The sequence below is a fragment of the Narcine bancroftii genome, chromosome 4 (genome assembly GCF_036971445.1).
Source record: "Narcine bancroftii isolate sNarBan1 chromosome 4, sNarBan1.hap1, whole genome shotgun sequence".
Lineage (NCBI taxonomy): Eukaryota > Metazoa > Chordata > Chondrichthyes > Torpediniformes > Narcinidae > Narcine > Narcine bancroftii.
Window position 1 is genome coordinate 168,561,166 of NC_091472.1, and position 72,089 is coordinate 168,633,254.

The window sequence follows — 72,089 nt, forward strand, 5'->3', positions numbered from 1 at the left end:
GCCATCACAGCGCCTGCAAACCTTTGCCTCAAGTTGAGAAGGCTGGGGGGGGGGGGGGGGGGGGGGAAGGTTTAAATCTTTCTTTTCTTTCTTTTTCTTTTTCTTTGGCTTGGCTTCGCGGACGAAGATTTATGGAGGGGTAATGTCCACGTCAGCTGCAGGCTCGTTTGTGGCTGACAAGTCCGATGTGGGCCAGGCAGACACGGTTGCAGTGGTTGCAAGGGAAAATTGGTGGGTTGGGGTTGGGTGTTGGGTTTTTCCTCCTTTGTCTTGTCAGTGAGATGGGCTCTGCGGTCTTTTTCAAAGGAGGTTGCTGCCCGCCGAACTGTGAGGCGCCAAGATGCACGGTTTGAGGCGATATCATCCCACTGGCGGTGGTCAATGTGGCAGGCACCAAGAGCTTTCTTTAGGCAGTCCTTGTACCTCTTCTTTGGTGCACTTCTGTCTCGGTGGCCAGTGGAGAGCTCGCCATAGAACACGATCTTGGGAAGGCGCTGGTCCTCCATTCTGGAGACATGACCTACCCAGCGCAGCTGGATCTTCAGCAGTGTGGACTTGATGCTGTCGACCTCTGCCATCTCGAGTACTTTGTCGTTGGAGATGAAGTCGCTCCAATGAATGTTGAGGATGGAGCGGAGACAACGCTGGTGGAAGCGTTCTAGGAGCCGTAGGTGATGCCGGTAGAGGACCCATGATTCAGAGACGAACAGGGGTGTGGGTATGACAACAGCTCTGTATACGCTTATCTTTGTGAGGTTTTTCAGTTGGTTGTTTTTCCAGACTCTTTTGTGTAGTCTTCCAAAGGCGCTATTTGCCTTGGCGAGTCTGTTATCTATCTCGTTGTCGATCCTTGCATCTGATGAAATGGTGCAGCCGAGATAGGTAAACTGGTTGACCGTTTTGGGTTTTGTGTGCCCGATGGAGATGTGGGGGGGCTGGTAGTCATGGTGGGGAGCTGGCTGATGGAGGACCTCAGTTTTCTTCAGGCTGACTTCCAGGCCAAACATTTTGGCAGTTTCCGCAAAGCAGGACGTCAAGCGCTGAAGAGCTGGCTCTGAATGGGCAACTAAAGCGGCATCGTCTGCAAAGAGTAGTTCACGCACAAGTTTCTCTTGTGTCTTGGTGTGAGCTTGCAGGCGCCTCAGATTGAAGAGACTGCCATCCGTGCGGTACCGGATGTAAACAGCGTCTTCATTGTTGGGGTCTTTCATGGCTTGGTTCAGCATCATGGGGGGTTGAAATAAAAGAAGATGAAGTGCACCCTCTGGGCAGTCCAATAGAATGGAAGGAAGTGTGTCGGCCAGCCCAGAGGGAGGAGCCGCGTTGTGTTCCCTTCCTGTGCGCACAGCAGGGCCGAGAGGGAGGAGCAGCTCCTCAACTTGGAAGGGAGGCACTGCCCGTTTCAACGCTCAACGGGAAAGCGCTGGAAGGGAAACTCTGCACCGTGTGTGTTTTGGGGGGTTGCCTGATGCAAGCAGGCTCGCGTCTGTCGGCGCCCACTTGCTGCTGGGCTTAAATGGTGCCACAGAAGGGAAGCCCAAGTCAACCGATGCCATTTGGAGGCCGCCCTTCCTTCGGCTTCAGCCTGCGTGAGCGAGATGGATCTCCACATCTTGGAGCACCGGCTCCGGGTCGCCAGCCTCAGCAAAGCCGGGCTGGAGCGCTACACGCACGGCCTCATCAAACTGCTCTTCCTGCGGGAGCGGACGAGGTAAGGGGGCCTTCTTCTCGGCGGCATCTCGCCCTCAACCGCGGCGGCCGGGAGTGGTTCGACCGACCGTTCCCCCCCCCCAAGTCTGACATCAAACTCTTTATCACCCCCCCACCCTCCCGGGCAAAACTCCCATCCCAGGCCTAATTCCTACTACCCCGCGGCCCCCCCCCCCTTCATTTTCTCCCAATCCCAGTGCCCTGACCTGGGTGCAAGCCTTACAACTCCATTCCCTCTTGTCAATCTTTCCCATCCCATCCCCGACCCCCTGTCTCGATCCGTCTCCCCCCGACCCCCTGTCTCGATCCATCTCCCCCCGACCCCCTGTCTCAATCCGTCTCCCCCCGACCCCCCTGTCTCGATCCGTCTCCCCCCGACCCCCTGTCTCGATCCGTCTCCCCCCGACCCCCTGTCTCGATCCGTCTCCCCCCGACCCCCTGTCTCGATCCGTCTCCCCCTGACCCCCCTGTCTCGATCCGTCTCCCCCCGACCCCCCTGTCTCGATCCGTCTCCCCCCGACCCCCCTGTCTCGATCCGTCTCCCCCCGACCTCCCTTTCTCGATCCGTCTCCCCCCGACCCCCCTGTCTCGATCCATCTCCCCCCGACCCCCCTGTCTCGATCCGTCTCCCCCCGACCCCCCTGTCTCGATCCGTCTCCCCCCGACCCCCCTGTCTCGATCCGTCTCCCCCCGACCCCCCTGTCTCGATCCGTCTCCCCCCGACCCCCCTGTCTCGATCCGTCTCCCCCCGACCCCCCTGTCTCGATCCTTCTCCCCCCGACCCCCCTGTCTCGATCCGTCTCCCCCCGACCCCCCTGTCTCGATCCGTCTCCCCCCGACCCCCCTGTCTCGATCCGTCTCCCCCCGACCCCCCTGTCTCGATCCGTCTCCCCCCGACCCCCCTGTCTCGATCCGTCTCCCCCCGACCCCCCTGTCTCGATCCGTCTCCCCCCGACCCCCCTGTCTCGATCCGTCTCCCCCCGACCCCCCTGTCTCGATCCGTCTCCCCCCGACCCCCCTGTCTCGATCCGTCTCCCCCCGACCCCCCTGTCTCGATCCGTCTCCCCCCGACCCCCCTGTCTCGATCCGTCTCCCCCCGACCCCCCTGTCTCGATCCGTCTCCCCCCGACCCCCCTGTCTCGATCCTTCTCCCCCCGACCCCCCTGTCTCGATCCGTCTCCCCCCGACCCCCCTGTCTCGATCCGTCTCCCCCCGACCCCCCTGTCTCGATCCGTCTCCCCCCGACCCCCCTGTCTCGATCCGTCTCCCCCCGACCCCCCTGTCTCGATCCGTCTCCCCCCGACCCCCCTGTCTCGATCCGTCTCCCCCCGACCCCCCTGTCTCGATCCGTCTCCCCCCGACCCCCCTGTCTCGATCCGTCTCCCCCCGACCCCCCTGTCTCGATCCGTCTCCCCCCGACCCCCCTGTCTCGATCCATCTCCCCCCGACCCCACTGTCTCGATCCGTCTCCCCCCAACCCCCTGTCTCGATCCGTCTCCCCCCGACCCCCCTGTCTCGATCCGTCTCCCCCCGACCCCCCTGTCTCGATCCGTCTCCCCCCGACCCCCCTGTCTCGATCCGTCTCCCCCCGACCCCCCTGTCTCGATCCGTCTCCCCCCGACCCCCCTGTCTCGATCCGTCTCCCCCCGACCCCCCTGTCTCGATCCGTCTCCCCCCGACCCCCTGTCTCGATCCGTCTCCCCCGACCCCCTGTCTCGATCCGTCTCCCCCGACCCCCTGTCTCGATCCGTCTCCCCCGACCCCCCTGTCTCGATCCGTCTCCCCCGACCCCCCTGTCTCGATCCGTCTCCCCCCGACCCCCCTGTCTCGATCCGTCTCCCCCGACCCCCTGTCTCGATCCGTCTCCCCCCGACCCCCTGTCTCGATCCGTCTCCCCCCGACCCCCTGTCTCGATCCGTCTCCCCCCGACCCACTGTCTCGATCCGTCTCCCCCGACCCCCTGTCTCGATCCGTCTCCCCCGACCCCCTGTCTCGATCCGTCTCCCCCGACCCCCCTGTCTCGATCCGTCTCCCCCGACCCCCCTGTCTCGATCCGTCTCCCCCGACCCCCCTGTCTCGATCCGTCTCCCCCGACCCCCCTGTCTCGATCCGTCTCCCCCGACCCCCCTGTCTCGATCCGTCTCCCCCCGACCCCCCTGTCTCGATCCGTCTCCCCCCGACCCCCCTGTCTCGATCCGTCTCCCCCCGACCCCCCGTCTCGATCCGTCTCCCCCCGACCCCCCGTCTCGATCTGTCTCCCCCCGACCCCCCTGTCTCGATCCGTCTCCCCCCGACCCCCCTGTCTCGATCCGTCTCCACCCGACCCCCCTGTCTCGATCCGTCTCCCCCCGACCCCCCTGTCTCGATCCGTCTCCCCCCGACCCCCCTGTCTCGATCCGTCTCCCCCGACCCCCCTGTCTCGATCCGTCTCCCCCGACCCCCCTGTCTCGATCCGTCTCCCCCGACCACCCCTGTCTCGATCCGTCTCCCCCGACCCCCCTGTCTCGATCCGTCTCCCCCGACCCCCCGTCTCGATCCGTCTCCCCCCGACCCCCCGTCTCGATCCGTCTCCCCCCCGACCCCCCGTCTCGATCCGTCTCCCCCCGACCCCCCCGTCTCGATCCGTCTCCCCCCGACCCCCCAGTCTCGATCCGTCTCCCCCCGACCCCCCTGTCTCGATCCGTCTCCCCCCGACCCCCCGTCTCGATCCGTCTCCCCCCGACCCCCCGTCTCGATCCGTCTCCCCCCGACCCCTCGTCTCGATCCGTCTCCCCCCGACCCCTCGTCTCGATCCGTCTCCCCCCGACCCCTCGTCTCGATCCGTCTCCCCCCGACCCCCCTGTCTCGATCCGTCTCCCCCCGACCCCCCTGTCTCGATCCGTCTCCCCCCGACCCCCCTGTCTCGATCCGTCTCCCCCCGACCCCCCTGTCTCGATCCGTCTCCCCCCGACCCCCCTGTCTCGATCCGTCTCCCCCCGACCCCCCTGTCTCGATCCGTCTCCCCCCGACCCCCCTGTCTCGATCCGTCTCCCCCCGACCCCCCTGTCTCGATCCGTCTCCCCCCGACCCCACTGTCTCGATCCGTCTCCCCCCGACCCCCCTGTCTCGATCCGTCTCCCCCCGACCCCCCTGTCTCGATCCGTCTCCCCCCGACCCCCCTGTCTCGATCCGTCTCCCCCCGACCCCCCTGTCTCGATCCGTCTCCCCCCGACCCCCCAGTCTCGATCCGTCTCCTCCCGACCCCCCAGTCTCGATCCGTCTCCCCCCGACCCCCCAGTCTCGATCCGTCTCCCCCCGACCCCCCTGTCTCGATCCGTCTCCCCCCGACCCCCCTGTCTCGATCCGTCTCCCCCCGACCCCCCTGTCTCGATCCGTCTCCCCCCGACCCCCCTGTCTCGATCCGTCTCCCCCCGACCCCCCTGTCTCGATCCGTCTCCCCCGACCCCCCTGTCTCGATCCGTCTCCCCCCGACCCCCCTGTCTCGATCCGTCTCCCCCCGACCCCCCTGTCTCGATCCGTCTCCCTTCGACCCCTGTCTCGATCCGTCTCCCCCCGACCCCCTGTCTCGATCCGTCTCCCCCCGACCCCACTGTCTCGATCCGTCTCCCCCCGACCCCCCTGTCTCGATCCGTCTCCCCCCGACCCCCCTGTCTCGATCCGTCTCCCCCCGACCCCCCTGTCTCGATCCGTCTCCCCCCGACCCCCCTGTCTCGATCCGTCTCCCCCCGACCCCCCTGTCTCGATCCGTCTCCCCCCGACCTCCCTTTCTCGATCCGTCTCCCCCCGACCCCCCTGTCTCGATCCGTCTCCCCCCGACCCCCCTGTCTCGATCCGTCTCCCCCCGACCCCCCTGTCTCGATCCGTCTCCCCCCGACCCCCCTGTCTCGATCCGTCTCCCCCCGACCCCCCTGTCTCGATCCGTCTCCCCCCGACCCCCCTGTCTCGATCCGTCTCCCCCCGACCCCCCTGTCTCGATCCGTCTCCCCCCGACCCCCCTGTCTCGATCCGTCTCCCCCCGACCCCCCTGTCTCGATCCGTCTCCCCCCGACCCCCCTGTCTCGATCCGTCTCCCCCCGACCCCCCTGTCTCGATCCGTCTCCCCCCGACCCCCCTGTCTCGATCCGTCTCCCCCCGACCCCCCTGTCTCGATCATTCTCCCCCCGACCCCCCTGTCTCGATCCGTCTCCCCCCGACCCCCCTGTCTCGATCCGTCTCCCCCCGACCCCCCTGTCTCGATCCGTCTCCCCCCGACCCCCCTGTCTCGATCCGTCTCCCCCCGACCCCCCTGTCTCGATCCGTCTCCCCCCGACCCCCCTGTCTCGATCCGTCTCCCCCCGACCCCCCTGTCTCGATCCGTCTCCCCCCGACCCCCCTGTCTCGATCCGTCTCCCCCCGACCCCCCTGTCTCGATCCGTCTCCCCCCGACCCCCCTGTCTCGATCCGTCTCCCCCCGACCCCCCTGTCTCGATCCGTCTCCCCCCGACCCCCCTGTCTCGATCCGTCTCCCCCCGACCCCCCTGTCTCGATCCGTCTCCCCCCGACCCCCCTGTCTCGATCCGTCTCCCCCCGACCCCCCTGTCTCGATCCGTCTCCCCCCGACCCCCCTGTCTCGATCCGTCTCCCCCCGACCCCCCTGTCTCGATCCGTCTCCCCCCGACCCCCCTGTCTCGATCCGTCTCCCCCGACCCCCCTGTCTCGATCCGTCTCCCCCCGACCCCCCTGTCTCGATCCGTCTCCCCCCGACCCCCCTGTCTCGATCCGTCTCCCCCCGACCCCCCTGTCTCGATCCGTCTCCCCCCGACCCCCCTGTCTCGATCCGTCTCCCCCCGACCCCCCTGTCTCGATCCGTCTCCCCCCGACCCCCCTGTCTCGATCCGTCTCCCCCCGACCCCCCTGTCTCGATCCGTCTCCCCCCGACCCCCCTGTCTCGATCCGTCTACCCCGACCCCCCTGTCTCGATCCGTCTCCCCCCGACCCCCCTGTCTCGATCCGTCTCCCCCCGACCCCCCTGTCTCGATCCGTCTCCCCCCGACCCCCCTGTCTCGATCCGTCTCCCCCCGACCCCCCTGTCTCGATCCGTCTCCCCCCGACCCCCCTGTCTCGATCCGTCTCCCCCCGACCCCCCTGTCTCGATCCGTCTCCCCCGACCCCCCTGTCTCGATCCGTCTCCCCCCGACCCCCCTGTCTCGATCCGTCTCCCCCCGACCCCCCTGTCTCGATCCGTCTCCCCCCGACCCCCCTGTCTCGATCCGTCTCCCCCCAACCCCCCTGTCTCGATCCGTTCTTCCCCCCTCCCTGCCAATACCTCCAGGTCTCAATCCTTTCCTCCTCCATCCCTTCCACCTTCAGATCTTCTGAAATCTGGAACTCTGGTCCTGATTCTTTTTCTGCAGCCCCCATACCCCACCTCCGCAAAAAAAATCTCCATTTTCAGATCTCAGCCCGTCCCCTCCCTAAATGAGAAAGGAAAGCAAAAAGTCCATCAAATATTCCATCTTGTTTAAAAAAAATATCTATCTGAATCTTCTTTAAAAATGCAAAAGATTTTCCTTCCATTCCACTTTGACAGAAGGACCTCTTGAGGTTACGGGCCTTTGATGGATGGCTGAGTCAAAAATTCTTAAATGACTGATTCTTCCACACGTGGAATCAGCTCCACATCTAGACTATTTTAGTCCTATCTCCTGTTGCTCTTTTGAACTGCAAATGACATGTGCCCATCTTTTCTAATCTTTCGACTTAAGATAAGCCATCCATTCCAGACATCCGTCCAGTTTATCTTTGAATTTTGAACCTATTTTCTCTTTCTTTCACAATAATTGGTACCAAAATACTCCATATGTGGTCTCACCAATGCCCTACAAGGGCCCAAAATGTTGGTTATATATTTTTACCTCCTATGGGCACTACGAGGCCTATTGAGTTCCTCTGGTGTTCTGTTGGAGTTGCTGCTACAGCTCGAGGCTTGATTCAAGTCTGTAGAGACGGTATATTTTCATATGACTACCCGGGTTTCTCCATGGTGCTTTGGTTTTGTTCCATGTTCCAAATGTGTGCCGATTGGCACTGTAGAGCTTGCTCAGTGTAATCACACGGATTGTGCGGAGGGTGTCTGAGGCTCTATGCGCTCAATGATTGATAGCATTGAATAACATTTTTCCTAATTCCTCTCAATTCCTGAAGACCAGCCTTTTGAATTGTTTGAGGACATCCCAAGGTATCTTCTTCTGTATTTAACAAAAGGAAGTGTAAAATCAATACATGTTCCAACTAATTGTGGACATCAAGGCTCTACAAAGTGGAATGAAATAGAATGGTTAGTTGATATTGATAGAGCATATAACCAGTTACTTGGTCCAGCTGTACTGTATTCAATTCACTCTGCTTAACCCAAATTTCTGGCCCAACTCCCTCCAATCACACTTATCTGGCTGTCACAACTGTCAGGGTGGGATTTGAATTCTGGTATTTAGATAGTTGTTCCGCACCTCTGGATTAGTTGTCTGGTAATGCAATTGCTGCATCACCACACCCTTTGGAGCAATCTTTGTAAAACTGATCAATTTTAAGATTGGCACTATTAAGTGAAATTTTATATTTGTAATTAGACTTTGCATTACCTATCTTGTGTGCTTTGTGCCTTTTCTTAAATGTGTGCCTAAAAACATACATCCAAGAAAAATCAAGTCTGGTGGAATCCTGCAATGGTTATCATTATTTGAATAGTGAAGGAAGGTAATATTGAAATATCTTCAAATTATGAATGATGTAAAAGGAGGTAGTCTTCAATAGTGACTGGTGCTGGGACATTTGAAGGAAAATTGACATGCTAATTAAATTAATATGTGTGATAGAATATTTCGTTGAATAGTAATGACAGACTTGTTTGTCACATATTTTGCAATTTACATTGTGCAGGAACAATGAAGGGAATTGTGCAGATTAATTATTTGATATTATTCAGATCACACAATCATTTTTTACAACTCTGCCAGAATATTTCAAGATTTAGTATTTTATGGTAAATGTGATTTTCAAATAAAAAACACACACACACACACACACACACATCTGTGCCTGGACAGAGCAGGTTAAAGAATGGTCTGCAAAATAAATACTCCTGTAGTGTCAAGGCTTTAGTAGAGCTGAGGACTCTATTGTGGATTTTAAAAGGCAAGCAGTTTAAATTGCCTTTTACTGAGGTGGGGGGGGGGGGGCGCGGGTGGTGGTGTTGGGTGGGGGAAAGGGAATGATCTCTTTTAAATAAAAAATACAGTCTGTTATTTAAAAATATATAAATATAGTCTGTTATAGCATTGTCAGTATGGTTCATTCCTGGGTGAGGTGTTTTGAGATGTTTACGTGTAGACAGCTTTAACTAGAAGAGCTTATCAGCTATTAGGCTCAAGATCTAATATTTAATTAAGCATATAGAACCATAGAACACTACAGCACAGAAATAGGCCTATTCAGCCCTTCGAGTCCCACTGACCTGCACCCATACCTCTCCCATCCATGTACCTGTCCAAATTCTCCTTAAATGTTGAAATTGAACCCGCATTCACCACTTCAGCTGGAAGCTCGTTCCACACCCCCACCACTCTCTGTGAGAAGAAATTCCTCCTAATGTTCCCTCTAAACTTTTTCTCTTTCACTCTTAACACATGTCCTCTGGTTTGTATCTCACCTACCCTCAGGGGAAGAAGCCTATCTACATTTACGTTGTCTATCCCCCTCTTAATTTTAAATACCTCTATAAAACGTCCCCTCATTCTTCTTTGCTCCAGGGAATAAAGTCCTTACCTGTTTAACATTTCCCTGCAGCTCAGTTCCTGAAGTCCTGGCAACATCCCAGTAAATCTTCTCTGCACTCTTTCTATCTTATTGATATTCTTCCTGCAGTTGGGTGACCAAAACTGTACACAATGCTCCAAATTTGGCCTCACCAATGTCTTGTACAACTTTACCATCCCCTACACTTAATACTTTGATTTATGAAGGCTAATATGCCAAAAACTCTCTTTACAACTTAATCACCTGTGACACCACTGTCAGGGAATTGTGTATGTGTATTCCCAGATCCCTTTTTCTACTGCACCCCTCAGTGACTGACCTTTCACCTTGTATGTCTTTCCAAAAAGCAACACATCACACTATTCTACATTAAATTCTATCTCCCTTTTTAAGCCCATTTTCTCAGCTGGTCCAGATCCCCCTGCAGGGTTGAAAATCTTCTTCGCTGTCCACACACCTCCAATCTTAGTGTCATCTGGAAACTTGCTGATCCAATTTATCACGTTATAATCCAGATCATTGATATAAGATGACAAATAACAATGATCCCAGCACTGATCCCTGAGGCACACCACTAGTCACAGGCCTCCAGTCCGAGAACCAATCCATCACTATTTGGCTTCTCCCATCTAGACATTGTCGAATTCAGTTCACTATTTCACCTAGTGTCTGAACCTTCCTGACTCACCTTCCATATGGAACCTTGTCAAAGGCCTTACTAAAGACCATATAGACAACGTCCACCCTTTCCTTCGTCAACATTCCTGGTAACCTCCTCGAAAAAACTCTAAGACTGGTTAAACATGACCTACCTCGCACAAAGCTAGGATGACTGTCCTTAATCAGTTTATGGGTATCCAAATAACTGTATATCCGATCTCTTAGAACACCTTTCAATAATTCAACCTACTAACGTCAGGCTTACTTTAAGACAGTAAGCACTTCCTCCTCTTTAACCTGAAGAGGTTCTGTGACCTTATTGCTTGTTTTCCTTACTTCCCACAACTATTTCCTTAGTGAATAGTGCATGTGACAAGATACTTTTAATTGCAGGGAACAAGCAAAAATCCTCAATTTTAAAGGTTAATTGAAGATTTTTAGTCAATGGTGGTGGGGACTCTTCTGATGGAAGAAAACAAGTTAAACCAGTGTAATACTGAATCAGATAAGCAATGAGGGGAAAGGATTTTAAACACCATCCATGCCTCCAGAGCCAAGGAGGAAACATGGAATGATTTCAAAATTAAGGTAAAATCTAATAAATGTGATAATGTAATGTGAATTTTACTGCAACTGCTGGTTGCTCAATCATGGACAGAACTTTAGTAAAGTGGTACTTGCAAGAGATAATGAAGCTGAAACATATACTGCTAAAATTCTGTAAATGAAGTTGAATGGAATGTGTGTAATTGTCAAGTTTATTGTCTGATTGCACAAGTACAATTCAATGAAACCACCTTCTCTGGTCCTCGGTGCAAAACACTCAGACGTACAACCAGACTTAATGCACATAGAGATAAACTATATATGCAGGACAAGTGTTCATGATACAAATAAATAAATAAACATTACTTCGTAGATATGAGAGTTTTGGATGGTCGTTCAGCATTCTCGTTGCCCATGGGAAGAAGCTGTTTCTCAGCCTGGTGGTACTCGTTTCGATTCTCCTGTATCTCTTGCCCAATGGGAGCAGGTGAAAGATGCAGTGTATGGGGTGGAAAAGGTCCTCGATAATGTTGCGCCCCCTCTTCAGACAATGATCCTGGTAGATCATGTCGATGGGGGCTGGGGGGTTGGAAGGGATCTCCAGTGATCCTCTCTGCCGCTCCTATAGTCCTGTGGATTGACTTCCATTCCATTTCTTTGCAATATCCGTCGCACCATAATATGTAATAAGCAAGAAGCAAAGCAACCAATTGTAGTCACTGTCAATGTGAATAGACCAGTCCTGTTACTGATAGATCTGGTGAATTGGAAAAGTTTACTTTGGGGATAATGCTCTTTTTTTTAAAAAAAAAAGAAGCTTTTATAGAAAGTTGAGGATGCATTTTAGAGATTTGTATTCAGGTACTCAGTCATTTTCAAATACCATGCTGATGTAACACAAGTGTTGGCCAATGCAATATCTGCAGAGGAAAGGCAAACAAAATTAATGCAGTAAAAACTGTACTATTATTGGCTACCGGCCACTGTTGTGTGCCTAAAGCAGGTGAGGGTTTCTGTTTTGTTTAAATGTTATAATGACCATTATTAGAAGTTTAGATAGTAGACAATATTCTCTGGCCACATCTCCAAGCTGAAGGCCAAATTGGAGAAGGACAAGATCTTTATAGAATTCTTGTAAGCTTGACTGTGAATGCAAAAAGTGTGATATTTAATAATTAACACCCAGAGCATATTGTTGTTTTATATTTTTATGAGAAGTCCTCACAGAAATGTTCATGCATTTCTGGTTGAGATATTGTGGGGAGTCATTCATTGTTTCACCAAACAGATAGTGACTGTATTGAGAAAAGCCCATCAGCACAATGTTGAGAAATATCATTATGCTTTTTGTCCAGAAGAAAGTGGTTTATCTGGACCTGAATGCAGATGTAAATAGTCCACATCTAAATGAAGAAAAAAATAGAAACTTTCATTCGAACAAGGAAACTTGAAAATGTTATTGAGCATTAATTGGGTCTCGGTTTGACAGGTTTCTGTTGGAACTTGCCACGTTATAGGTGTGATTTCATTAGTATTAAAGGAGAAACCATGGGTGGTTCCAAAGGATATCAGAAAATATTTGCTATTTGCAGGAAGATCTCAATGGAGCATATTTTTTTGTGCTTTGCTTGCTAAAATGTGCTTGCCATGCCTCCCTACGTCAGGAGTTGGGAAGTGAATAAGTCAATTTTGGACAATAACTTTTAATAAACCCATTGCTTGTGTGTTTTGTCAACAAACCAAAAGTGAAAATTTCTGCTGCGATGGAAAGATCATTGGTAACCATACTTGAAGTTGGAAAATTTTATCAATACTTGCTGTGAAGATGATTCACATGGGTCAACAATGGTTTGTGATTGGTGGTCATTCCTGAACAAAAGGCTGCTATTCCTGCAATCGTTATTTTCATGTTCTTTCTATTTAGTTTGATAATGGGCCAGGTAAATAAGTGAGATTTATGATGCTGACTGAGGGGGAAAAAAACTTGGATTAAGATAGGCCCATTTTGTTTCACTCTTATTTCTCCACTTGGTTAAGATAGACCCATTTGTTTGAGGCTGCTGGGACTGGAATGCACCAGTGTGTACATCTTGCAACCCACTTTTGGTTGGCAGTTACAAGTCCATTGGGAATAATTTTACAACTGTGATTCAACTGGCTCCTTATAAATGTTGTTCACCATCTGTGATGAGATGGTTGTTCTTAAAATAAGACTCTTTGTGCAACAATTCGTGTTTTTTGGACAGAATGTACGTTTTATTGTAAATTGCTGATGAAGCAAAGCAATAAAAAGAATCTGCAGACACTGAAAAGCTGAAATTGAAACACCAAATGCAGGAAATATTCAGGATTTTCAGGTTTTTTTCCCCTCAGGATGTTGATTGGAAAGATCAACCATTTTCTAGTTCACTCATTTTCTAGATAGCCTTTATTATAACTTCCATGAGCTGCTTTTGTCTCCTTTAAGTGAAGGATCCATACTGAAATGGTAACTCTGTTTCTCTTCCCACATATGTAGTAGCCTGACCTGCTGAATATTTCCAGAACTTTGTTTTCAGTTTAGTTTTTCCAGCATCTACAGTTTTGATTGAATTTATTGTCATACACATTGAATAACATATTCTTGCTTGCTGCAGCCATACAGGCACTTGTCGAAGAAAAACTATGATAGTAAACTAATTGAATTAAATTAAGAGACCAATCTACAAGACGGATGATAAATATTCACAGAAATTCTAGTGCAAAAAAAGTGACTTGAAATTGTGGAGACTGTCCTTTCATGGTGTTGGAGCAGTGTATGACAAGTGGAGGTTGAAGAGTCTGATAGCTGTCAAAAGAATCCGTTCTTGAACCTAAAGATGCTGGTAGTGAGACGAGGTAGTGAATTTCAAGGCTTCCAAATTCCTGATTGGTGCTGATTGCGTTAATGTTATTAAGTAGACAATTGACAAACAATTAGATGTTCTTTTTCTGTCTGGAAGGTATCCTGGACTATGTATTGCACTGTGGTAATATCCCCTTTTTTTTTGCTGTTTCAGATGCAAGTTTTTCAGCTTGACAGAGATGCCTGATGACTACACACTTGTGTTAGATGAAGAGGGATTCAAAGGTACAAAGTTATTTTACTTTATGAGTGAATGTCTAGTGTTAACTTTAACAACTGAAACACAGCACCAGGTCCTCTCCCAGGCTGTGGATTTCTTCTGTTCAATATTCATATTGATTTGTCTTCAATGTGATCTAAATTTTTAGAAACTCATTGACTTCCATCAAATGTTTGTATAAATTTTCTCGCATATTTATAACATTAGTTAATGTGTTTGGATTTGATTTAATTATATTTTCTTTCTTTTTGAATTTTATTTAATTAAGAACGTACAAAGAAAAAGGGTACAATTCAATAAAATAGTACGGACATACATAAATTGTAAATCATATCCATAATTCATATACAAAATAGTATGTACATTTTTTAGGAAGAAAAACTAATAATACAAAAAAAAGGAAAGAAGAAAACAGTAAAGGAGAAAAACTCAGACCCCTTACCTAACTGTGTTGCCAGATGCTATATATGACTGGTATTAAAAAAAACCCAAAGGTTTTAGAAAAAAAATAATATAAGGAACATGGAAAAGATACAAAGATTTAACTGGATTAATAGTTGCATTTAAAGATGCCCTTGGTGAAATCTTCTGTATAATAGTCAGGTTACTAATGATGAACTGAAAGTTTGGTGCAGCTAGATAGTAACTGTGTGAAAATGTAGTCATTTAGCAGGTAGTTTCTTGCCTTGCCAAAAGCAATGGAGATGAATGACCATTTAAGCTGTGTTGCTGCTTGCAGTAAACTGGGATTCACTGGGAGAGTGCTGTATTGATGACTGGCCCCACCTCCCGGCTCTACCCATATATAACCCTGGTTTCCCGCCTAAACCCAGAACCCCTTCAAAGCCTACTCATGAACCCTACCCTTTGTTGAAAGCTAATAAAAGCGTTTGGTCTCCCTCCAGTCATCTGTGAGCTTTTGTTTACACTACAATTTTATTAGCTTTCAAAACAAGGATGGAGGCAAGGATGGAGCCCAGTATGCTGCTAATAGACCCCCAGTCTCCCCGACACAGCTGAGGAGTTCGCATTATTGGCTAGACTGCATCCAGGCCTACCTGAATGCAACCAGGGATGTCTTCCACACAGACGAACTCTGGAGGTCGGTGCTCATCTCCAGGGTGGGAAAGAAGGGGTACACAGTCATCAGAGACTGCCAGACATACAGAGGCGCTGAAGACTTGCTACATGAAGGCCCCAAACAAGGTCCTAGCAAGGCACCGGCTTGCTCTACATCACCAAAGGCCCGGAGAGTCGATCAATGACTACCCGCTGGATCTGCAGACACTTGCTAAGGATTGCTGGGCTGAAGTGGCTTCGGGCCGCGTCTGAGAAGACGAGAAGATCTGGGACACTCTGGATGCAGGAGTCTGCACTTGAGGCAGTGACTACTCGAGTTGGGAAAGAAGGACCTTGCTAGTCATATCGAGCTGGGCAATTCACTGGAACAGGCCAGGCTCGAAAACGACGATCTCGAAGAAAGCGATCACGCGCTCTCAGATAAGCACCTCCAAGGATCGGCTGCTCCTGCTATGGCTGCCCCTGCTCTAACGGCTACCGGTTCCTGTGCAAGGGAGTGCTTTTTCTGCAGAAAAGGTCAGCAACCCCGAGCCGGTTGCCCCGTTAAAGACTTGGCGTACTCCAGATGCGGAAAGATGGGACATTGGGTGAGAGTCTGCTGCGCGAAGGGAGGTCCAGGGAAGTCCACGGTCTGTACTGCTCTTGGATCTGATTCCAGCCCCAAGTCGTCTGCCCCGAACTCGCCAGAGATTGCCTGCTGCACAACCCGCCGCCTTCAGAAACTGCACAAAAAGGCTCAGCAGTCATCTTGCTGTGGCCCGAGTTCAAATTTGGAGCCATCGTCGTCAGAGGAGGAAGGAGGGCGGCCAGACTCAGGATGGAGGGGGCCACTCGAGGGAAGAACACGGCAACTCCAGCAAACTGGCATCGCTGGTCCTCGATCAGAATTGACCTCACCAGCTCAGAAACTCTATGGTAAGGTAACAGTGAAGGTAAACGGACATTATACCAAGTACCTAATCGACATGGGCTCTGCAGAAAATTTTATAGACTCACTGACTACAAATGTACAACTTAAAAATGTAACCTTATAATTATCGAATCTTCCTTGTGTCTCAGTCCCTTTCAGCGTGTGTACAAAAACACGGTATAGCTCATCTATTATTCAAAGGGAGGGAATTTTGTAAATTTTGCATGTACATTTTAGATGAATTGTGTGCTCTGGTACTGTTGGGTCTGAACTTCCTGCGTCACCTTAAAAGCATGACCTTGGAGTTTTCTGGTCCCCTCCATCCGGTAAACGCTCAGAATGGAGGGCCCTCAAAATCAGGACCTACTTTCAGCCTCTCCATGCTGAACATTGATCCTCCCCCTCTATTCCCAAACCTGTCTGCCGACTGTAAGCCCATCGCCACCAAGAGCAGGAGGTTCAGCGCGGCAGACAGGGGAGTTCATAAAGATGGAGACCCAGCGCCTGCTGGAGGAGGGGATCTTCGAGCCCAGCACCAGCCCGTGGAGAGCGCAAGTGGTGGTGGTAAAGGCTAGTAATTGAATATAGCCAAACAATTAACAGATACACACTCCTAGTCATATACCTCCTCCCTCGCATTTCTGATATGGTGAAGGATATCTCACAGTATCGGGTCTATCCGACCATTGACCTGAAAGCTGCCTATCACCATCTTCCAATCCATTCCGAGGACTGCCCGTAATGGCATTTGAGGCTAACGGTTGACTCCATCAGTTCCGGAGGGTCCCTTTCAGCATTAACATCAGGATGTCTATCTTCCAGCGGCAGATGGCCAGAATGGTGGGCGAGTATGGGTCGAAGGCTACCTTCTCCTACCTCGATAGCGTCACCATCTAGCCACACCGTGGAAGACCATGATGCCAATCTCCAGAGCTTTCTCCATGCAGCGAAAAGCCCTGAATCTCGCTAAAAACTCGAACAAGTGCGTGTTTAGGACTAAACGTCTGGCTATCCTTGGCTATGTCAAGGAGAATGGCATTACTGGCTCCGATCCTGATAGAATGCACCCCCTCCCTGGGACCACAAAGGCTTTGAGGAGATGCCTGGGGTTTTTGAGGAGATGCCCAGTGGGTCCCTCAATACATCGACAAGGTTCGTCCCATCTTAAAGGCCACTAATTTCCCCCTCTCGGATGAAGACCAGACTGTTTTCAATTACCTCCGAAGCCATATTGCAAAAGTCAACCTGTTGTTGAAAGCAAATAAAAGCATTCGTTCTCCCTCCAGTCATGTGAGAGCTTTTATCAACGCTGTAATGCTGTTGGTTAAAGAAGAGGAGAACCCATTGCTCTTCAGTGTGCCTTGGGATTTTTTTCATAGACTGAATCTACTCTCTCATCGTTTGAAGACCAGTGGATAACCTTTTTGAAGCAAGCAGCTGAGATGTGGAGAGGATGGTTGCTCTGGCTCTAAGGTCCACATTGAAGGCTCACAGTCTCAAAAAAGAGGCAGGCCGTTTAGGACTGAAATGTTCGAAAGATGGTTAATCCAAAATTCTTTAGCCTAGGGATTGTAAAAGCTCAACTTCGATTGCATTCAAAGTCCATTGATATTTGATGCTTTAAGGTATGACCATTGAACCCAAACTCTCGCAATGAGGCAATATTCCTGACTGCAGATTTGGCTTAATTTCTTCACTGAAGAGCTTCCCAGTTAGTATGGCTCCTGTTGAAAGTGGTTTGGGAAATCTTTTTTTTCTTTAAAAACCTAATTCTGTTATAAGTGAGAGATTTTTTATTTTTTTTGTAAATGCAAAATAGTTGAGGACTAATTAGTGGATATTGTGTATTAGACTTTCAAAAGATCTTTGAGGTGCCACTGAGATTATTAAACCATATTAGGACTATATGAGCTGATATTACAGATGGTAGTCGGCTCACAGCAATGGGGAATTCAGGTCATTTCTCTTTGAGGGCCTGTGATCAGTAAAATTATTTAGATGTTGATGTCAGGCTCTATCAATGATTTGGATGAGGTGACCAAGTATAATATATATCCATATAGCCCACTTTGCTTTTGAAACACAGCTGGGCTGTGGTGAGTTACAAAATACGGCAAATGTAAAGGAAGCAGGTGGTGACATAGAGAATATGGAAAGTGTGATGCCATTTACTTAGTTGAAGAGTGCTTTTTAAAAAAAATTGTAGTATGGATTGTGGATGGTCATGTGACCTGTCCAGTGTGGATTAAGGTATTGTGGGGCCTGCAGCATAAATTTTAAGGGGGCCCTAAATAGTGCCGGCTGGCGCATGCACAGTGAGGAGGGAAGCACCTATACTGAAATTACACTTCCCCTCCCCTGTTAAAACCTACTAACACGTTTTGTTGAAACAAAACTTATGATGGCGGCGGCTGGCTCAATCTTTGTTACCCATAATCCTTCACACAGCTGGAAGCACTCTGCGTTTTCCTGGCGTTAACACTTGCAGAACGGTTCCAGTAGCGGTGGGGGGCCTCACAGTTTGGCGGGCAGCAACCTCCTTTGAAGAAGACCGCAGAGCCCACCTCACTGACAAAAGGCAAAGGAGGAAACACCCAACCCCAACCAACCAATTTTCCCTGCAGCCGCTGCAACCGTGTCTGCCTGTCCCACATCGGACTTGTCAGCCACAAACAAGCCTGCAGCTGACGTTGACTTTTACCCCCTCCATAAATCTTCGTCCGCGAACCCAATCCAAAGAAAAAAAAGGGGGGGAATTATGGGTAACAAAGACGGCCATTGCTCCCGCATTGAGCCATCTTCATTAGTTGCCAGGGTGGCCCCGAAGTGGCCCGATCTGATGCTGCAACAACGCTCCAGTAAACTCTGGCAGCACTGCACCCCTCCTGCTGCTCTGGGAGTTAGATTTGGTGGGGTGGGGGGGGGGGAGATGCACAACAGATGGCTGGGGCTAGGAGTGAGGTGGTCTGGCGAGGTGAGGACAGTGGCACCCTCTTCAAATGGCTTGTTACATCTTTGATGAAAGGTTATAATAATTTTTGTGACCATCCATTTAAGCTTTCATGTTTTATTTCCCAACAATTGTGCCGCCTGCAGTGGCTATGAGATACAACACACCCATAGTCTGTAACCTCGATTAAAGGTGATAATAGGCCAATTGTCATCTTTAATTGGGGTTATTAAAACAGAATGTCAGTATGGTATCTGATAGGTGCTGTACAAAGATGAAAACAAAAATGTTTAAGTTCATAATTCATAAACGCAGGGGCCCAAATCATATGCTACTTTCGCTACTACATTAATCTGGCCCTGTCTGTTGAAACCTGGTGGGAGTGTGGATTGTGGAGGGTCACGGGACCTCTCCTCAGTCTAGAGCTTGTCAGAAGTCATATCACCTGCCAATCAAGGTTGGATTCTGCCCATCCCTTAGTGCACACCTGACCATTGGCCCCTTTAATCACCTCATGATTACTTGGGCCAAAGTCTTCAGCATACTGGACAATAAAGCCCACCATGTTCAGTACCTCTTCCTCTTTTGCTCTTTGGCCCTGAGACAGACCCTGCTGAGGACGACACTGGAAGGGTTGTTGGTAAGGTATGGACTATGTAGGGATTGGGACTGTTGTAGTTGTAGATAGTGTCTGAGCCGTGCCCACGTTAGACAAGGAATGGCGGATAGCTCATTGTAGTCCTTGGTTGTGACAAGTCTGTTTAAACAATTGCTAGTATCGGTAGAATTAAGTCTGATGTGACTGGCTGTACTTTGTTGTGTGATTTGAGAATACTTGCATGTGTTATCCCTATTGTGTTCCCCTTGCATGCTTCAGTAAAGATTATTTCTGCATTCAACGTGTGTCCAGACCCACTACTTTTCCTTTCCCACACAACAGTGTTTCAATATTCACAAGGATCTGAGTGTCCTTATTCGAAGTAAGTTGACAGCTGATGTGCCAGTTCAGCAATTATTTACAAAGATATTAACAGTAAGTAAATGCAAAATACTCTTGAGTGCAAGAAAAAAGACACATTGCTGTAATTGTACTTGGAATATTGTGTTCAGTTCTGGTCTCTCGACCCAAGGAGATGTTTACAGTAGAGAGAGTTCCATGCTGATTCACCAAATTGATTCTGAGAATACAAGCATGTATTTTGAAGAGGGACTAAGCAAACTATTCCTGTACTCTTGGACTTTGAAGAATGAGAGGTAATCAACTTTAACATGCAACATTCTTATCGGCCTTGACAGGGTGGAGTCTCCTGGCTGTGCTGTCCAGGCCCGGGGTAACCGTCTCAAATAGGAAATGGGCCAGTTAAAATTGAAATGGGTAACTTCTTCACCCAGGGGAGGGTGAATGTTTTGTAGTTTCTACCCAAGAGCACTCCAGGGAAGCAGTACAGTTCAACCTGCAAGTTCCTGACTTGGTTTGAAGGTGGATTTAGTTTCAGGAAGTTGTCGTCTGAGTCGGTTCAGAACACAGCAGTATTTTTTTTAAACCTGCAAACCAAGCACATATTGATGAATCACTTTTATTCTGTTTTGACGAAATTCATTCTGCCCATGTTGCGGATGCTGGGGGGTGGGGAAAGGTGTGGGGAAGAAGGTCACTTTGATTCCACTTACAAATGGCGTGGATTTGCTGTTTTGTGTTTTGGAAGCAATTTCGTGGGGAATTCTCATTCTGGATATTGAATGACTGAATAAATAAATATTAGTTCAACTTGTTTGAGGCCAGACAGCTGACATTTTAATTTTCTTTAAGCTGCCAAATGATATAACATACATTTTGCAATTGACTCTGAAGTGTGTGCAGATGTCAAAGAGCACTTCATACAATTGGGGCCACCATGTTATATGAAAATGTACAGTTAAACTGGAAGGAGAGTGCAGTTGCTGAAAAGGATGAGCAACAGCACAGTTTTTTTTTAGTTTGGGAACAGAGACGGCTGAGAGGAAACACAATAGGGATGCACAAAATGAGGGTGGGGTGGGGGGCAGATAGAGTAAGTCAGAATTTTCAATTTCCCAGATTTGAAAGAAGTGGTGGATGATGTATCCAACTATTGCCTCTTGCCTTTTAGCCTGTGTTTGTCCCTATGCCCCTTTCTCCCTCCCCCTAAACTTTTATTTCTTTCTTTTGCTCATACCTTGACGAAGGACTCCAGCCTGAAAGATTGGTTATCCTTCCTATAGATGCTGCACGTCCTGCTGAGTTTCTCCAGCAATTTTGTGTGTTGCTACAAGGCTGCAGATCTGCTGGAAGGTAGGATTAGACTGGTACTTCATTATTGGTTGGCACAGACACAAAGGGTCAAAGGCTTCCTTCTACATTTATATGAAGACACATTATGATGCCTGGTTCGTGATTTTTGTGAACCCACTTGGCTCTTTTTCTCTCTCACACTCGCACTCGCACTCACACTCACACACTCTCTCTCTGCTTGGGTTAATTTAAAGTAAGTCTGAAAGTCAAGATAGATGTACCATCAACTGAAGTAAAACACGAAAGTCTCCAGACACTGGTTGAAGTAAAAACACAACGCTGCAGGCACTCAGCAGGTCAAACAGTGTCCTTTATATCGCAAAGGTAAAAATACATAACCGGCATTTCAGGCTTGAGCCTTTCATCAAGGTATGGAAAAATATTGGCAGGCATCTGAACAAAAGAGTTTGGGGGCGGGGGAGGTGTGGTCGCAAAGGCAGGAGGTGATGAGTGGTGAAGGGAGGGGGGGACAGCAGTGATCAAGGGTTGTAGGATGGCTGGGGGAAGGGAGGGAGGAGAACTGGAAAGGGGAAGAGGAGAACAGGTTAGGTGTTTTTTTTCTGTTTTTTGCTAACCGGCTCTCCTCTTTCTTTCCCCCCCCCCCCTTCTTGTACCATCAACTGAGTTTGCTAAAACTTCAGACAAATTTCAATTTAAATAGCTAACCTTTAAAGATGGCCCTAGATTATGTTGTGTGTCAGAAAGTAGCTCTTGGGTTTATTTTTTTCACCACTTTAGTTGTATTGGTGAACACGTGCAATAGGACCTAAAATCTAAATGAGAAAATTCAAAGCTGGGAACTGCAGGGCAGTGAGCAAAACATCTTTAGTTGGTAAGTTCCTAGAGTGAAGAATTTGGAGGGACGTGTACTTTGATGGACGTGGCAGATTAGGGCATAACAGCATTAGATAAGGTTGCACTGGTTGGCTGCTCTGGAAGGTTAGATTGAATGGGTTCCAAGGAGAGTTAGCAGAATGGATAGAAAAACATTTTTTTTTGTAAGACAGTAAAGGGTGATGGAATTTTCTTTTGGACTGGAGCCACATGACTAGTGGTGCCTCACAGGGTTTGGTACTGAACCTATTGCTCTTTTCATCTACATCAAGATTTGGATTAAAAACCTATGTGGCATGATTAGCAAGTGCTTGGTATTGTAAACGGTGGAGACAGTTGCCAAAGATTGCAGCAGGATCCTGATCAGGTGGATAGAGGATTGGTTGATGGAATTTAATACAGAAAAATGTGAGGTGCAGCATTTTGGAAAGTCCAACATGGAATGCCCAACATGGGTAAAATATACACAGTGAATGGTAACAATGTGGGGAGTGCTGTTGAGAAGAGTACAGGTTCATAATACCCTGAAAGTCATGATCAATTGGGTGGTCAAAAAAGGTTTTTGACATGTTGGTCGTCTTCAGTCAGATTATTGAGTATAGAAGGTGGGAGCTCATGCTGCAATTGTTAAAGACGTTGGCGTGCCTCATTTGGAGTATTGTGTTCAGTTTTGGTCGCTGTGCTTGCAGAAAAGATGTTGTCAAGCTGGAGAGGGTTGGTACAGAGAATATTTACAAGAATGTTGCCCAGACTTGGTGAGCCGAAGCTCTATGGAGAAAATGAACCAATTAGGGCTTTATTCCTGGAGCGTAGGAGGAGGAGAGATGTCTTCAAAGAGGTATGCCAAATCAAGTGAACACAAAGTCTTTTGCCCAGAGTAGGGAAATCCTTGACCAGAGAACATAGGTTTGAATTGAGGAGTGGGGTACGGATGGAGTGGGGTGGTGGTGGTGAGGAGGGAAAGATTTAATAAGGACAGAGAGGATGGTAGGAAAATGGACTGCTGGAGGAGGTGTTTTAGGCAGGTCCTATTGCAACTTTTAAAATGAACTTGGAGAGATGGGTTGGAGGGAAATGATAGGTGGGATGAGTGAGAATGAGACTTTTTGGTTGATATGGACAAGTTGGGTCAAAGGGCCTTCTTCCATGATATGTTTGTATTTCTTGGCACAAACCCTCCTCAAAATTAACTTTGAAATTTAATTCTTGTTGGAGGATTTCATCTTTGACTTATCTAATGTCTCTAATTTGGGGAAATAGCTACTGTGTTTTGTGTCATTTAAAAAAAAAACACAATTGTTATTGATGTAAAGGATATTGCCTTAGGAAGGGGAGTCAAAAGCTTGATCACTTGAATTTGAAGCAGGGCTGTGCCCTGGTTGAAGTGATGTTTTTTAATAATTTTTTATTTTTCACACTGTGAACCATATCAACCAAAATATATACAAATGTTTCTCATTAAATATACACAGTGGCATTTTCTCCCTTTTTTACCCCCCTACCCTTCTTCCACCCCCCCCTTCCCACCCCCCTCCAAGACCAATAAATATTCAACATGTACAATACAATAAAACCATAAAACTGTCTTCACACAATGAAAAATAAACAAGAAAAATGCATCGTCTGCTTTTACACACTGAATCAAATCGTTTTGTCTTATCATTTTAGGGGGTGGAGTTTGAGGGAAGCTCTCTCTGTTATGTTCCATGTATGATATAGTTCAATGTGGCCATCTTGTATCTTGTTTACACCTCTTTTCCACTTCCTCACCATCTCCATCCCCCTTTTTCCCATTTTCATCTCTGTTTTCACTTTTTAAGCTCAATGTATATTTAAAACATAAAATACTCCAACAATTCCCATACCCAATATTACCTTAACCCCAAATGTTTTCTCCCCCCCCCCCCCCCCCACCACCGAGTTGCCCCTTATCCCTTGCCAGGCAACCACAACTCCCCTTTCCATTTGGATTGCAATCTTGCTCACAAGCGTCAACTGATTTCGCAGTCATGGTTATTCTCCTCCCAACCCCCCCCCCGAAAAGATTTTTTTTACAAATATAACAAAGCTCTTCCTTTTATTCCCCTTCCTTCCCCTCTCTTTTCCCTCTTTAGTTCTTTACATTTACATTGTTTTTACATCTTTATATATACTTTATCACCATTCTTCATTCTTATTACATCTCTTCATCTCTCCTTCTATCCTGCAAATGCTCTGCAAATTCTTGTGCTTCCTCCGGATCTGAGAATAGTCTGTTTTGCTCCCCAGTTATAAATATTTTAAGCATGGCTGGATGTCTTAACATGAATTTATAGCCTTTTTTCCATAGAATCAATTTTGCTGCATTAAACTCTTTCCTCTTTAAGAGTTCAAAACTTGTGTCTGGGTAAAAAAATATTTTTTGACCCTTGTATTCCAATGGTTTATTATCTTCTCTAACTTTATTCCTTGCCCGCTCCAGTATATTTTCTCTTGTTGTATAATCTCAAAAGTGTTACTAAGATGGATCTTCCTTTTTGATGTGTCTGCAGTTTCGGAGCTAGTGCTCTGTGTGCCCTTTCTATTTCCATTTCTTCCTGCATTTCTGTCGTGCCCAGGACCTTCGGAATCCATCCTTTTATAAATTCCTTCATGTCTGTGTCTTCTTCACCCTCCTTCAGGCCCACTAATTTTATGTTGTTTCGCCTACTATAATTTTCCAACATACAATTTTCTGAGATTACAACTCTTGTGTCTCTAATTTTTTTTGTCACTTTCTTCCAATTTTCCTCTTAAGTCATTTACTTCAATTTCTACAGCTGTTTCTCGTTTTTCCACATTTTGTACTCTTTTCCCTATTTCTGTCATGATCTCTTCTAAACTTTGCATTTCATCTTCTGTTCTTTTCATTTTTCTTTTAATTACACTAAATTCTAAGGACAACCATTCTTTTAATGCTCTCATTTGTTCTTCAAAAAAGGCTTTATCTATATTCTGTCCATCTGTTTTACCTTCTATTTCTCTGTGAAGATCTTGGTAGTCTTCTTCCTCTTCTGTGTCTGTACCTGTGTTTATGTCTTCTTCTCTTTGTATCTGTGTCTCTTCTGATTCTCCTGATGAGTTGCTTTTATCACTTTGTCGGGTCTCTTCTTGCTGGGCCTCTTGTTGTTGTTCCTCCCCTCCTGGGGTGCTCATCTGTCGGGCCTTCTGCTGCTGCTCCTCTTGCCATTCATCCCGTCGACTTTCTTCCTCGTCTGGTTCCTCACTCCCTCTCCTGCCGCCTTTCTGATCTTCCAGCTGAGAGCCCTGGTGTCGGGCGTCCCTCAGCTGGTCGCGCTGTGGTTGCCTGCTCCTCGACTGAGCCCCCCTCCCGTCAGTGTTTCCTTTTACCTTTGATTGCGCAGTTGCGCACTTTTGTTTGGCTCAAAGAGCCATTTATGCAGTCCACTGGTCGGAGGGGGGGGGTTGCGACTCCGTGGGGCTGGCACCAACCTCTGAGATCGTGCGATTTTCGCCACCATTGCTCCCTGTTCCTTCGTGCAGGTAAGGCCGCCTTCTTTCTTTTCCGGTGACTTTTCTTCTTTTTTCCCCGTTGTTTTTACTTTTTCCTCCTTGTGTGCCATCTTCTTTCTCTTCTCTGCAAATTTATCTTCTATTTCTTATACTTTATATTTGTTAAGCTTTGTCTTTTCTTGACTTTTTTTCTTTTTTACCCTACTGGCCACGACTCCATCACGTAACTCCTCGGTTGAAGTGAAGTTGACTAAAAGTGGTGTGAAGCATGTTAGGGGTAAACAAAAAGACTCAGTAATTTGTGTTTGTGATTGTATGGGATCCTATCACCTCTGTATATATTTGTATATGTAGAGCTCGTTGAAAGAATCAAAGACTTGTTGATCCAAACCAAGGCTTTTATTAGCAAAAGACAGGAGCTCTTCACAGGTGGCCGACCAGTCGGGAATGATCCGATCTGGCTAGGGACACAACCCTTTAAGGCCCAGACAATAGGCGTGGCTTAGCTCTCAGCCAATCGCTGTAAGCACAGTCTAGATACAGTAACTATATACACTATGTACATTGGTGATAGATCTGTACTATCACTGTATCTTCTTTGGCTTGGCTTCGCGGACGAAGATTTATGGAGGGGGTAAAAAGTCCACGTCAGCTGCAGGCTCGTTTGTGGCTGACAAGTCCGATGCGGGACAGGCAGACACGGTTGCAGCGGTTGCAGGGGAAAATTGGTTGGTTGGGGTTGGGTGTTGGGTTTTTCCTCCTTTGCCTTTTGTCAGTGAGGTGGGCTCTGCGGTCTTCTTCAAAGGAGGTTGCTGCCCGCCAAACTGTGAGGCGCCAAGATGCACGGTTTGAGGCGTTATCAGCCCACTGGCGGTGGTCAATGTGGCAGGCACCAAGAGATTTCTTTAGGCAGTCCTTGTACCTTTTCTTTGGTGCACCTCTGTCACGGTGGCCAGTGGAGAGATCGCCATATAACACGATCTTGGGAAGGCGATGGTCCTCCATTCTGGAGACGTGACCCATACAGCGCAGCTGGATCTTCAGCAGCGTGGACTCGATGCTGTCGACCTCTGCCATCTCGAGCACCTTGACGCTAGGGATGAAAGCGCTCCAATGGATGTTGAGGATGGAGCGGAGACAACGCTGGTGGAAGCGTTCTAGGAGCCGTAGGTGGTGCCGGTAGAGGACCCATGATTCGGAGCCGAACAGGAGTGTGGGTATGACAACGGCTCTGTATACGCTTATCTTTGTGAGGTTTTTCAGTTGGTTGTTTTTCCAGACTCTTTTGTGTAGTCTTCCAAAGGCGCTATTTGCCTTGGCGAGTCTGTTGTCTATCTCATTGTCGATCCTTGCATCTGATGAAATGGTGCAGCCGAGATAGGTAAACTGGTTGACCGTTTTGAGTTTTGTGTCCCCGATGGAGATGTGGGGGGGCTGGTAGTCATGGTGGGGAGCTGGCTGATGGAGGACCTCAGTTTTCTTCAGGCTGACTTCCAGGCCAAACATTTTGGCAGTTTCCTCAAAACAGGACGTCAAGCGCTGAAGAGCTGGCTCTGAATGGGCAACTAAAGCGGCATCGTCTGCAAAGAGTAGTTCACGGACAAGTTTCTCTTGTGTCTTGGTGTGAGCTTGCAGGCGCCTCAGATTGAAGAGACTGCCATCCGTGCGGTACCGGATGTAAACAGCGTCTTCATTGTTGGGGTCTTTCATGGCTTGGTTCAGCATCATGCTGAAGAAGATTGAAAAGAGGGTTGGTGCGAGAACACAGCCTTGCTTCACGCCATTGTTAATGGAGAAGGGTTCAGAGAGCTCATTGCTGTATCTGACCCGACCTTGTTGGTTTTCGTGCAGTTGGATAATCATGTTGAGGAACTTTGGGGGACATGCGATGCGCTCTAGTATTTGCCAAAGCCCTTTCCTGCTCACGGTGTCGAAGGCTTTGGTGAGGTCAACAGAGGTGATGTAGAGTCCTTTGTTTTGTTCTCTGCACTTTTCTTGGAGCTGTCTGAGGGCAAAGACCATGTCAGTAGTTCCTCTGTTTGCGCGAAAGCCACACTGTGATTCTGGGAGAATATTCTCGGCGACACTAGGTATTATTCTATTTAGTAGAATCCTAGCGAAGATTTTGCCTGCAATGGAGAGCAACGTGATTCCCCTGTAGTTTGAGCAGTCTGATTTCTCGCCTTTGTTTTTGTACACTGTATCACTGTATATAGTGCTAATAATTGGCTTAGAGCTGTAGCCACACCTACTGGTCAGATTATAAGGAGCTGCACCAGGTCAGTCTGGACTGGTCGACCTTAATGTACTATGCTCCAGTCTTTTGGTAATAAAAGCCTTGGTTTGAATATACAAGTCTTTGAGTCATTTGACACGCTACAATTTTATTGCCAAAAGTCTGGAGCGTAGCACGTCGAGGTCAACCAGTCCAGACTGACCTGGATCTGGTTAGGTGCAGCTCCTTATGACCTGGCCAGTGGGTGTGGCTACGGCTCTCAGCCAATCATTAGCACGATATACAAATATATAAAACTATATGCAGAGGTGAAAGGATCCCATAATATCACAGTGATACAGATCGCTTTTGACAGAGATTGTGTGAGGAAAGACTCTTGCACCATTTGGGTCTGGGTTTTAGTGGGGAAAGAGGATAGGATTTCTGGGACTTGGTTTACACTTAAATGCTAAAAGGCCATCATAAATGCCATTTATTTCACTGAGTGACATTGAGTTAAGTTTTCAATACAAAAATGCAACTCTGCCGGTTTTGACAACAGTTACTGTATGTATTAACTTTCTGCATTGTACTAATGGATAAAGGTAATATATGGAAGTGACATTAACCTCTTCCACTGGCACCTTGTCCCAGGAATTAACTAGTTAATGGTCCATTGGAAAAGGAAAACAATCAGTACGCCAGAATCAAATGACATCAAATCATACCAGGGATTGACGACCTCTTCCCCTACTCGAATCCCTGGCATCAGCTGACACCTGCATGCTGATTAAACCAAGAAAAAAGACAACTTTTGTCCAATCCATTGGAAGGTGGATTCTCTGATCCCTGGGGATGAGTGTGTTCAGTGAAAAAGCAGTCAGTGTCTCGGTTAAAGATGGGCCAGTGGAAACAGCACAAACGTCTTCCTATCCTGGAATGCTGCATGGCTAATGAAGTGGGATGACAGTGGAAAAAGGGCTTATGAAATACATTTTGTGAAAAGCAATCAATGCTAGTGTACAATAGATCAAATTCTGGAACAAGTAGTTTCTATACTGCTAAACTATAATCATTTGTGATTTCAACAGCTTTCCAGACTTGATCAGATTTGTCTTATCTTGCCTGACCATTACATTTTACTAGTAAACATTGTCTCTTTCAGGAAATGGAATAGGTAACCAAAGAATACGATGGAGCAATACAACAAGAAATTTTTATCTTGAATTATTTTTCTTTTAAATACATTTTTATGTAATCTAAAAGAATTAAACATTTACCAAGCCTTGATTCATTCTCGATTTTCCCTAAAAGGCAAATGACAATTTAACAGCTTGCATTCTTAAACTCTTGAATTCCAAACTTAACACTGAAGCTACAGAATCTTTAATCTCCTGGACTTGTACATAATATCTGTGCTGACACTTTTGCTCATCTGCTCTTATGTCATTTGGCCACACTGGATCTATATCCTTGTATGCCTTTTGTATTTAAGTTCCTGTCTAATTGTCCCTTAAGTCCCTTTCACATTTGAATCCCACTAAATTGGCCATTCATTGTCCTGGGATAGGAATGGGGGTTTGGCTTTTTAACACTTGACTACTCCTAACTGGGGAACTGAACACTTTCACACTTGCAAGGAGCCATTACTGGGGTTAGGACTGATCTACCTTCTACTGGTGAAGTCATGATGTATCAAGCAATGATGGACATGCCCTAAATCCTGATCAATGTATTATGATCTTGTATTTGAACAAAATTAATCATGCTTAATTATAACATAATTCAGCTTTGTGTGGCACAGTATGAGCCCTTTAGCCCCTGTTATTGTGCTAACCTATATAAACCTTTAAGGGACCTTGGGACCGTGGTAGTAATAAATAACATAGCAGACAATTTTTAAACAGCGTGGAAAAGTTGGTAGCGCTTTAGTTAACAATTTATATTGTGTGGGAAAGTTGGTAGCACTATCACGTACAATTTAAATACCATGAGGAAAAAGCGATGGCGGACCTGCTCTCCCAGAATGCCGTGCGGCAAAGGACTGTATGCATGGAGCATTCATGAAGGGGTTTCTTTGCCACACGCCATTCTGGGAAGTCAGGTCCGCCATTGCTTTTTCCCCATGCTGTTTAAAAATTGTCCGCTCTTGCTATTTTCTTTCTCTCTCTCTCTTTTCCCTACCCCCCCCCATCCCCCACTGTGACTTTCCTACAGCAAAGTTTATACCTTTTTAATCTTTTTGCACTCGTGCAAAAATTTGGGTCATTTCAATCCCACAATGCAATTGCCCATTTCATACATGCCTGATTGCAACGCTGGCATTTGCAGATGCCGGGGATTGTACTGGGGGTTGAGGCTGTCACTCCCTGGTTGAGAAGACGTCGTCTGATGGCAGCGTTGAACTGATTTTGCTTTCACATTTGGCACTTTAAAGGACAATTGGCCATTAATTCCTGGGATTACTTGCAAGTGTGAATGGGCTTTAAATATAGCCATAATGTCTGATTTTTCTCCTCCACTCTTGAAACAAGTTCCAGATATCAATCCACTGTGTGTGTAAAAATTCTTTCAAATATCCTTTCTCTCAATTTAACCTTGCGCTGCCTTGTTTTAGATACCTCTACCATGGGGGAAAAATTCTGATAATCTGTGCAACTTTAAATTTAATGCATGTCTTAAAGGTCACCTCTCAGCCTTCTTCACTATGGACAACAAATGTAGCCTATCCAATATCTCCCCATAACTAACTATTCCAGGCAACATTCTGGTGAATTTCCTCTGAACCTCTTCCAGTGCAACCACCTCTTTCCTACAGCGTGATGACTAGTACTGTACACAGTACTTCAAGTATGGTCAAACCAGTGGTTCTCAACCCTTTTCTTTTCACTCCACTTTAATTAATCCCTATGCCATTGGTGCTCTGTGATTAGTAAGGGATTGGTTAAGGTAGTATGTGAGTGGGAAGGGAAGGTTGAGAACCACTGCTCTAGACCCAATTGTTACTGAAATATTTTGCTTGAGAAAAATTGTCATTGACCCATTTCCTTTGAAGTTCTGAAACCGTGCACATAACGAGTCAATTAGGAACGATTAAAACAGTGGTTTTCAAACTTTTTCTTTTCACCCACATACCACTAAGCAATCCCTTACTAATCACAGAGCACCTATGGCTTAGGAATTACTTAAGTTATATGTGAGGGTTTTGTAAAGTGGCACTGCAGCATCTCAACTTTTATATTTTATGTCCTAATTTATGAAGGTTAGTCTGCCTTCTCCACCCTCTATCTGTGTTGCCACTTTCAGGTAACTATGGTTGATTATCATACCATAGCACATTCAGGCCATCGATGGATATTGCAAACAGCAAAAGTCCATTACTAATTCCTTACTGCACAGCACTGGTGACATACTTCCAAATGTACTTCTACCTGTGGATCCTACCATAAATTTCATTATTGAGCTTGCTTTTGATCCTACGTGCCTTAACTTTCTGAGCTGTTCTCCCATGTGGGACTGAGTCAAATGTCTTATTAAAGTGGATGTTGATAATGTGTTCTACCCTCTCTCATAAGCTATTTTAGTTGCCATCTCAAAACACCAAATGAAATTAGAGCGGCTTTCTTTCTTTCTATGTCTGCAGAATTCATCAACTGGCAATCCATCAACTTCTCTGCATTGAAAGGAAGTGATTGGCATTCTATCCAGCCAACAACTGGATACATACATCAACATTCAAGTTTACCAATCTTAACCCAGAATTGTTTGGGCAGTAAAATACTGCTCTATCAAGTTAGAAGTTTAAAGCAGAACATAAAATTGGAAGAGGCCTTTGGATATACGGATGAGACTATCTCTTGCTGAACACAAAGAATGGCTTAACATTGCAATTAAGCTTGCTTTTATAAGCTATAGCATTGCATATACCGTACTTTGAAAATCCAACATGTTTTTGCTAACTTGATTCAAAATCTTGGCATTTTTCCAATGAATCAAGGTTACAGGCTTTGGATGACTGCACCATTATTTGGTTGTTTTTGCCAGATGAGAAAGGTTTTGCTTTTTGTAAAATATTTTTAGAAAAATGCTGTAATCAAGTACTTGAACAGATACAATTTGTATTTATGAACAAAAAAAATCCTATTGCTGGTGAGCATTCAGTTTGCAATTGAGTAATCTTGTTCAATTACTGAATGAATTTACACCATTTACTGTACTACCAATGGTGACCAACAATTTGTTTGGTTACAAAGCGAGCGAACACAAGTATGATTGCTAAATAGAAATTAATTATGGGTGAATTAAACTGTGAGGTAGATCAAGAACTTTATTCAAACATGCATATAATTTCAAAATCATTAAATAAAATCCATTTTCTGCAATTAATACCCTGAGTGTTGATCTATCAAACTTTGGAATTTCCAATGCAGTCCAAGGTATCTCTTTAAAGTTTAATTTTTTAATAGACAGTGAAAATGATCTTTTCATGGATACTGTTCTTGCAATGTTGAGAAATGTGCACTGAGAACAAGACGTGGCTGAGATCATTTGGTTTTGACGTTGACTGCAATCAAATTAGGGGACATAGACCCATTTAATGACATAAAGACTTTGAAGTTCAATGAAGTGGAAAGGAGAGCAAATTATGTTTTATTGAAGAAATTGGCTTGGTTATAGGTTTGCATTGTTTTTTTAAAAAGTTGTTCCTGATCTGTGTGCCCCAAGTTGGAAAGTATGCACTAAAGATGCAAATTGTGAACTTTTCTGGTGGCTGCAATTGTATATAAAATCTTTGATGATTGCTTCTTAAATTACATGGATCAATTATTTATCATGGTGCTTGCCAGGTATAAAAACCATTAAAGGGTTGATTTTGTGTTGATCACTCACTGATGCAGCTTCCTTTGTATACTTTGTATAGTACTTACAAAAATACTAATTTGTGAGTGGATTTCTTTTTTTCTAGACATTGGGAAACACATCTTTTGATTACACGCAATCAGCAATTATGATTCAGTGTCAAGATCATTGTCAGGGTTGCTCAATTGTGCCTTGACTGCTGAGTTCACCCAAAGTTCCTCAATTTGTTAAAAACTGGAGGAACTCAACAGGTCAAACAGTGTATAATACTTTGTAGAGCAAAGATACATAATCCAAAAGATACAAAACTCATCTCCTGGTGCTCACGGAACATCAATGCCTTGCTTAAAGCACCCTTTTCCTTTAGAAATATGCATCCATTTGTGCAAAATCAGGCTGGGAAATAGCTTCTTCCTACAGACTGTAAAATTGATGAACGGTGTCCTGTAATGGAATAAATCATCCCAAAATATTTGTATACCCTCTATTTATGATAAATATGTAATTATTATGTTGTGTATTTTCGTGCACTGCAGACCAGAGAAATGCAATTTTGTCAGGTTGTAAATGACAGCCCACCTCACTGACAAAAGACAAAGGAGGAAAAACCCAATACCCAACCTCAACCAACAAATTTTCCCCTGCAACCGCTGCAACCGTGTCTGCCTGTCCCGCATCGGACTTGTCAGCCACAAACGAGCCTGCAGCTGACGTGGACATTTATCCCCTCCATAAATCTTTGTCCGCGAAGCCAAGCCAAAGAAATGCACAGTCAGATGGTAATAAACTTAGTTTCTGGATACGGTATTACAGAGCACAGAATCAAGCACATTGAATTCAAAGCAGTCGTCATGCAGCTACTTTTTAAAAAATTGTCAGACTTTTCCATTAACTCCCCACAGAAGACGAGCAATTTAAAGTGGTCAAGTAAACCACTAACCTGCTCATCTTTGGAGTGTGGGATTAAACTGGAACACTCAGGAAATCCACAGAATCCCAGTGAGAACCTGCAAGCCACACCCACACAGAACCTTGGGGCATGGTTAAACCCAGGTCTCTGCAGATGAGTTGGAACAGCTCTACTAGCTAGACTTTATACTTTGCATATTAAACTTGAAGCTTTGTGCCATGTTTAAAGCTGTATAAATGCAAATGATCAGGTGGAGTACTAATTAATTGGCCAGGAATGCCAAAATTATATTGCTAATTGGAATACACTTCAAAACGTTAAGTTGACAAAATCAGCCATGCACTATTTTGAAGTCTTATTTTGCTGGATACAGTAGCTAATCGGTGTAGAAATGTGCATTAGTGGCTGCAGGGTGACAGGTGTACAAAAGTATGAGGGGTGTGGATTAAGTAAGTGGTCTGTTTTTTGCCCAAGGAGTCTAAAATTAGATATTAGAGATTTAACTTGAAGGGAAGAAATTTAAGAGACCAGAGGGACAACATTTTCAATATGTGAAGTGGTAGAAGTGGGCATAATTACAACGTTTGGAAGACATTGGACAAGTACACATATAGGAATGGTTCTCGATCTTTTTCTTTCCATTCACATACCATTTTAAGTAATCCCTAAGCCATCAGTGCTCTGTGATTAGTAAGGGATTGCTTAAGGTGGTATGTGAATGGGAAAGGAAGGTTGAAAACCACTGCTCTAGACCCAATTGTTACTGAAATATTTTGCCAGAGGAAAAATTGTCATTGGCCCATTTCCTTTGGAAGTTATAAAACTGTCCACATAACAAGTCATTTAGGTAGGATTAAAACAGTGGTTTTCAAACGTTTTCTTTCCACCCACCTACCATCTTAAGCGATCCCTTACTAATCACAGTACCAATGGCATACGGAATACTTAAGGTGGAACGAGAATGTAAAGGAAAAGTTTGAAACCACTGGTTTAGATGGATTTGGATCAAATAGTACTAGCTCTTCAGGCAACTTGCTTGGCATGAACAAGTTGAGCTGAAGTGAAAACACAGAAATGCTGGAGGAAGTTGAGCTGTAGGGCTTTTTCTATTTTCTGTGATGTAATGAGGCTTCTATAGAAGTGATTTGTGGTTAATGTCATTGCTTCAGATCATCACTTTTGTTTCTAGACCAATTTGGCTCATGCGACACTGGGGGAGGATGCTCTAGCGTTTCAACACTGCTGCCAACAACACTCCAACTTCTATTTAGAGAAATTTACTAGAAACATTGAATTTTTTGATACCCAGCCAATGGAGTTCAAGAAATTTCTAACCCTCATTCTCGGGATGACTATCATGGTTCAATTAATTTTTAAATGATAGTTTAAGCTATTGATTTCTTGAAGCAAAGAGCAAGTTTGGTCATGGATGTTACATTTTAGATGGGATACTTCCCCAATGAAGGATGTTTACTAAATTGGAACTTTCTTGGTTTTTTGTTGGTTGCATGATTTTGTGTGGATTTCTTTGTTTTGTAACTTTTCCTTTAGCTTTTGTGGGTACGTTGAATGTTTCTAAGTATTTCATTCTTGAACATATTGTCTTTAAATCCTTGCTCTTGAAGTTTGCTTGTGAATGGAGTGGGCGGGGGGGGGGTGTGTGGGAGAGAGAAGGTATAGAATTCCTCATTAAATTGACAGTAGTACAGGCAAATCCCATGTTAAGGCTGTTTGGGTAATGGAAATGCATCCTTGCAGAATTTGCAAATCACTGCTCAAAAATTTGACACGTACAATAAAATTTGCTCTCGTCACATTTGGTATGTGGCTGTCTGTGGTAAACATTTCTTTTTAAAACCTCTGATTCTTCATGCAAGCATAGGTGACACTTCATCAAGTTACGGATAATTGTGATGCAGACTGTTCTCTAGGAGCATGCCCTCTTTAATGCAGAGCTCATCTGTATTGCTGATCATGAAGGTGGTGGTTGTGGAGGGGAGAAAGGAAAATTCATTCGTTTGAACATTGATTGATTAATTTTGAAGAAATCTGATCATGGTTTTGCAAGGCAGCAAAGTGTTATGTTTCACCTCAGTGCTATCATTTAAACAGTGGGAGGCATGTGGTTCTCCGCCAACTGACACGCCAGCTTTGTTCGACTGATGGCCAGTTTATGAAGAGATACAGTTTGTTTGGAGGTCGCGCTCTCAGTATTTTTTTTTCTGAACACTCATTAAGATGATTATGCTGTCTTTGGGAGCTTTACAGAATACCAGGGCTCATACCTCTTTAAAAAGCTGGTTGACAAGATATATTGATTGGAACTGTTCAAGCTGTGAGAGATGAAGTATGTGGCTTATATTAAGACTGCATTGAGTGACATACAGCGTGGTAGCAGCCCTTCTAGCCCACACTGTCCAAATACACCAATTAACCTAAGCTCCCTGTATATTTTGAAGGGTGGAAGGAAACCAGAGCTCCTGGAGGAAACTCACACAAACACTAGCAGAAACTCCTTGCAGACAACCCCTGATTTGAATCTGAGTTGCTGGCACTGTAATAGCATTGTGCTATGCTATCCAGTGTGATGGTGAAAACATCTGGATTGAGCCAGCGATGGGAATTTGAAGCACCAAAGGCTGATGCAGATGGGCCTGGAAAGTGAGAGCCTCTTCCAAAATAGATTTTTACTTCTGACACTATTCAGCAACTTGGAGTCTAATTTAATTTGTTAAATTAGACTCTACTGTGATGAAATGCTTGGAGGGTTTGGTCATGGACAGAGTTAACACTTACCTAAGGAAATGTCTGGGCCTACTGGAATTGTCACAAGTGGAGGAAAATCTACAATGAAGTTATTACCACAATTGGTTGTGCTATGCAGATTGCCAATTTTATTCTCTCAAAGGACACACAAATCACCATTCACCATATCAAACAGCAATCTTCCAACAGTGGACGAACTTTGCTCTCAATGTCCCTTCACAAACCTGGCAAATCATTGCCCTGCAGAATTTCAACATTGCAGTATCCATAAAATTGCCAAAGCCCCTCACCCAACTGTGTGACCTGCAGCTTCCAATGGTTTTCATACCCACGTAAACTCTGCAAAAGTGCCTCATTAGCGTTCATGCTCTTATCTGTCATTAGCTAAACTAGGTTCAGGCTGCAGGGGTGTTTTCCCACAGACTATTAAAAGGCAGTTTACAAATCTTGTTTGTCAAATCTATTGTCACAATCTCTCCATAGCAGACGCAATATCACTGGCTCTCCACTCAGCTCATGACCACCTCGAAGATAACTCGTACAAATGGCTGCTCTTCATTGACTACAGCTCAGCCTTCAACACCGTCACTCCCTCAAGAAGCTGGTCAAGAAACTCTAAACACTGGGCCTCTGAACCCCCCCCCTCGCATCCAAACCAAATGGATCCTTGACTTCCTCTTTGGAAGACCACAGTCAGTACAAATTGGAAGCAATGTCTCCTCCTCGCTTACTAAGAACACAGGCGCTCCTTAAACATGTGTGCTTAACCCACTGCTTTACTCACTATACACCCATGACTTGTGGGGCCAGACACAATTCCAGTGCCACTGACATGACGGTTGTCAGCAGAATCATGAACAGCAATGAAGAAGTTTTCAGGAGGGTATAGATCAGCTTGTTGAATGGTGTCACACCAACAACCTTGCGCTCAATGTTAGCAAAACCAAGATGATGATCCTGGACTTAGGAGAACACAATCCAGTCCTCATTGAGGGCTCAGTCATGCACAGTGTCAAGAACTTCAAATTTCTGGGTGTTAACTTCTCTGTCCTGAAGCCTCCATGTTGATGCGATCTTGGAGAAGACTCATCAATGGCTATACTTTTGGAGGGGCTTGAGGAGATTCGGGTTATGTCACCGAAGACTCTCAAACTTCTACAGTTGTATTATGGAGACCATTCTGGGTGGTTGCATCACTATCTGGTATGGATAAGATAAGATTTTAAAAAAACTCCAGAGGGTTGTTTACTCAGCCTGCGACATCACAGGCACCAGACCTCACTCCATCGAGGACATCTGCATGAAGTGATGTCTTAAGAAAGCGGCCTCTTTCCTCAAGGACCCCCAGCACCCCAGCCATGGCCTCTTCACTCTGATATCATTGGGCAAAAGTTACAGGAGCCTAAAGATGAGCACTCTGTGGCACGAGGACAGCTGCTTACCTACTGCCATCACATTCCTGAATGATCAATGAACCAAAGACATTGCCTCACTTTGACTTTTTTGTGCACTATTTTTATTATTGTTGTAAGGTGATTTATATGAATTTTTGCACTGCTTTTGCTGCAAAGGAACAAATTTAAGGACTTGTTCATGACAATAAATTCTGATTCTGTCATGACTCTCTTAAATATTAGATTTTCTCTCACTTGTTCCCTTTACATATGTTTGCATAAGGTTCTGATTTGTTACTTGTTTACAAAAATAATTATCCAATTGTTTGTGGCCCAATTGCGTTGGGCCTGGTACTGCTTGCAGGATGATATAACACTGTAGCTCCCAATGTCCTGTTAACCTCACTGCAGTAGTTCAGCAAGGCAGGCTGTGCCATGATTGGCCACTCAGCCACAAGTCTGGAGGACTCCAATTGTTTTCAAATGACTCTGCTTTTTACACAGTTCAACATTTTTTATGTATATAAATAAATCTATATAAAAAAGAAAATGTAATCCAGTTAAACCTCTTTAGATTTCTTAAAAAAAAACTTTAACAAAATCTGGCCTTTATTCCAATTAGTCTGGCGATGGCTGACGTAGTGCTGACAGGCCAAGTACAGTGTGTGTCTGGCTGTTGAGAGCAGTGCCTTGCAGAACTGCTGCTGTGTATGTAACTGATGTACTGCTGTCTGTCCTCCAGCTGGTTTTACACTTTGGTGTTGCGCTACACACACCAATGTTCAGAAGGTGGCAGCACATTGTGCCCAAAATTCATGGTTCACTGTCAATGGGATCTAGCTGAATGCATTCAAAGGTTTTTAATTTGCAAAATTAAATGGACAAATAAGTACCAATGGAAGCAAATGTAGGGCTATCCAATCCAGTCTGTAGCCCCGTGCGAGTCTTTCAACAGCAGCCCACAGCTTCCATGGGTTCCTTGCCTCGAGTCACCAGCAGCCCGCTGGATGCACTGGTCTCTCAGTCACAGAGCCCCCTCACTGGTCCTCCGCTGTGGTCACTGTCCCCGCAGGTCGTCTCCTCCACTTCTCCTTCTCAGACAATCCACATCACCAAGCTCACGCTCTGTTCCCGCTGCTACCATTAGGTAAGAGGTATAGGTGCTACAAGAATCTCACCGCCAGGTTCAGGAACAGATGCTACCCCTCCACCATCAGATTCTTCAACAACTCAATTCTTCAACTTTTTTTTTCTCTCTCTCTGTATTGCAGTCAGTTTGTTTACATTTTTTAATTTGTTTACATGTGTACGTTGTGTGCAGTTTTTTGCCCTACCATTGGGGGTAATTCTGCCTCACCCACACAACAAAGAATCTCAGGGTTGTATGTATGTACTCTGGCAACAAATCAGAAAGTAAAGGTTTAGTTTATTTATTTGTGTTTATTTTCTGGTTGAGCACTTCTGAACTTGTCCATTGTATTTCACTTCTTTCCCTTCTCTCTCCTTGTTTCAGAATTGCCTCAAACCGATTATCTGCAAGTAGGAGAAGCAATCTGGCTAGCATTGAACGTTGTGTCAAATGGTCATTCTTCAACCAACTCTCAGACAATTGGAGTGACAAAGATAGCAAAATCTGTGATTGCCCCCCTAGCTCAACATAACGTTTCGGTGTTTATGTTGTCGACGTACCAGACTGACTTTATAATGGTGCGTGGGAATTCTATTTCCTTTAGGAAGCAGCACTGATTATTATTGAATTTGCATTTGGTAAATTTCCCTTTAGTGAAAAGCTTTAATGTACACTACAGAGTCTCTTGTGTGCAGCCTTGTGAAGATGCATTGTACAATAGGTTCTATTTAATTTATTGGGTTTTTTTTTGGCCTCTACTGAAGCAATGTTGCCTCTCAAGACATTTTACCATGCATACCATGTTCATTTCCTGACACTAAGATCCATGGGAATCATCAGGGTAATTCATTTCAATTTGTAGGTTGGAAGGAGGGCTTCCAAAAGAGTCCATTTAAGGCTGGAAAGGAACCAATTAACGTCTCAAACACTTCGATGAGCCAAGTAAAGTTAATGTGGAGTTCTTGTTTCAAGTGTTCCACAGATAATTGAAATGGGGGTGCATTGGTCCACTTTTAAAATGGCAACCAACCAGAATGGAACTGTAAAATTTGGGCAAGGAATGACAATTCTCAAAACAAGTACTGATTTTTCCCTTGGCCTCTATATGATATGGTCCACTCCACTACATTTTTACAATATTTGGAAGGGCAGCATTTCACAATTGTTTATCCGGTTGCATCAATTTATCTTTGCTCCATGCTATTTTTGCTTTAGAATTAATTTTGACATCTTGGCACCAGATGAATTTTTGTGTCTCCTATAATTTTGATGAGAACATGTTATGGGGTGAAGACTTTATTAAAATGTGCATAGATCTGAAAATTCTATGTATATTGATTGCATTAGTGACCATCCTTGAACTTTTAGGAGTAAAACAGATGACTTAGTGAATCAGTAAGAAATCACTGTTCGTGAGATTGCTGTGTACTAAGTCCTAGAATGTTGTTCCATAAAAGACTGGACTACCTCTGTAATTGTACCATGTTTATTAACATTCTTCATTTTGTGTGTCCAGGTAAGGGAAAGTGATTTACCAGCAGTAATTTGCACCCTGTCTGAAGAATTCAGTATTTTCAAGGAGGAAAATGGTGAATCAATCCCAGTCGACAGTGGCTGTGTTACAAATGGCTTTGTAAAACCCAAAAACGGTGAGGTAAAATTGCTGGATTAATAGACATAAAAATCATAATTTAACATGAGATCTCAATTATTAAACATTCTGGATTAGTTAAGTTTATTGAAGTAAAGGAAGACTTTGAGAAAATACTGGTCAACATTTATAAAGGTGCAGAATTAAGTTTGTTTTAAAGAAAATAAACTGATGTTTGGATAGATAAGTCTGAAAATGCACTTTGACAGGACAACTGTGAGGATTCCAGACTATTTGAGTATTTGTGAATTTAGCTGAGGGATCCAGATGTACAGGTGCTCAAGTGACTCAAAACTATAACTTGTTTAAGCATATTAACTACCCCTATGCATCCTTTTGGGACATGATTGACACTGAATCATTTCTCTGTTTAAACTTGTGTTCATCTTTAGTTTGACGCTACTAGAAGTGCTCTGCACAGTTATGGTCTTTGTGTTTAAAATAAAAGTCTTGGAAGAATAACGAGGTTACCAAACAATAGTTTGTAGGAATGATCTCAGACCTGAGTGGGATATGATTTGCAGGAAGGTTGGGCCCCTTTTCTCCAGGGAGGATTGAAGGTTGGGCTGAAATAAGTGATGTAAAATAATGAGAGGATTTGATTGATTGGCCATGGCAGACTATTCCCATTTGTGTTTGAGGACAAAGACAATTTGATGGCACAAGGATAGGTAGAAAAATAACCTACAACAGAGTATACATGAAGTGGAAAGCAGAGATCCGATAAATGGAGTAAAACATGGGAGATTGTGAACAGTTTAAAAAAAAAATTGAAAAATATCATAACTAGTGAGCTTTCAGAGCTTGTAGATGCAGAGGGAGCTGGGTGAACTAGTTTAGACTAGCCATTCTCAACCTTTTTGTGGATATGGCCTTTGGGACTCTGCTTAAAGTTTATGGAAGCAGTCAAGTTTTGGTTTCTTCTGTATTTCTCTCCTACTAACGACATATAAAACGTCAAATAAACTTAAACGTGCTGTGGCCCCCATTGAGGATGGCTGGTTTAGGCTGTTCATAACACAAGTAAGCTGATTTAGGAAGAAATTAAAAAATCTAGGAGAATTGAATATAAAAGATGTTGAGGTAGTGCTCGAGTTATCTATGACATTGGTGAGACCAGTTCTGGAGTGCTTTGTGCAGTATTAGTATTAATTAAGGAAGTACTTCGATGCATGGATTTGGTTTGGAGAAGATTACTGGATATGCCTGGAATGGTAAGGTGAGTTTAGAAGAATGAGATGTGATTTGATTGAAATTCACTTGAGTATTTTTCCTCTTTATAGGAGAATTAGAGGAGCAATGGATTACTTTTTAAAAATTAGTTACTCATTTCAAATCGAGATGTATTGTTTTTATTTCCTGAGATTCATGCATCATTTCCTCAAAGGGCCGTGGAAGCAGAAACTTGTAATAATTTTAAGCCAGAGTTTGATTTTTAATTTTTTTAAAATTAAAAGCTGGTGCAAGGTTAGGAGGTACTTAGAAATAAATTGGGGTTGCAATTAGAACCATCTTGTTATGTGGAGAGTTCTTCTGTTCCCATCTTGTCTGATTGAATGCACATAATAGAGAGTTGGGGATGACTGTGAAAAGTGTTCCTATGGGGAATGATGGGTTAATGTCCTGGTTGAACTTATATCTGAACACTGGTAGCAGATGCTTCACAAGGGTAGAGTGAAGGCTTTTGACATAAGGGATGAGGAAGATTCATCTATGGAGTTTAAGTTTTGGCAAAGACCATGACCATAAGAGCCACTTCTGTGCTCCAACCTCTACTTCAGACCACTTGGCTTTATGCCAAACCACAATACTTGTTGAAAAGAATAGATGTGGTGTTGTAGTTAAGAAGGTAGGGACAGAGCATTAATTTATCCATTTTGCATCACAATATTCTCTTTTGAAACCCTTTTCCCCCCCCCCCCCCCTCTAAATACTTGATTTAGTGAAAGCAGATCAATAATTAATGTTGATAATAGATAATCCCATTTAAGTAATGTTCTGATATGCTTGCAGGTGTGTTTTTAGAATTCCTATTGTCTTTGGCAGTGTTGTCTAGACCACACATTCCTGTGCAATGGACCCATGCAAATTGATGAATCAACAAATCCAGTTGTGTTTTATTCTGGATGTCATGGGGACCATGTCAAAAATTCAACTCTTTTTTTTAAACTTTATTTGAAAAAATTGTAAAGGTTTTGTAATTTACATTGGTAACCCTGGTCTTGTTCTTTACAGCTATACGTTTCAATAACTAATTAAATATTAAGTGTTGAATGTTTCTGTATACACAAGATATTTTGAACAAAAAGGATTCGTGTAGGATGTTCAATATCCATGCCAGGCACAGCTATCATCGACAGCTTCAATTAATTTCTGGCGCTGTTTGTACTTGATGGGAAAGTAAGCACAAAGGGTTTTTGTTACATACAATTGGACTCTTTCTAAACTTAGATTATCCCCCAGGGACATCTGCAATGCATTTTGAATTAAAAGGTCATTAAAATTTGATGGAAATTGAAGCTTCATGGTGAAATAAACAATTTTAAAGCAAAGGTCCAAATCCAAAATAATTAACTCCTGATGGCTCCTAAAAGGAAAAAAAAAAAGAGGAAGGGGAAACCAAAGCAGACATTTCAGTGACATTTGGAGATCCAGAAGTTAAAAGCTTCAGAGTTCATTCTTGTGAGTGACTTCCTAATCAAAACCTTCCTTCACTATGTTCTTCCATATGACAGTTACCAGCCCCACAGTTCACCCAGTGCTAAGTCCCAAGAACCAGTTCTGTGTGATGAGTTTGGATCCAGATACTCTTCCTACCATTGCTACAACTCTCATGGACGTCATGTTCTATTCTGCAAGGTATAGGTCTCTTCATATGTGGTAATTAATAATTGTTTTCAGCGTTACTTAAAGTTGCAGCTCTGTTTTAATATAGTGAGTTTGATGATGTGTCTGAACCTGCTGCTATTTCTGAGTTTGTATTTGCTTCTTTTTCAATTGAATACTTTTCTATCGAGTTCAAGGTGTTGAATGACATCTTTTACAAATCTTGTAACAAATTTCTCATTTGTTACTTTTTAAAGGATAGCCTAAATGATTTGTTTATTCTTTACAGTTTGAAACCTCGACCTGTTGAGCAGGATCTTGACTACATTCGTTTCTTTTCTTTTTCTTTGATTGACGGCTATATTTCCATTGTGGTCGACACGCAGACACAGAAGCGGTGAGTTTACAGAATCTTTTGAAGGTTCATTGTGACATTGGAGATTTCAGAATATTCTGATGTGTCATTTAATTATCTTTGACTCTGGATCAGTGATTGAGTTTGTGCTGAACCACATGGCCAGGTAATGCTAATTGTATTTTCCTTCTATCCAACATATCTGATGAAGGGCTCAGGCCCGAAACATTGGTTATATATCTTTGCCTCCTATGGATGCTGTGAGAACTGCTGAAGTTTTTTTTTTGCTAGATTGTCACCAAGACAACTCTGGAAAATATTTGTTCACTTTTATCACCTATCTTTGCTTTACTACATATTTTACCTTTCTAATTACATATTCAATTCCTTTTTGAAATTTGCTATGGAATCTTCTTCCAACACCTTTTTACCCAATGCATTCCAGATCAAAAGTAAAATTCGCTTGTCTCCTTTGGTTCCTTTCAGGGATGGCAAATTTGTCCACCAGTATTTCCTACTGCCATCCATCACATTGACCTCTTCCCTTCTATTCAATTACTGTTTCAAAACTCTATTGGACTCTCTTTAAGTTTCAAGGAGAACAAGCTTGAGTTCTCTGATCACTTCACAGACTATCAGCCCCCTGTTCCTGGAATAGTTATGGCAAATTTCCTTGCAGCTGATTTTATGATCTTGCCATCCTTCAAAGTACAGACCCTATTCTCCCAGTAATCTATTTTAGGCCATCCCTTGATGAAAATGTAGCTTGTGATCACCCCATGCCTAAATTTGCCTGGTCTAAACCCACCAAATAGCTAACTTTAGCTCTGTGACCTTGTGTGATGACTGGGTTTCTGGAACACCAAAGAAACCTGACCTCAAGCTCTCTTTCAAACCTGTCATCGATTTTGTGTTTCTAAATGAAACATACAATGGGAAGCATTTTAACATTGCTGAGAAATGAATTGACTGTTATATTTTCAACATTCTAATTCATAAAATATTAAATATCAGCTAACCTTTTTCAATAAGAAACAATGAAATGAAAACAGGACAATTGAAAAATAAGACCACATCCCATTTTCCTTTCATCAAGCTGTTCGATAATCTTCATTGGCATCCATGGGTTGGTCTGCCACTTGTGGGAATGCACATTGAAACGTGCAGTCTCTGCTACTATTCAATAGGTTTGGGATATCTGCCAACATGTGGCCAAATACAGAAGTCTTGGACTTGCAGGGATTTAACAGGATAAATGCCAGCACCATTTCGAACTTCAATCATTCACCAGGAAAGCTTCCTCAATGGGGTTTCTGCTTTCCCGGAACAATCCCAAAGAGGTTAAAAGTAGATTTTAACATGTTACTTTGGGCTTGGACGTTTTTCTCCATCCCTTCTCCTTTCCTATTCTGGAAGTCAACATTTTTTTTGAAGCACGTAGCAATTTATGTGGAAATTGGTAAATTTTTGTAAAAATGTTTATGTTCTATAATGCTAAATTTGCTTACAGATACAGGTTATATTATTCTGTTTCCTGCGAGAAAAGTAGGTGGGATGTTGTTGCCATTGTACCTTGCTCTCAATTTTTTTTACTAGCAAAATTTTTGGTGCCCAATCACTACCCTCCATCAAACCAGTAGGCTTGAGTTCACAATCTCGATGTTGGACTTTACCAATTTCTAATGTCCTGATGGTTAGGGTAGATGCTTTTCCAGCTGACGACATGCCACCATTGAACAACGTGTAGATATTATGTGTTTTGATGGGATTATCTTTGGGGATTATTTTTATTTTCCTTGGGAGATTTAAGTGGTAGTGGTCGAGAGCATGATTGGGTAGGTCACGTGTAGTAGGATGACCTTCCTGGGTGTGGGTGGGATGTCCTGTTTGATGCTCACCTGATTGCTGTCTCCTCTTGCAACAGATTTCCCAGCAACCTGCTCCTCACAAGTGCTTCGAGTGAGTTATGGCGGATGGTGCGCATAGGTGGTCAGCCCCTGGGATTTGGTAATTGTAACATCCTAATTGTCTTTTATTAATGGAGGATTTCAAAAGTCTGAAAGTTAATGGTCTACTTCTAACCTTGTGATTGGGATCTGTGGACTGATTCTCCATGGAGTCTTTTTTTCAATTAAAAATACACTCCTGTAAATACCACAAACAATCCACTGGGAGGAGCTCAGCTGTTTTTCTGTGGGAGAAAAAGAAATATCAGTGTTTTGGACTGGAACCCTTTATCGAGACTTGATGTGTTCTAGGTTGAAACGTTGGATATTCTTTTTCTTCCGCTGATGCTGTTGGGCCCACTGAGTTCCCCCAGTGATTGTTGCTTCAGATTCTAGCATCGACAATCTCTTGTGTGTCTCCTGAAATTGCCAAATGGAATTTGGACAAAATATAATTTTGGAAAGAAAATGAGCTTCTGGTCATAAAGTTATTGTCTTCCTGTATTTAATAAGATGTAGATGTCTGCTTTGGGTTGCAGGTGGATATTTGTAGTGCCATGACAAGCAGAACATTGCTAAGCACATCACTCTGATTTACAATGTAGTCTTGTCTCCCTTTTCACCAAACTGCTGAGCATTTCCAGCATTTTTTTTAAAGTACGAAATATGTAAAACCCCATGAATCTGGAATTCAAGCAACTGGCGAAAAAAATTGCAGAAAATAAATGGGTAAAATATACAGAAGATTAAAATTTGTGCGCCTCACCTTTAGTTCTCCATTCACGCTACCAATCTCAAGCTACCAGCAAACTTGCTTATCCGGCATCTACCAATCCCCGTAAGTGCCTGTTATCAGAGGTTTACTGTACTATCTGCAGCTTCTGGTTGTGTTTTTTTTTTCTTGGTAAACCAATCTCAAAAACGAAAAGGTTGCTCTCCAACAACAAATTCTCCCTTCTTGGAATATTTGGAGTGCTCATTTTAGCTTTGACGGACTCGGTAAATTTAAATGGATTTTTCTGTTGATTAATTTCCAACTCGTAGCAACCTCTTAGCAACTTTCCTGGAAAGTGGCGACTCTGGTGAAGTGCCAGATGACGAAGGTATTTGGCATGCTTGACTTCATTGCAAGGGGTATTGAGTTCAAAAGTTGGGACCTCCAAGGTGATTTAAAAGGTGTTAGTAAGGCCATCTTGTACAGTTCAGGTCCCCAGGTACAGGTAGGATGAGGGCATGGATAAACTGGATGCTCATGGTTATTTTTTTTACCTTGGCCAGACAAACCTATGCTCTTTATATCTAGAAGTAAGTTGGGAGGGAAGATATTTAAGGGGGATTTAGTCAACAACTCTTTCACCTAGAAGGTAGTTTGTATCTGGAACCGGCTGCAGAGGAAAAGGTAGAAACTGGTGCAATGATGGCATTAAAAAGATGTTTGGACAGATCTATGGATAGGATGGTTTTATGATGATATGCATCAAATGCAGGCAAATGATGCTAGCCCAGTTTTCTAGTTTGGATGGTATGGATGAGCTGGGGCCAAAGAGCCTGATCCATGCCCCAACTTTGACCTGACTTGGAATGAGCAGATAAGTTGAAACCTTGTATTGTTTGGGATACAACTGGTCACATGGGCTTGTAGGCAGGGTGTTGTCAGTAGCGTCATTTGATGTATTGCCTTAGATATTCTGCATGCTGCACCCATGCACATAGCATGGATTTGGGCTGAGGTCACATTTTCTGTCATCTTGCTGCTGTAAAGCACAGTAATGGACTTTCTAACCTAACAGTCTGCAGTAGCATCACTCGTTTTCCCTTGATCTTTTTGACATGCTGCTCTTTTGTTTTGGAGCCAGATGTTAAAGAGAAAGAAACAAACAGAAGTCTGATAACTGCGTAGAATTTTTATTTGTGAAAATCCAACATCGCAGGTTTTGTGCCAAAGGACCTTGAGTTTGTGTGGGGAGGAGGAAGGAAAGCAGATTAAAACCACATCGAAAACTAATAATACTCTTGACTCCCCAAAGGCCGAATGTCCCAGCTGAACTATGCTGGGCTTTATTTAGACTGAGTAACCTCTGCCCAAGATATTGTTTCTTGGATTTATAACTGTCACCAGTGCAATGGAATCCAATCATTCAAGTTGCACTGAAAATATGTAGAGTGTTAAGACCGTTGACAAATGCAAAAGAAAACATTTTTGCTGTATACCAAGCTGAGAGTGGAGCTTAAATAGTAGCAAAGAATACGTCACAGAAATCTGAGTGTGTCCACATTCTGTCTGCTATAGGGATGGCAAACATAAGATTTTACATTGAGTTAAAAGAAAATTCTCAGAAGATGAAACAGATTTTGCTGGCAATGACTGAATTTGTCAAAGTTATTTTATTTAGAAGTATTATTTTGATTTTAAAAGTTTAGAAATAAAGAATACTTGTGCGCCTCCATCCAGTACAGGATCATCATTCCATTTGCATTCTATCAGCGTGATGTCAATTTTTCTTGCAATCCTGGAGCACATTGTCTTTCATGTGAATTCCAGCCTTTTTGTGTGCAGTGTTGGGTGTCCTACAATGGCCTTTCTCACAGAAAGACTTGATGGTGGCTGCTCCAAGTTTCAAAGAGGTGCTTGGCATATTCTCGTGGACCTTGGGAGCATACCAATCTGTGACATTGTCTGCAGCTTTTGTGCTTCCTCTGCAGGTAGCTCTTGAGAACCATGAAAACCTGGAAGAACTCAATGAGTCAGATGGATCCCATGGGTAGAAATAGAAGGTCAGTGTTTCAGGCTGGACCCTTTATCTCACTTCTGCCCATGGATGCCAAGTTCCTCCAGCTTCTCATTGTTTGCTCCCTACAAGTTTTGGGTTAATCCGAGGGAGTCTTTTCCAGGTCAAGTTGATGAATATCCTGCAGAGCACAGTCCTGTGGAATTTGTTGGCTTTCCAGACCTCCTTGACAAATGCACATCAGAATGAAATGGACGGTAAACTTATCCCCAATGCCATCACCTTGGAGCTCTGCTTGAGCTGAAAGGATCTGACGGGAAAGGCCATGTTTCTCCACCAACAAGCCAAGAGAGGTCTTGGTGCTTGTTTGAAAAAGGTCCGATGATGTGATATTCTGTCAAGTGATTGACAATCTGCTCAGGAGCCATCCAACAGATCCGCCATCTTTGCCTGCTGGCTCTCAAGGACATTTTGTACAGACTGTTGGCTGATTGACTTGTGCTCAAAGGCATTTTTTCTGCACAGACTTTTCTGTGACTGATGGTTAGTGCCATGCAGTTCAGCTGAAAAGAAGTTTTGCAGCAGAGACTAGAACATTTTTCCTCTCTGCAGACAGAGAACTTGGCAGAGTAGAACCAGAATCTGCTGTCCGCTTGATGCAATCTCACACCAAGATAGTCATCAGGAAGAAGGCAACATTGAGGGATTATTTCTACCCTATTATCCACCTCCCATGCATTATCATCTCTGAACTTGCCCCAGGGTGACCAGGGGATTGCAGTAGCACAGGAGACAGGTGGGACCTACACCCCATTCACCAACCCTTTGAACTCTTCTTAACTAAGGGTAGTGCCTCTCCTACTCCTGAGGGACTGTCACTCTGGAAAACCAGTGTCTTATTCGCCTGGGCTGCTTGCTCCCCCCACTTGGTGCCATCCCTGACTCCTCTGAACATCACTCACAGCAAGGTCAGGTGATCAGGTACCTGAAAGTAAAGAGGATGTGATCACTTGACCCTGGCACCCAAGACTCCAGTTGAACTGGTCTCAGATGTTCTTCAGTTTGGGGGATGTGAGTCCAGCATTTATTGTCCTTTTAGAGGGACTATTGACCTTGACCTGCTGTGGTCCCTGTACTGATTGTAGCTCCGTCGATATCATTGGGGAGGGAGACCCAGGACTTAGAATTATATTTCCAAGTCTGGAAATCTGCCTGGATTGAAAATTGCTGCAAATTCACTAATTCAGTTTGTTAGAAAAAATGGTCCAACTTCACAGGGAACATTGGAAACATCACAATGAGAAACCAAAACTACGGATTTTGGAATATTGAGCTAACCATGAGTAGCTGGATAAGTTGACACAACATTGATATTTTTTTTCCTGTATCCCAATTTTGGGTACCTCCTCCCTGGTTCCACTGTTCCCATTCCTCCTTTACCTACTCTTTTTCTCTCTAACCCCTTTCCACCACCCCATCTTCCCCCCCCCCCCCCCCATGATCTCTTCCCCTATCTGTATCTCTGTCGCTTCCACCTTCCGTCTGATAACTTTATGACCTCTTTGTCTCTCCCCAGCCTCTCCCACCAACCCCACCTTTTTTTTTTCCCTCCTTTGACATAACAGTGGTCTTGATGAAGGGTCCTGACCTGAAATGATGACTGATTGTTCCTACCCATGGATTCTGCCTGACCTACTAAGACCCTTCAGCCTCTTGTTTGTTGGAGAACTCAAAGCCTCAACAGCCAACAGAACAATAATGTGCATCTCCCATTGGCCCTCATTTCAATTCCTCATCCCATTCCTTGATGAAATGTCTGTCCATAGTCTCATGCCCTGTCAAACTGAGACCACCTGAAAATTGGAGGAACAACACATCTTCTTCTGACTGGGCAGCCTCCAACCAGATGGCATCAATATTCTCTGATTTTCATTGAAAAACCACCCCCCCCGCCCCCCCCATCTTCCCCTGTTGCCTTCCCCCAGCTCTGTCTCTCCCTTTCCTCTGTCTCCTTTCGTATAGACATAATCAATTCTCACCTCTCCCCTTATCCTATCCAATTAACAACTTTTGTTGGCCTGGACTCCATCCCCAGCCCCAGCCAGCACTGTCTGTGTTCTGAGATTTCCTGTTTTTTGCTTATTCCTTGAAGAAGGGCTCAGGCCCGAAATACATCTTTATCTCCTATGGACCCCGACAAACCAGCTGAGTTCCTCCAGCTTTTCAGTGTTTTCACTTCAGTCACATCTGCAGACTTCCGTGTTTCACTCAGAACAAGCTAACTATTGCTCTCTTGTGGCAGAATCTGGCATGGCTGGCTTAGTAAATGTCTTTCATATTTTAGGATTTATAATTTTTACATCAGTGTGAGTTCATTCATCTTAAGATATCCAATATTTTTTCCCTCAGCAAAATTAAGATCAAGTGAAATTGAAAGTTTCTTATTAATTTGGTTTGCACCGTTCTCAACTGAAAAGAGTTCATTTGCTAGTTTTGCACTGAAGATGTTGATTCTCTGCGGACAGATAGTACAGAAAAATTAAGTGCCATTTACTGTTCAACAGCAGGATGACTGATTTGATCACTTCGACGTTCAGTTCCAGTCCAGCATTAACTTTTAATGCTTTTACCATTTTACTTGCTGTTCTAAAAATTTGGAACTAGATTGGTGGCACTAAAGAAATGAAATTCCCTAAAGTTTGGAAGCTGAGAATATTACTGTCTCGCATGAAAATCAAAATACTGCAGATGCTGGAAACCTGAAGTAAAAATTAGAAATCCTGAGGACCTTTGGCAGACTAGACAGTATCTCTGCAAGAGGAATGGGGTTCATATTTTGGGTCAAAGACCCTACGTGGGGTTGACGAAGTATCTTTAACCTGAAAAATTAACTCTCTTTCTATATCCACAGATGCTGACTAACCATCTGATTGATTTCAGCTATTTACTGTTTTTGTTTCTACGCCACATGCTTGGTGACTTCAGTTGGAGAATAGATTTCTTCACTGATGCCTTTCTGTGTACTTCTTGCGAAAGGAAATAAACAGAACATTTCCCACATTCAGCTCTTAACTCTTTCTTGCCCATTCTCTTGCTCTGACTGTTCCTGTGCACAGCCATCTTGCTTGGATGTGGTTAGTCTCGTGGATGGAAATGAAACATCCATGTCTCTTGAGGCAGATTGCACTTGAGTGGATGCTTCTGGTTGTGAAGCACCCTTGTGTAGATAAGCCAAATTTTACGTTGATATCATTCCTTGTTGAAGTGCTCACTTGGACCATTGCTGCAGTTTTGAAGTGCTCCCATCATTGAGCTCTCTCTGGTTTTAATTGCACTACTTGGTTTCATATTTAAGTGAGAGGCCAGGGTCTTCCTGAGTAAATTTTGGGCTTCTCCAAGGGTCCTGAAATGTTTGCATTAATTTGCCCCATTTTCCTTCCATCACCAAGGACCCCACCTCGCCCTCGACCAACCACTGAAGCTTCAGACTCGGGGCCTGACCTTCTCCCATGCATTAATCACCTTTGAATCCTTGCCCCAAGATTCCAAGACCTGTGCTCACTGGCTGCCGACTGATTATCCCGAATGCTAGCCATCAGAACCAGAGGACCATGTCCAGTCTCGGCATGTCACTTCTCTGGCGCCGACTCTCTTAGAGATAACTTTTTAATTCATTATCCTGCCTGAGATGAGGGTGGATCTGTTGGGAACAGATAGAACCGGGTGTCAGGTTAGCGTAAAGGATGTGGGGGGGGGGGGGTAATGAGGCATGGGCCATTTTAGCAGAGGAAGTTGAGGATCCGTCGTGTTTATAATGTCCATCAAATGAGCAGCTAAGCTGTGACTTTTTTTCTGTGCTGACTACAAAGCAACACGATGTGGGACATTGTCGGTTGTTGAGGTAACCTCCTGAAATCCTGTTTCGCCTTCGATTTAATGAACGCTGTGCTTGTTGACTCGTAGATTCCAGATTCACTGCAACTTGTAATTGAATTTTGGGAGCCATGGGTGGTTTCAGGAGATGTCTCTCCCTCTCTAGATCATTGTAAGAAAAACTATTATAGTTGCAGCCAGTTGGACATCCATAGGTTTGCTTGTTTTGAACTTTTTTAAAATTAAAAATCAAGCATACAGCACGGTAACAGGCCCTTCTGGCCCACAAGTCCGTGCCCCATAAATACACCAATTAACCTACAATCCTGGTACATTTTTGAAGGCATGAAAAAATTTCATTCCCTGGAGGAATCCCACTCAGGTGCTGAATTCAGGGTGGGGGGTGGGGCTGCCCACCAATGCGGTGTGCTTCATTTGCTTGCAGCATGAGTGCTAAAGTTGTGCCTTAAAGCAGCACAATTCCAGCGACCTAGTTTCAATCTCGACCTCCGGTGCTATCTATGTGAAGTTGACATGTTCTCCCTGTGACTCAATTTCCAAAAGCGTGCTAATTGCTTGGATGATCGGTCGCTAGCTTTCTGCTGCGCTAGGAGAGTTGATGAGAATCAGAGAGAGTAGATTAGAGAGGAATGGGATTGTCTCTCGAGCAGGAACAGACTCTGGGCTGAAGGGCTGCCTCCAATGTTGCAAGGAAAGATTAAATCATTTTCCCATTTTGAAAAATAAAGTTTTAGTAATTTCGCAGCAAGAAGATATGACAGCCAAGTGATATTTTGCAGTTGTCCATCACTTAGACCTCACACCTTGAACATTTTGAAACTAACCAGCCAGCTATTTCTCATCTAATCTCTGAAAAGTACAGCTATGAAACCCTCGTATCTTCCCTTTCAATCTGGCCTGTTGTTGGTGCCTTGGGAGGCAATTTTGTGTCTATCTTCATACAGGGCAGAGTACACATCTGAGTTCTGATGATGTCATGGATTTGAAATGTCACCTCCTTTGCTCTCTCAGCAGATGTTGCCTGATCTGCTGAGTGTTTGTAGCATTTTCTGGGTTTTTAAAAAAAAACAAAATTTCCAGCGTCTTTATGATAGGCTATATATTTGTCCTCAAAATGATATCAGCACTTGCTTTTTGAACAAACTTTGTGCGATAAAGCCTACACTGTCGAGGTGGCTACCAATTTTTTTTTTTAATTCCTCCTGCCTATTTGTTTTTTTTTTAACTAGACCATTGACCTAAATGTCCTCCATCACCTTCCTTTTCAGTTCATGTGTGAAGGTGGAATTGCAGAATATCATTCTCAGTCAGTATTGGAGCTGAATGCAGTCTATTTCATGGAGGATAGGGGAGTCTATTTACGGGTTGTGAGGAATGCAGTGAATGTCATTTTGTAATTTATATTTTAAAAAGTCTTTTGCGATGAAATGTGATACAGCAATGCAAATTTACTTGATCTTGCCCTTATCAATTTTAATGGTTTGTAATCTTTCTCTTCAGATGAATGTGGGATCGTTGCACAGATATCTGAGCCCTTAGCAAATGCTGACATTTCCGCTTACTACATCAGCACTTTCAACTTTGACCATGCCCTGGTAAATGTCTTTGTTTCTCTGCACCTTGAGTCTGATCCCACTGAAAGAAAGAAGGCATTAATTCAAGATAGAACATCGATGAGGGAAGGTGGAAGATTGTTGTTATAAAAACGGAACTCAGTAGTTTGTCATTATTTTTGAATGTGGGTGACAGGATTTATTAAACTTTTTTTTTTCTTTTTGTTGTTGCCACTTGCTCCTGTGGAAGATATCATTCAGCTGAGAGAAATCTTTTTCAGAAAACTGAAAACTTGTTGCAGAAAATACACACACACACACACACACACACACACACACACACACACACACACACACACACACACACACACACACACACACACACACACACACACACACGAGGTTTAGTACAAGACCAAGAGTACACAGTTTCCTATTTTATTGCATTAAATTTCCCCTGTGATCTGTCTGACCCTTTTTTTCCCTGTGTGCCTCTTTGATCTTGTATTAACCCTTTCTGAGTGAAGTTTGATATTGTCTTCGACATCCCTGGGGCAAAACCATCTTCCTCGTGTGATTTTTGAGCTTGTCCCAGACCTTCCTAAGTCCAGAGAGGAGACATGACCTCATCCTCTATTGCTAAACCACAGTAAATCTGAATGTATCCTGAATTTGAAACCGTTCTTGGTGCTCTAGACAAAGTGGATACTGGGACAAAAAGTAGCTACTCTGAGGAGTGGTCTGAAATGAAGAGGTGTACCTCAAAGGAGGAAAGAGAGATGGGAAGACAAAGATTTTGCTAAAGGTTTGCAAATGTGAGAAGAGAATCCTATTAAAGATTGGAAAAGGCAGAAGCTTGTGTACAAGGCAGGAGTGAAGGAGAAAAACACTTTTGATTGAAAGTTTTAACTGAAGTTGATAGTGCTTTACTGGTAAGGTACTGGTGACCTGGCACTTGAACTGTTGAAGAGAGCATTGTCTTAACCTCTTAATACCTTGAAAGGCTCAAGCATGAAACATATCTCTTTTGCTATGTAAAGTACACTGTTTGACGTGCTTAGTTTCTCCAGTATTGTGTTTTTTACAGTATCTTAACCTCGGCTACTTATGGTGACAACCCTAGTCCTAACTAGAGTGCACATGATGAGTTAGAGAACCTTCCATTCTCTGCATTGTATTTTATTCAAAATATATATTTTTTTATTAGAATTTTCTGCAGTTTTACTTTCTGTTCCTTTGTTCTTTGCACAAATTTCTGAATAAACTTAGTTTTGTTTGGCTTACAATTGACTATCAGAAGATATAACTGGATTACAAAGTATATCACCAAATTTGCTTTCTTGATAAAGGTGATTTAATATGTGAATTGTGTGTTTTTGGCCAGATTAGTCAGTGTTATTAATTTATTCTCCTACAGGTGCCTGAAGAAGACATTGATAATGTTATCACGATGCTACAAAGGCGACAGAATGGTGACAGATAGCAGGCGTCCTCTCACCCCATATTTACCGTGGCTTAATCCATCTATTTGATGAGTGAAGTTTGAAGACCAGGAATTGTTCTCACCAAGAAATCTAAACGGACATTTATGCCAACAGTTCTCCACAGTATTTAGTAGCTAAGCGTTTATTTAGAATAGGAGTAGCTAATTTTCTTCGGGGGAAAATCAGTTTAATATTTCAGTGATTGAACTCCTGTGCTCAGTTGTGACAATTTAAAAAAAATTATTGCTTTGCACTTGCAGCTTGAATGTGCGGACGGTCTTATATTTTAGAAGGCCCCTGATTTTCAGTTGAGGGCAAAATGAGCCAGTTGAAATGGGTAAAAGGCTGTGGAATGTAAAGTAAGGTACAGGCTTAAAACATTTGTTACTTGTCTCTGACATAGTGGCTTCTGCAGAAATGTGGAGATGGGAGGAATAAGGCTTGGAGGTGTACTCAGTCCTTTGCTGTGCTATTGAATTAATTTTTTTATATACATGCATCTATAGCCCCAGGTATGATGTTAATAGAGCATATTAATTTCATGCAAGTTTTATTTAATTAGATATGGTTTTGCAGTGTTTTGAGATGCATACATTTAATTCTCCCAGATGTGCATTGTATTTCTTTCACCATGAACTTACGCTACACTCCTGAGAGCGAGTAAGCAAACTGTCATTTCCAAATAGTTGTACTGGAGTGTGGCAGGTATTTGAAGTCTTGAGAAAATGTCATTAGGTTCTGTATAGGTTCAAGGACTGATGGGGTGGATGGCCCCAGATGGGGATCTAAAGGGCTGGACCAACCTCTGGTTGGAAAATGTAAACTGATATTTGGGATTAAGTGTTATTAAAATAATAATTACTAAAGATGGGATTGTGCGAGTATTTTGATTTAGAAAAGGGAATTTTATTCTGTAAAAATTCAAAATGCATCATCCATGGATGAATCCTGCATGTGCTAAATATTTCCAATATTAACTCAAACAGGAGACTTAGCAGGGTCTCCTAATATTCTCTTTCTCTGCTATGAGCAGATGCTGCTTGACCATGGGATCATTTATTTCTTATTTCCAGCATGAGCAAGTTTGCTTTTGTAACCATGCAATATCTGCTCCTTGGTCTAGTCCTTCTATTTGCTTCTTGCCTTCCAATCCTTCATTCGTTTGTCTATCCCTTCATGCCATCAGTAACCATTGCATCTCTCTCCCTCTTTGTGAACACAAGATAGTTTCCCACCAATATAGGCGGAAGGAGGAATGGAGGATGAAGACCTTTGTATTTACTTTATTAAGGGGCAAAAGCCAGCTCCATCTATCCTGTTGATTTCTACATGGATTTTATCTTTGCCACTTCTTTATCCATTTAATTGTATGGCGATTGGCAATGTCAATCATTGTGAATTAACTAAGATTCTGCGCAAAATTTGATTTTTATTTTGACTCACCAATAATTTCACTTGATTTGAAGTGGATTATCCCACCTACCCGGGGTTATTGGCCAATCATTCAATATCAATGAGCACCAAAGAGTGGATAATCAGTTTGTGATATCTTCACTGAAAATTTCACATCACAAATGTTATATTTTAATACTGTACATCTAGCCCACCCAGTGGAGTAATGATTTTAATTAAAAATAGCTTTTAAAGCACATATGGTTCAGTTTTCCTTTTGTAAATTCAAAAATATAAAAGTTAGAACATTTTAAAATTTTAAGACTTATTAATATCTCAGCTCCCAAAAGGACTGCTTTCATTTTAAGATCTGACTTGGACAAGCACCGTGTGATTGATTGATCTAATCAGGAATTCCATCTAGTTTGGAGGTCAGGTTCCGTTTGCAAAATTGGTGTGAAAGGTTATATTAAATTGGTATGAGAGATTGTGGAAACTCCATTTGCATTGAGCATAATTTCAGTTTTAAATTTACTTGATTTTTTTGCACAGGGGAATTTCAGATGAATTACTTTTTTAAAAAAACCCAAATCATCCTGACAATGGAAATTACAGATAATGATACCCTGTATCCTTACAGTTTTGTGAATTTTCTCCAAGCTGGTATTGTATTCTTTTGTATAGTAACCCCCTCAAGGTGGTAGGGAATACTGATGTCCTCAATTTCGGACCATAATTGGGACTAAAGGATTTGCCACGACTCAGATTGGTTGTAAGTCAGATTTGCATCTTAAAGAGTTGTTGAAGCAGTTTTTCCAAAATAATTTTCAACAAATAAACCTTTAATGAAGAATCTCAGCATATATACAGTATTTTTCTAAAAATTTTGGTTGTATGTATGGGTAGACGTAACTCATGTAGGTCATAAGTTGAGGACAACATGTAAAAGATTAATTTCAGCAAATTAAATGTTGAACAACTGTTAGTAGTTAAAACTACTAAATAGAAGTATTGTTTTCCAGAGAGCTGAAACGTGACTGCATAGGTTGTGACCACTTTATTTCTGTAGTCTTGATCATTGGAAACTATTATAAAAAGATTTTGACCCAAGGTGTTTGAATGGTTACCTTGCATTTGTAAATTTAAGTTGAGGAACTCTTTCAAGCATTTTTAAACCATCTTGAAGATGTGTCTGTTCTCAATATCGGCACTGTTCAATGGTATGGTGAATTTAATCAATTACTTTTGTGTCTCATTATTAAATTCTTCAATAGCCATGGGGTACAGCAAGGTGAGTTCATCTAGTTTTGTAATTGACACAAGGGAGGGCTGAAATGGGCTTTGACTCATTCCCTAATGGCAAATTTTGATACAATGGAGTGAACCCTGAAAGCAGCTGGTTAATGGCATTGGCTGATGACTATCGTTCATTTTTAAAAATCATATTTTATTTATCATTTTAAATATATTTAACAATCAACAACCATACAAAATACAAAAGATCAAGAAAACCCATCCCTCCACCCCCTCTTCCCTCTATACAAGTCCAATTAAACAGTGAAAAGAGAAAAAATCCCACTAAGAAACAAACAAAAAAATCCCATTGTCAGTGCGTACAGTAAAACGTACAGAGGTCTGCTGGCAGGATAGTAGCAGTCATAACACGGTGGCTCCAGTGAGATACCTACATATTCTAAATAGGGCTGTCAGATTTTTTAGGAAGCTCTTGTATTCCCTCTTAAGGCCTTTTCAGGTGGAATACAGCTGTTCATTTCTGAAGACCACATCAATGAGGAGATGGTAGTCAGATTTCCATGTTACTGCTTTACATTTCCTGGCCACACACAAGGCAATTTCTGTAAATTTAATTTGGAATTTAGTTAATGATCTATTAACATTTGTAAAATTCCCCAGAAGACAAAGCTCTGGGTCTACTGGGAAAGTGACTCCTGTGATGTCACACAGGTCATACCAGAAGGGTCTCACCTTCGTGCAGAGCCAGGTAGAATGTAAAAAGGAACCAATCTCTATCCCACACCTAAAGTACATCTCTGATAACTCTGGTTTATATTGGTATAATTTCTGTGGGGTTAGGAACAGCTGATGGAGAAAATTATAATGGGCCAATCTATACGTGGCATTGATAGAAGCCAACAACTTCCCTTACATAGATCTGACGAGAGTTGTTTGTCAATTGTGTCTAAATCTGACTCCCATCTCACTCTAGATTTATGCAAACCTGACTTTGGCCTGTCACTCATCAATTTAAAAAAAAAAGTCTAGAAATAAATTTATATACACTTCCTTTTGGAGTAGTTTCTCCTATTTCATTGAGTCCCGGTCAAGTCATTTCAGGGCCCAAGTTGGCCCAAAGGAAGGACCTTAACTGGAGGTAACAAAAGAAAGTCTTATTGGGCAAGTTGTATTTTTCTTCAACTGTTCAAATGACAGGAAGAGTCACGTGATGGAGTAGTGGCCGGTCGGGAAAACCAGCCCTCTCCAGAAAAAAAGGAAAAAAGTTAGGAAAAGACAAAGCACAACAAAAATAAAATATAATAAATAGATAATAGAGAAGAGAAAGAAGATGGCACCCAAGAAGGAGAAAGTAAAAACAACCAAAAAAAAGTCACCGGAGTAGAAAGAAGGTATAACTGGATTGCACGAAGGAACAAGGAGCTGTGGTGGCGAGGAGCACCCGATTCCCCAAGGTTGGTGCCTGCCCTGCGGAGTCACGACCTCCCAACCGGTGGACTTCAAAAATGTCTCGGAGCCAAACAAAAGTGTGCAACTGCGCAATCAAAGGAAAAAGAGGATACCGACAGGAGGGGGGCTCAGCAGAGGAGCGGGCAACCATGACGCGACCAGCTGAGGGACGCCCGACACTGGGGCTCTCAGCTGGAAGATGAGGAAAGCGGCAGGAGAGGGAGTGAGCAACCAGACAAGGAAGAAAGTTGACGGGGTGACCGACAAGAGGATCAATGGCAGGAGGCCTGACAAAGAGATGTAATCAGCTCATCAAAAAACAGAAGAGACACAGACACAAAGAAGAGAAGAAGACACAAACACAGGTACAGACACAGAAGAAGACCAAGATCGTCACAGAGAAATAGAAGGTAAAACTGATGGACAGAATATAGATAAAGCTTTTTTTGAAGAACAGATAAGATCATTAAAAATATGGTTATCATTAGAATTTAATGCAATTAAAAGGAAAATGAAAAGAGCAGAAGATGAAATGCAAAGTTTAGAGCTGGTCATGACAGAAATAGGGAAAAGAGTAGAGAATGTGGAAGAGCTGTAGAAATGGAAGTAAATGACTTGAGAAAAATTGGAAGAAAGTGACAAAAAAATTAAAGAGACACAAGAGTTGTTATCTCAGAAAATTGATATGTTGGAAAATTATAGTAGGCGAAACAACATAAAAATAGTGGGCCTGAAGGAGGGTGAAGAAGGCACAGACATGAAGGAATTTATAAAAGGATGGATCCCGAAGGTCCTGGGAACGACAGAAATGCAGGAAGAAATGGAAATAAAAAGGTAACACAGAGCACTAGCTCTGAAACCACAGACACATCATTTACCATCTTGGTAAAATTTTTGAGATATACAACAAGAGAAAATATACTGGAGCAGGCAAGGAATAAAGTTAGAGAAGATAATAAACCAATGGAATATGAGGGTCAAAAAATATTTTTTTACCCAGACATAACTTTTGAACTTTTAAAGAAGAGGAAAGAGTTTAATACAGCAAAATTGATTCTATGGAAAAAAGGCTATAAATTCATGTTAAGACATCCAGCCGTGCTTAAAATATTTATACCCGGGGAGCAAAACAGACTGTTCTCTGATCGGGAGGAAGTACAAGAATTCACAGAACGTTTGCAGGACAGAAGAGATGTAACAAGGATGAAGAACAGTGATCGAGTATATATAAAAATGTAAAAACAATGTATATGTAAAAAATTTAAAGAGGGAAAAGAAGAAGGAAGGAAGGGGGAAAAGAGAGCTTTGTTATATGTGTTTTTTTAAAGGTGTTTTCTGTGGTGGGGGGCTGGGGGGAGAGGAAATAACCGTCACTGCAAAATCAGTTGACACTTGCGAGCAAGATCGCAATCCAAATGGAGAGGGGAGTTATGTTTGCCTGGCAAGGGATAAGGGGCAATTCAGAGAAGGGGGGAGCATTTGGGGTTGTTATTATTGGGTGTGGGCACTGTTGGGATATTTTATGTTTTAAATTTGTTGTCATACATTGAGTTTAATAAGGGAAAACTAAGATGGAAATCGGGAAAAGGGGGGATGGAAGTGGTGAGGAGATGGAAAAGAGGTGTAAGCAAGATATAAGATGGCCACTTTGAACTATATGAATATAAACATTAATGGAATAAATAACCAAATTAAAAGGAAGAGTCTACTAAATTTATTGAAGAAGGAAAAAATAGACATAGCATTTGTGCAGGAAACACATCTAACTGAAGTGCAACATAAATTAAAAGAGACTGGGTAGAACATGTAGTGGCAGCATCATATAATTAAAATGCTAGAGGTGTAGCCATATTAATTAATAAAAATATACCAATCAAAATAGAGGAGGAAATAATAGATCCAGCAGGGAGGTATGTAATGATAAAGTGTCAGATATACTCAGAATTTTGGAATTTGCTCAATATATATGCACCTAATGAGGATCAAAAGTTTATGCAGGATATTCTTTTGAAGATTGCAGACACACAAGGAAATATATTGATAGGAGGGGATTTTAACCTTAATTTGGATCCAATGTTGGATAAAACTGGACAAAAGACAAGCAAAAAGAATAAAGTAGTCAAATTTATGGTTAAATCAATGCAGGAAATTAAACATGGATATATGGAGGAGGTAACACCCAAAAGAGAAGGAATATTCATATTATTTGAGTAGGCACAAAACATACTCGAGGATTGATATGTTTTTGTTGTCGGCCCATATTCAAGGGAGAGTTAGGAAAACTGAGTATGAAGCTAGACTACTATCAGATCATTCACCCCTGTTATTAGCAATAGAACTGGAGGACATCCCACCAAGAACATATAGATGGAGGTTAAACTGCATGCTACTTAAAAGGCAGGAATTTAGAGAGTTCATTGAATGCCAAATTAAAACATATTTTGAAATAAACAGAATCAGTGAAAGACAAATTTATATTATGGGACGCAATGAAAGCCTTCATTGGAGGACAGATAAGTTATGTAACTAAGATGAAAAAGGATTACAATCGGGAAATAGAACAGTTGGAAAGGGAGATAGTAAGTACAGAAAAGGAACAAGTAAAAAGGGATGATATAATGAAAAAGAGAGAATTGGCGGACAAAAAAAATAAAATATAAAACATTACAAATGTATAAGGTGGAGAAGAACATAATGAAAACAAAGTAAAAATAATACGAACTGGGAGAAAAAACATAAAATATTAGCCTGGCAACTTAAAACAGAACAAGCTAAAAGAACTGTATTGGCATCAATGAAAAAGGACAAACAAATTACATATAACCCAACAGAGATTAATAAAAACCTTAAGGAATTTTATGAACAATTATACCAAACTGAGAACAAGGGAAAAGATGATAAAATAGAGGAATTTTTAGCTAAAATTGAACTGCCAAAATTACAAGAAGAGGAACAAAACAAACTAATAAAACTATTTGAAATAGAGGAAGTACAGGATATATTAAAAAAGCTGCCGAACAATAAAACACCAGGAGAGGATGGATTTCCAATAGAATTTCATAAAACATGTAAAGAGTTATTAATTCCTCCTCTCCTAGAAGTAATGAACCAGGTAGAAGAAACACAAAACTTGCCAGAATCATGTAAGACAGCCATAATTACAGTAATACCAAAGACGGGGAAGGATCCATTAACACCAGCATCATATAGACCAACACAGATTATAAGATAACAGTGAAATTATTAGCAAACAGATTGGCAGATTGTGTACCAAAAATAGTAAAACAAGATCAAACTGGATTTATTAAGAAAAGATAAACAGCGGATAATGTCTGTAAGCTTATTAATCTAATTCATGCAGTTCAAGGCAATAAGAAACCAACAGTGGCTGTTGCTTTAGATGCAAAAAAAGCCTTTGACAGAGTAGAGTGGAACTACTTATTTAAAGTATTACAGAAGTTCAATCTACCAGAAAAATATATTAATTAGATTAAAGCATTGTATAATGGACCATTGGAGAAGGGAGCAGTAAATGGATATGTATCGAATCAATTTAAATTAAGTCAGTTAACTAGACAGGGATGTCCATTATCCCCCTCATTGTTCGCCTTAGCAATAGAACCTTTGGCAAAACTGATAAGAATAGAAAATAAAATAAAAGGGATTAAAAATAAAGGAGAAAGAGTATAAAATCAGCTTATTTGCAGATGACATCATAGTATACCTAACAGAACCAGAGATATCAATAAAAGAATTACATAAGAAATTGAAGGAATATGGAGAACAAGATCAACGCAAAGAAAAGTGAAGTGATGCCAATGAGTAATGCGGACTATACAGAATTTTTAAAAAAAGAATCACCATTTAACTGGCAAGCACAAGCAATCCGATATCTAGGTATCAGGTTAGATAATAACTTAAGACACGTGTACAAACTAAATGATCAGCCACTAATAAAGAAACTGCAGGAAGACTTAGAACATTGGAAAGAATTACGCTAACATTGATAGGGAGGTTAAACTGCATTAAAATGAATGTTTTCCCAAGGATACAATACTTATTTCAAATGTTACCAATTCCCTTAACAGAATTTTTTTTAATGAACTAAAGAGAATAATAAGGAAATTCTTGTGGAAAGGGAGGAAACCGAGGGTAGCATTAGATAAATTAACAGAGAGGTATTACCAAGGTGGTTTAGAAATTTTTAGAAAATTTAGAAATTATTATAGAGTCACACAATTAAGGTATTTATCAGATTTTTACCAGACAAGGGAAAAACCAGACTGGACTAAGATAGAACTAGATAAAATAGGAGAGAAGGTACCAGAACATATACCTTATAAGTGGGATGAAAGGTCGGTGCAATATAAAAGCTCATCAGTATTGCATCATTTACTTAATACATGGAAGAAGATCCACTTAGAAAGGAAAAAAAAGAATTACCAAATACCAAAATTATTATTGACGCAAAATCCACTAATCCCTTTTACAATAGATAATCTTTCCCTTAGAGAATGGGAGGGAAAAGGAATCAAAAGAATAGAAAATTGTTTTTTGGGAATTAATTTATTAACATTTGAACAGTTGAAGTACAAATATGGAATAACTCATGGTGCAATGTTTGCATATCATCAACTGAAAGCTTATTTAAAGGATAAATTGGCCAAATAGATGATGCAATTTTCTTGTTTATTTTCCTTTGTGTGAATATATTGTTTTATGGTTTTATTGTATATGTTGAATATGGTTTTTGGAGGGGGTGGGAAGAGTGGAGGGAGGAAAAGGGGAGAAAATGCCACTGTGTATATTTATTGAGAAATGTTTGTACATATTTTGGTTGACATGTTTCACAGTGTGAAAAATAAAAAAAATAAAAAAAAAAACTGTTCAAATGACATGAAAATTCCTTTTGCATAACAATTCTCCAGACGTTGGATTTCATTTATGGTACTAGGCATCCAGAATCTTGTCATTCAAAGTCATGGGTATAAGTTTATTTTGTCTTGAAGGTGTTTTCGGTGATTATCCTTTTCAATCCAGAGTCTCCACGGGTTTCACACCATATTGTATCCAAGTGCTTTTAAAATGGTGATGTCTGTCCTGTGGGCTATAATTCTGGAATCACATTTATAAATGAAATCATTCTACCTGCTGAAATTAATAAATCCAGACCAGAGTAGCTTTATTTTGAAATGCTGATCAGCCAACAACCTCTGTAGGCTCTTTAATAATATTCATTCTGCAAAGTCTAAGGCTGAACTGAGTGTCACTGTAGCTGAGGATGCCAAGAAAGCATTTGACAGGCTGGAGTTGCATATATTTAGTGCCTTGGCCAAGTTCAGGTTTTTGGGAGTGCATTTTAATTTGTACCTAGGAGGGGGTATTGTCACCCTCAAAAAATGAAATGAATCTAATTTGGGTCACTAAATAACATTTTTTAAACTTGGCAACCGGATGCTTCCTAATCTATAATCCCATGTTAATTTTTCCATGGATACTCTGGGTATTTTACAGTTCCATATAAACTGCCCAACATGCTTATTAAGGGCTTTAAAAGTTTGGGCTAGTGGAATGGGCAAGGACTGGAAAAGATACTGCAGTCTTGGCAATGTATTCATCTTCACATAGTTGACTCTGCCATTTAGTGTGATAGGCAAGTTCACTCACCTACTCAAATCTTCTTCAAGTTTACTAAGTAACAGGAGGTCATTAAATTTGTGTAAATTCTTTGAAGATCATTGCCATTTTTCCAAGGTATTTAATGCCACCCAAGGGGGCCAATTGGATAGGCTTGTTTGCTGGTACTCAGTGTAGTCAAAATTAGTTAGTGGGATAATTTCACTTTTATCCCAGTTTACCTTGCGTCCTCAAACTCTGCCCTAAGTTGGTTTCTCTGCCATCAAAATAGAGAGGATTAAAGACAAATGATCCGACAGAGTTCTAGATAGGTATTCAGACTCTAATGTTCTATGAACTAACTGTGTTGATAACTGTTCTAGTGTGGGAATCATGGAGGGGGGAAGAATAAAAGGAGTAGTTTGAGGGTGCATTTGCCTCCATATATCTATCAAATTAAAATCTTTCATGAAAGCCATAGTAGTCTTGGCCACTTTTATTTTGTGCTGACTTATCCAGGACACGATCCAAACAGAAATTAAAATTGCACCCACCCCCCAAAGTATATTTTGTCGCCCCACTGAAACCTTAAAGAAGATATCTTGAATAAAGGATTGTCATTAGACTCGTATAGGTTTAAAAGTGTCCAGGACTCAAAATAAAGCTGACAATTAACTAATGCATGTTGGTCTGATGGGTTATTACTGGCATATTTTTGTTTATCAGCAGAGCGACCCCCTGACTTTGGAATAAAAAGATGAAGATATTATATGTCCTACCCATTCTCTCCTTAGTTTCTTATGTTCCTGTGCAGTAAAGTGGGTTTCTTGTATAAAGGCATGATCAGTTTGCATTTTTTTTCAGGTGTGCTCGAACTCTCTTCCCTTTAACCGGTCCATTCACATTAAAGCTAACAAATTTCACTACCTTGTTCTTGAATAATAATCATATACTGAAGTTTTATGACCTCTCGAAAATCTCAACAAAAGCAAAAATGTGTCTCTTGTGACAAAATAGTAAAAGATCAGATAAGATACTGACAAGGTTAATAAAAATAAAAAGCCTCCCCATCTCCGTCCCACTGCTGACTTCTGAATATTCTACATTACCTTCCCCATCACATTGGGATATGCATCCTGCCTTCATTAAACACAGCATTTCTAACTAATTCTTAAACATTTTGATTGCTCCAGGGCTCCTATCTTTAAAAAAAAAACATGGACTATTATACAAGATTATTGAAGTTTGAATACATCAATAGATTCAAAGCGCCCAACTCAAACAATTACTGTAAAAGTCACCTACTATAGAAACTTATCAGTTTAAATTGCTTTAAATTGGGACTCATCTATCCATTGTAAGTGGAAAAGGTGACCACAGTTTAAGGCATGTATCCATGCAGCTCATGAGGACCACAGCTACCTATCCAGTTTTTCTCCATCCGCTTTCGCGTGTCATTTTATTCTCCTCTTGGCCAATCATGTAATAATGTCATCGCTTCCCCAGGCATTTTGAAGAATCTCCTCGCTCCATTAGGGAGTGTGACCCTCAGTGTTGCAGGGTGAAGTAAGGCAAATAGAATATTCTTCGATTGAAATTTCTTCTAGTTTTGATTGAACTCCCTCCTCCACTTTATTAAACTTCCACTTGGTTTGGGGAAAAATAGCTCTGACCTATTGTACATAATGTGGCCCTTCACCTCTGGGCATCAACAGGCAAGATTTTTTTCCCAGTCCTGATACTTCAACAGATGTATCAGGACATATCTCGGTCTCTAGCCTGCACATGGGTTGGGCGCAAAAACTCAATTATGGTCGGTTCATTAAAGTGTTCTTGCCCCATAATGTCAGGGATTCAACCATTCTATAGGGTCATTTCCTTCACAACCTTCTTTCAAGTTAACAATGCAGATTTTAAAAAATTATTATTTTATTTATAAATTTAGAACCACATAAAAAAATATATATGATTAAAAATAATACAATTCAATGCAAATACATGTGTATTTAAAAAAAACCACCCTATATACTATCCCCCTTCTAAAAAAGAAAAAGGGGACAAGAGACCCTCAACAGAAGAGCCTATTACTTTCAAGTTTCTTGTAATATACAGAGACCTTGAGGAGAAAGGGAAGTCAGAGCCTTATTCAAATATTTACACCCATATCTTCCAAAATATAATTTAAGAGACAAATGCTATATGTAATTTTCTCAAGTGGTATACAACTCCAAACTTCAACATGCCATTGTTCTATATTAAATGCATGTCAGACAAGTTATGGCAATACATTTTCTTGCTATTGCTAAAGCAATTTGAACAAACTTCTTTTGATACATATTCAATTTTAATTTAGGTTCAACACCCTGAACATCACTCATTAAGTTCCCAAAGGATCCAATGTTATTTTTACTACCTGTAATTCGTTCCAATAAGTTACCTATTTCTAACCAAAAAGGTTTGACTTTAGGGCATTGCCAAGTAGAATGCCAAAATGTACCAATTTCCTGTCCATATCTAAAACATAAATCCGATAGAATCTGAATCAATTTTTAAAAACTTGTATGGTGTTAAATATAACTGATGAATAAAATTATATTGAACCATTCTATACCTCACATTTATTGTACTTTTTCATATTTTCTCTATATATCCAAATCCAAACTCGTTCATCTATTTGTTTATTCAAATCTAATTCTCATCTAGAATTATGAAGCCCTGTTTTTTTTGGGGCTTTCTTTTGTATTAACCTAATACATCATTGAAATAAATTTCTTTGTTTCCATTACATAACAATATTTCTAATTCTGTCTCAACTGGTATTAACAGCTCTTGACCAAAATTTTCACATAGAAATTCCTTAACCTGATGATAACAAAATCTTGTATTTTCAGGTTCCTTGAACTTCTCCTTTATTCTATTACAATAAATACATTTCCCTGCTTCAAAAACATCTATCTTCTTAATTCTTTGACACTGCCAACTCTTTAAAAGTTTAATTCCCATGGAAAACAGAATTGATCTATTCTGGAATAATGTTTTTTTCCAGACAATAAACCTCCTCCCCCAATTTCTTTGTCAACCTTATCCCAAAGCTCAATTAATGCTTCAATATGGGAGTCTCTCTATTCATTGTTAACAACTTTAAGTTCCATTGATAAACAAAATCTGGCTGGTTTGGTTTCCCTCTTTAATTAAGTTCAATGTGCACCCAAGCTGGAATTGTATTTAAATCACACATTATGTTAAGAAAACGCAACTGGGCAGCTTTATGATAATTCATAAAATTAGGGAGCTGCATATCTTCTGAATCGTAAATCCGAGTTAATTTATCCAAAGAAACTCTTGCCATCATTCCTTTCCATAAGAATTTCCGAACACAAGCATTTAATTCTTTAAAGAATTTTTGAGGAATTACTATAGGGAATCAATTGAAAAATGTATTTTTGGAAAAACATTCATCTTCACACAATTTACTTATTAAAGTAATAGGTAACATATTCCATCTTTCCAAATCTCATTTTTTTAAATAATGAATATTTTTTTATATTCCACTTCCACAAAAATGCCTAAATATTTTATTCCCACATTTGGCCATTTAAAATTAATTATTTTCTTACAATTTACATAATTTCCCTCTACTAAGGGCATAATTTCACTTTTCCCCCAATGGTTTATAACCAGATACTTTTCCAATTTGGATATTGTTATATTGGTTGTGATCCTCCAGTTGGCCTATTTTCCCAGTAGAAAGTAATTTTCCCTCCTTAACACACCAAGGGTCATGGTAACACCATCTCTGTTAATTGGTCCCTCTACCCTACCAACATATTCCTCTTCAGCAGCCACGTGGGAATTCAGCTGGTTTAACATAGTTTTAAGTCCTGAGGTGGATTGATTAATATCTTCAATTTTGGAGTCCAGCTAATTAGAGATGACTTCATTACCTCTTTTAATTTCCTGGGTCACGTGAATCTCCCTCCTGGAGCAGTTGGGCTGGCTCTGTGCCAAGGATGGATCCCTCCATAGACCTCAAGGCTTTTGTGGCTGCCATTTTGCTGTTTTCCTGACAGCCCGTTGCTGAAATGAATTCTGCGGTAAAAGCTGGATTTTGATTGGTGAGTAAATTACCTGGTTTGTTTCTTCATCTTTTGTTCATATACATGCTGTTCAGCTAGTTTAGAGGTGTTCCTGGGCGCCTTTAATGGTGTTAAATTATATTTTTCTGAAGAACCCCAGTGCTCGTGCCCTCCTATCTCTGCTGTATCACGTGACCTCCGATGACTATCATTCTTGAGGGGAAGGATAACGTGGGTGTTACTGGAATTCATGTAATTCCTACAATGTGGAAATTTGGTAAATGCGAATGGAGAGAACTGTTGAATTAACAGTTGGCTTTATGATTATCAACTGCGAGGGCAAAAGCATGAAGTAAATGTGACCAGACGTTCCTGTGGATGTCACAACTCCTAAAATTCAGCCAATTCATAAAGATGTGTGAAAATGCCTTATCGTGGGTATATTCTGCAGAAGCAAAAAGCTGTCTCATCTTCAAAGAGAATTTATTAGATATTCAAGTTTATTTATCATCTGATTGTTCAAGCACGACTCGACGAAATAGCATTCCCCGGTCCTCAGTGCAAAACACTGCAAACGCACAGTACCTATAAAAGAAGCATTAAAATAAATAAATATTGTTAAATTGTAGTGACACAGAGGGTTTGTACGAGCAGTTCATCAGCCGTTCAGCAGTCTCACGGCCCGTGGGAAGAAGCTGTTTCTCAGCCTGGTGGTGCTGGGTCTGATATTGAGATAAATGTTACAATTGGAGAACAACAAAAGCTGTTTAATTGGTCATTTAATTTACTGCTGCCATCTAGTACCGTACATGATGCTGGGGATCAACGTTAGTTTGCTGGTAGTCAGTCTGAGTAATAGGTAAGAGCTTGGAGTTTGCGCTTGGGTTGATTTCTATCTTGGCACTGCTCTCCCCTCACGCAAACAGTGAGGAACTTTTTACAGGCAAATCCACTGTTTTTTTATGCTCCTTTGTTATGTTTGTATTGGATCTGGGTCTCCAGAAACTGACCAACTCCACTGATGAAGTGAATTGTTGCTGAGAAACTTTGCTCAGAGGTAAAGGAATCATTGCAATCCTCTTCCTTGGAGAAATTTGCAAAGTTTAGTTGTTGAATGTTTCAAGCTGAAAAAGTACTGAATGTGCTTATCAGTTTTATATCGGATATGCCCTTTTGTTATCAATTACTGAACCTTCCCAAAGGTTGAGATAATTACTTTCTAAAAGGATGTGCAAATAACTTTTTTTATTGTGCTATTTGGGTGTGAGAGTAATAAAGTTTCCAGAGAGCCATCCACTCCTTGAGAAAATTTGAATTGCTATGCAGTGATTACCAATGTAAACATTAGATGTTGAAAAGATTCAAGATTCCTTTATTGCCATGTAGTAATAGAGAAAATACAATATTGCATGAAATTTCCTTTGCGGTAAGGCATATAAAGAGTCACCGTTAGTATTGTCTGCCACCCATTACAGTAAGAGAAAGAGGAGCAAAAGAGAGCCCCTTCAACAATGAGTGGCTGTGGATTCGTCAACAGTGCTCCCGAAGCCTCTTCAGCCGCACAGACCCCTGCTCGATCTATTGCCAAGCTCCAGATCCAAACCTCCAATACGATCAGGAAGCCTTTGGGAGCCCTTCTTGCCCTCAGCACCCTCTCGAATCCTGGTTCCATGCCTACAGCCAGTGTGGGTCCTTTAGCAACTGAGTCCCTTGCTGGTCTGCTGCTATGGTCACCGTCCTGTAGGGTCAGTGATAACTGATGGGTGATTTTTTTTTTGTCAATATAAATTGAGATCAAATTCTTTCCACATTTCTTTTTTTTTAAAAAAAAAGTAATTTTTATTTTAGTTGACTTTTATTCATAACTGTTTCTGTGAAATTTCCTGATTGTAATCCATATGAAAAATCAATCACCTTTTTTGACTTTGGACCTGAATCTGTTCTACCACCCTGTCGCAAGCATTCCCTCTGTTCTTGCTGCCATTCTTCTTTACCTCCCCTGGGTGCCTGGGACCCATTCCATTCTCCAAAAGCCAGTTGTGTTGAAAGGTCACCAACTTGAAACATGGATTCTCTCACTGCCTGATCTGAGCATTTCCGAGTTGTCTGGTTTCTTGCATCATTGCTTCATCTTTGTAGGTTGCTGTGTCTGATGACCATATTGCATTGACATAAGTAATTGTGTTACATGGGGACTCAAGATATACCTTATGAGCAACCATACAGTCAACTGAAGGGGTTCAAAGTTTAAATAAAGTAGACAAGGTGAGGATGCTTCTGTGCTGCACGACTGGTCTTGAGATGATAAGGAAGGTGGAGGAAAAGAAAACAAAATGCAGTAATTAATTGTTTAAAACATAAGAGAATGTTTCTGAGGACAAAATTGGGACTGTTGTGATCCTTTTCACTGAAAGAAATTTTACCTAGTGTGTCGATCAAATCATGAAGAAGGCTCACTAGCAGCTATACTTTGTGAGGAGATTTGGTACGTCACTAAAGACTCGTGCAAATTTCTTCACGTGTGCCATGGAGAGCATTCTGACCAGTTGCATCGTTGTCTAGTATGGAGGTGCCAGTGCACAGGACAGGAAAAGACTACAGAGAGTCATGAACTCAACTAGCACCATTGTGGGCATTAGCCTTCTCCATTGAGGACATCGACAAGGGGCGATGTCTCAAGAAAGCAACCTCTTTCCTCAAGGACCCTCATCACCCAGGCTATGCCCGCTTCTCACTGCTGCCATAAGGAAGGAGGTACAGGAGCTTGAAGATGAATGGTACCAAAACAGCTTCTTCCCCTCTGCCATCTGATTTCTGAATGGTAATGAACTGTGCACACTACCTCACTTTTCTCTTTTTATACTAATTTATTTATTTAAAAAATGTAATTTATAGCAACTTTACACCTGTAATGCTGCCGCAAAGCAACACATTTTGTGACATATGTTTGTGTCAATAGATTCTGATTCTGAAATTCTAATTCTAAGATCTTACTGAAAATTGATCACTTAAGGCATTATGCAGCAAGTGATCTGTGTCGTAGGTGAAGGTTTATGTGGAGAACTTCATCCAATGTGGAGAATGTCGAAGAGTGAAGGGTGAAATGGTGTTCACATATCTAGCTTCAGTTAATGGAATAGCACAAGAGTACAAATAACGATCATAATTGGAGAGAGAGAGCATCAAAACTTGCTCCATC

General features: G+C 42.5%; 1 protein-coding gene across 3 annotated transcripts; it reads left to right on the top strand.

Annotated features, from left to right (window-relative positions):
- The first annotated feature begins 1,314 nt into the window (after positions 1 to 1,314).
- LOC138761190 (cytosolic arginine sensor for mTORC1 subunit 2-like) lies at positions 1,315 to 55,969 on the top strand. Of its 3 annotated transcripts, XM_069932920.1 has the most exons (10): positions 1,622 to 1,711; positions 13,749 to 13,819; positions 20,996 to 21,065; positions 39,050 to 39,243; positions 40,182 to 40,314; positions 43,052 to 43,175; positions 43,432 to 43,539; positions 45,422 to 45,504; positions 53,567 to 53,661; positions 55,037 to 55,969. In XM_069932920.1, the coding sequence occupies exons 2-10, from the start codon at positions 13,802 to 13,804 to the stop codon at positions 55,100 to 55,102; spliced, it is 891 nt and encodes a 296-aa protein (XP_069789021.1). In that variant the 5' UTR covers positions 1,622 to 1,711; positions 13,749 to 13,801; the 3' UTR covers positions 55,103 to 55,969. The 3 variants fall into 3 exon arrangements, with proteins under 3 accessions (XP_069789020.1, XP_069789021.1, XP_069789022.1); XM_069932919.1 differs by lacking the exon at positions 20,996 to 21,065 and having other exon boundaries at positions 1,315 to 1,711; XM_069932921.1 differs by lacking the exon at positions 1,622 to 1,711 and having other exon boundaries at positions 13,780 to 13,819; positions 20,960 to 21,065.
- The last annotated feature ends 16,120 nt before the right edge of the window (positions 55,970 to 72,089 follow it).

What these genes read in the sequence shown, in the direction of transcription:
- LOC138761190 (XM_069932919.1), top strand. Translation starts at nt 1,599, where the DNA reads ATGGATCTCCACATCTTGGAGCACCGGCTCCGGGTCGCCAGCCTCAGC. An exon ending in AGATGAAGAGGGATTCAAAG is followed by an intron (nt 13,820 to 39,049) that starts GTACAAAGTTAT and finishes TCCTTGTTTCAG; the next exon opens with AATTGCCTCAAACCGATTAT. An exon ending in ACCAGACTGACTTTATAATG is followed by an intron (nt 39,244 to 40,181) that starts GTGCGTGGGAAT and finishes TTGTGTGTCCAG; the next exon opens with GTAAGGGAAAGTGATTTACC.